We start from the raw sequence: 72,089 nt of genomic DNA on the forward strand, positions 1-72,089 counted from the left end.
CATATCCTAGGCAAACATATACATGAAGGGTGCAGTTATAGCACGTTGCATAATTACATGCATTACCTAGAAGGCTTTTCTCTGCTAAATTGCTGAATCCTTGCAGCTCCAATTTGCAGAGAAATGACACTTGGTCGACAGTATTTTTTATATTAAATTTGGCGTACTGTATGTAGCACGGAAAGAGTCTTGTCTTGTGCTGGCTTTTTATGTAGCATATGTCTAACCAAAAAGATGCACAGTGGAACATTTTGGCCTGAGCAGAAGCAGGCATGCTGTAGAAAAGTTTCTTTGGTGGGAAAAAAGTTCATTTCAAACAACATATCATTGCAAACCCTAACATATATTCAGTTATCTTTGCACTAGAAAAGATAGGAGAGGACTGGCATGCAAGTGATGAAATCTTGCAAACTTGGTTTGTGGTAGACAAACAAAATCACATATTTCTTCTGCCATTGCAGCTCAACATGCTCATGCGTCTCCAAGAAGCAGCGAGCTACTCGAGTCCACAGAGCAATGACCCCGAAACGACGGACCTGGAGGCCTCAAGTGCATCCTAACTTGCTTCCAAGACTCTGGAAATGAGTGAACCATGTGGAACTTATTACCTTTCCAAACCCATGCTGTGCGGCTACGGCAACAAGGTTGCCAGGTCACCGGAAAATGCCCGAAGAATCAGTTGCCCTACTCGGTGCTGGAAGGAGAAAGGACGGGTGTTTGATGTGCTGTCGCTTGTCATCCCGTCAAGTTTTGTGCATTTTCCAACCCACTTTTTAGCCACGAACAAAAATACGCTGCCTGAGCTGAATTTGCCAGCAAAGAAAAGGAGCGAAACTCTAGACCTAGTCTTGTTTCTTTTGAAAACAATATCAAAGAAGAATATTGGCGGCAACCACCTGTACATATATACTGACCGCATGTGTGTAAATAAGAAATGTACACCTGCCTTTCTTTTTTTTAAATTTAAACGTCTCTGTAATACGTACTAATGTCTTGTACAGAATAAAAGAGAACTGAAAAGAGACTAGCGAGAATGGTTCACCAGATATTCTTGTATGCACATCTTTTATACTACATGAAAGCTTGAGAACTCCATTCTGGATCTATTGCAACAATCTGCGGTGTGGCAAGGAGGGAGGCACCAAATTATAGTGGAATTTATGGATGCTGGAAGGTTGTTAGGGACAAGTAATGCATGAAGCTCTGGTTCGTGTTCATTTTTCAGGAGTAAATTATATGCTCAGCAAAAATGCTAACTTAAGAAAAATAGTACATCAATATGTAGATTTTTTTTTTTTGTTATGCTTTCGATAGTTTGAAGACGTTGGGTTGGTATACTTGAGGTCTGTACTACCGTGCATGTGTGTCTTGACAGAGGTTGCCGAAAGCTTAGTCTGTACCTTAGTTGGTTTAATTAGGGGCTATTGAGAGCTATTGTAAAATCATGATAAAATTATGACTAATGTTATGAAACTGTAATGCCATTTGGTTGGCACAATACATGGATCATGGGAATTGCATTGTATGTCGGAAGTTCCAGATTGCCCACGTATAGCAGGAAGTGTATTAAATTTAGGCTATGAGTTGTCTTCAAAATTTTGTGATGCTGAAGTATGATTCAAACTTTTACTGAAGACAAAGATCCTTGCTAGTAATCTGAACGCAGCATTCCATATTTGATAAAGACAGTAAAATTCCTGTAGTCTTTACTACAACGTGAACAGGGTTTCTTCGAACTCTACCCACTACTTTTACTGTGAAGATGCTCCCTATGTTTCTGTGTTGCAGATTTCTTGCATAAAGCACCAGATTAAAAAATGACAATGTACATGATACCTGAACAAAACAAATGCAGCACATAAAAATTTATGACGTGTTTTTCTAGGCACGCTGCATACAATCTGTGTTTGACAATAGGCATAAGGTGCGATCCTCTTTGAAAATAAAACAGCGTTGTATGCTAAGGGCATGAACATATCAGTTTGGCCATTTGTTACAGTGACTACGCTAGGTAACGATGACTAGTGGTGTCTTTTATTAGAAAGGAATGCTTTGTGTATGCTAAAACTAAAATGTATCGCAGTTGCAAGTTTTCATTGTTGAATGTATCGGAGAGTGTGTTTACTGCAGGTACTGCGCTTTCTTCTGACAAAAAAAATAAAAGAGAATCAAATGAAAGGGAAGTTTATGGAAATGGCATAAAAAGCGCAAAGATACATACTGTTGCTCTGCAGGATATCTCGCAGTGGATCATCCTAGTTGCAGAATGCTCAGTAATATGTATTTGCACTTGAGAACAGGGTTTTAAGCTTGTTGTTGGTCAGAAGCCTTGCCTTTCAGTAAGACTTTGTTACTTGCCGTGTACTGAAAATGCTAAATACTCAAAAGTGCATGCACGTGTTTATGCTGTACATGCTACTCTTTCCCACGCTTGTTATATAAACTGCTACAATCAAGTTAATCTCAAATATTTGCATTATTAAAGTTGTGGACTTTTTGACAACATCAGCAGTTGCAGGCCTGATTGCACCAAAACTTTTGCATCACTAGCGTAGACTATTATTGCAATTATTAACTTTCTGGCTGAATTTATTTGTTTTTCACAATAAAAAAAGCTCACAACAGTTGAAAAAACTAGACTACTAGACTAGCATTAGTTTTCAAGGTCCCTGATATCTGCTGCTAAGTCATCCCTGCGATACAACACGCCTAAAAAAAGGATAGTTACTGGAGAATAAAACTACTTTGTGGGTTCCGTGATTGTGTTTGATTACACCATTAAACTTAGGATGCTAACTGCATTCATGCTACAGTATTGTTTCTGTTACATTTGCAATAACAGTAGTATTTTAAATTAAGGCTGTCCTTAAGCTGTCGCAGCATTTCAAATGTTTTTTGTTTTATTTTGGACAAAGACATGAACCCTTGTTTCATGACTACAGTTTGCTTTTAAGTGTACCTGCTCAAAAAAACTGGTTGATGAGAAGCAGTATGTGATGGAGTGGTCCACAGGTACCAATATTGCATCTTCAGCTGAGTTAACTTTTCTGATCATGACAATGACATCTACTACAGCCATATTTGGAGGTGTGGCTTCTAAGAGTTCCTTGCTTCACTTCAAGGCCAGGCAAGGTGTCCTGTCTCCCTGGCCTGTCATCCCTGTGCTTGTCCTCAAAAGGCATATTTTAATTACCATTTGACAGAAGATGTTAATGCATGCCCTGTGAGTTGGAGGTGACTATATTGCTCTGCCCTGACCAATGTGGAGAGTGGAGTGTGGCGATGGTGTGATTAAAGCGTTTTTATCTCGTCTTGCGTGTTTTGTGTGTATGCCTGCTAATGTCTAGCACTGTTCTGGTGTGCACTTACGCATTGACTGTGTTTAGCATTTTAGTTGTTATTAAGGGATTAAAAATACGCATTTATAGAGATAATATACATGACATGAGATGATAAGAGGGCAAGGAACGTTACTTTTCAAAAGGTGTTACATTACGTGGCTTTGGCTAAGACTCCATGTTTTCTGTGACTCTTGGAAAAATTGCTGATTTGGGCACCTTATGCAGATTTGCGTGTTAGCGTCTACTTTATATAATATTTTTTTATGTTATCGGTATCACGAACTGAACTTCAGTAGAAATGACCCAAGGAGGGTAAATTGCTATTCTATAAAGTGGAGGGGGAGTTTCGGGCCTCAGGGTAATTCATAATAATATATTTTTACAAAGATTACCATTTCTCGAACCGTTCGAGCCAGCGATAGCCAAGCCTCCCTCTGAAACAGAAAAGTTACACGAAAATATGGAAGTAACACTACATCAATGCCAGTCTTGCACATGTCTCCATACACCTCCCAATTTTTTCAGAGCCTCAGCAGGATCATTGAAGGACTCTGGCCTCGGTTTTAGGAAATTTAAGCTCGGTAGCGAGCATTGGTTAGCAATCTGGCTTCTCCTTTTGGCTGGCAAGATATGTGGGATAGCTTGTATTTCCTGTGTGTCATGAGCTGAAAAATGAAAGCACTCTCTCTTGACCAAGAGTAGACACAGTTGTGAAATGCTTTGCAATGCCAGTATAGCATGTAGAGGCTTAACTTTATTGTAAACTAAGGGCTTGTCTTAATTGGCAGCATGACCAAACACATCTATACGTATGTATACCGCTGCTCGAGTGCAAGAGTGGAATGTGTTGCTTTCCAGCCCAGCAACAAAGAGTGGCCTAGATTTTTGCTTACGTATGTATACCGCTGCTCGAGTGCAAGAGCGGAATGTGTTGCTTTCCAGCCCAGCAACAAAGAGTGGCCTAGATTTTTGCTTAGAATTTGGGGTTACCATCTGTAAGGTCCGGCGCGTTGCCATTTTTTTTTTTGGCGCACTTGGCTGTGAAGGAATGTCTTGGTGGGGTGCCGTAGTGTGAACTGCCCGTCTGGTCTCTTTTAGAACACTTGGTTCCTAAAAGGAGACCATTATTACAAGAGCGCAGGCTCTTCGTTCGGACCCCTACCTCACGGTTCCCTTTGCTACGGGAGACGGGAGGAACACTGCTTCCCTCGAGCGGACCCTCATTAACGCGGCCCCCCCGCAGAAAAGTTCTCCAGTTGTTTACCATGTTGCTCCACCAGTACTGGCTTGCTCCACCATCCAGTCGCCCATAAACACCGAACCAAAAACTTTACTCCGTCAAAACCAAGATTGATGTCACTAAACATCGAAACAGGGACACCTTCTTCAGGTTCAACTCCACAAATTTCTTGTCTGGTGGGCCTAATTGAATGGTATAATAGGTAGCGTTATGTGCAGGCGCGAACTTGGAGAAAGGTGCTGTGCTTTGTAAAATGCTTAAATCTCAAAATGTGCCTTCATAGTTGCAGTTCAGAAAAATTGTCATGACAAGGCCTTCAGCATGTTATATGATTACAATTGCATATAACATTGTTTCACACATTGTTTTTCTCATACAGTCCACCAGTTATTTGCAGTTTTTCCTTTAGCTATTACACAGAGTTCACTTCCTCCTCAGATTTTGAGCTAAATTCTTCATGACAAAAAGGCTGCATTCCATATCATTCAATCAGGCACAAAATAAACATTCTCTCTCCATTCAAAGGTCATACTATAAACATGGCTGTGGCAATCTGAAAACTTGGTCCAGCTGATTGGCTATCACCGATTGGTCCGGGGTAGTTGAAATCTCTGCAATTTGGCTGGCAACGCAGATGACAGCTTTGCGTTGTATCCCCGCCCTCCCCACTCTTACGATGTACCGCACTCTGCATGGCTAGCCGGGCCCTCCTGTCCAACCCACAAGGCAGGTGGCACTTATCCGCTCTCCGATCGCCACCACAGTCTAGAAGGCAGCGGCGAAGATTTCGCAGCGGCGCACCCAATGGCGTCGAGCAGTGCCCTGTCATTGCGAGAATATGGGTCGTGTGCATGGGCAGTGTAGGGAACCCAACCTCAAGTTTGACTGCGCGACTGCAGCGCGCGCTCCTCCGTAAGCGGCAAAATTTTGAAGCATCGGTCGGGCGCGGCGCTGATGCGGTGCTTGACCGAACGTGCTTTGGCGGCTTCGTGTGCTGCTCGCGTCCTCTCCTTGCGAGTGCTCGTGCCGGCCCGCCGCCGTGGCTTCGCAGGCGTGCAAACAGGTGTCACAGATGAGTTTAGAACATGGCTGGAGTGGTTCCGCGACGCTCGATATGTGGGAAAGTGTATTGCTTTTTCTTGGCTGTCACAACAGCTCGCCTGTAGACTTTCATGTCTTTGCGGCTTCTGCACGCGGAAGTAACTCGCTTTGCGCGCGCTCGCGTTGTTGAAAGTGCGCGCGCCCTGACCACCACAGTCTACTCGCTTTGAGCGCGTTTTTGGCGCGCTTGGATTTCCGCGCTGAAACAAAGCTGCCTTGCGCGCGCGCGCTCCTGCTTCTACTTTTTAAGCTCGCGCTTGAATGAAGTGGTGTTTGAAGTGAGTGTGCAGGAATGTACACATTTCGATGTGGTTTTAAGAAAATCGCTCACAGCTGTGGCTATTTTTGCAGCGCAAATGTCAAAAAAGGAGGGCTGTTTGTCAGCCATGTGCATTCTGTTGAGCAGATTGTAGAAGACAACGCTGTTATCGTGAAGGCTAAGTGTGGGTCGCAATTCAGCGACCACATCGTGTCCGGCGTGGCATTTGAAGTATTTCATTTTTATTACACTCATTTTATTAAGCCCCTAGATGATCTCTAAAGAGGGCTTTGGATTTTTGCCGCTGGGTTTGCCTCATTGTTGTGCCTGGCTTGTGCAGGGCTCATCTTCGTGGGAGTTTATGAAACAGCACACAGCAGCAGCATGCTTGCAGCGCCCCTGAATTCCTGCTTTGCAGGTACACGTGGCACGAGAAATCACAAGCTGGCGCTTTTCAGGGCATGTCCATGCTAGCTGCAAAGAAACATATCATATAACAGAGACGGGCCGTTTGGTTCATTTCGAACCCACGACGTAAGGAGCAAAATTAACAAAAGAGAACAAGGATGCTGCCTCGCAACTCATTCTCAGACGCAGATATCGTTTCTTCTTTAGAAAGCAGACACTGAAGCTCCAAGACAGGATATATAAAATGAACTGTAAGGAAGAATACAATTGAGTGAACTAGTTTTGTAGTGTTTAACGTACACCTCAGCGCGACAAGGCAACGAGGGGCGCTGAGGGGGTTATTTAACGGGCACTTATATTTCTAAAGACCTCCTTGCAGTTCGCCTCCAGTGAGCGGAGGCCGGGATCAAACCCGTGTCGCCATGACCAGCAGTCCCAAACGCGTGAGCCACCGCGGCGGGGCGAGTGATTGAATAAAAGTTATAAACCAATATAAAAGCTAAAGGAACAATGAAGTAATAACCACGCCGCGAAAATTTGCTTTCTAGATATTGTCCAGAACTGTCTCATTTACTCTGTAGAATTGAAATTACTCGATCAATTGCGGGACCAGTTATTAGGAGCTGAATACGATTCAAGAAAATTAAAACACGAAAATATCTCGTTTGCAGCAGAAGGGTTGATGTTTCTTTATATACAACTACACATTCTATTCAGGGGGAAGCTACGTACAAAATGCTCTGAGTATGCAATTGCACGACAATCGGCATATACCGAAAAGCGCGCCTAAGATGCGAACGAACCCACGTATCTTTTGTTAAACAAATTTCATAGGCACCAACTAGATTACATCCGCAAGCTTTTCAGAAATTAAATCAAACAGCGCATCGAATGGTTGCATGCGCCTTACAAATCTGCAGCCTTTATGAAATGGGTATAATAAAAATTAAATATCGCCTCAAATTCCACGTCGTACACGATGTGGTCGCTGACCTGCGACACACACTTGACATTCACGATAACAGCATTGTCTTCTACAATCTGCTCAACAGATTGCACATGGTTGACTAACAGCCCTTTTTGGCATTTGCACTGCGAAAATAGACACCGCTGTCGGCTATTTTGTTAAAACCACATTGAATTGCGTGTACATTGTTGCACACTCGCTTCAAACATCACTTCATCCAAGCGCGAGTTTGAAAAGTAGAAGCAGGAGCACGCGCGCAAGACAGCTTTCCTTCAGCACAGAAATCCAAGCGCGCGCACAGCGAGTAGACTGCGGTCAGGGCTCGCGCGCATGCAAGCAGCTTTCAACAACGCGAGCGATAAAGAGCGCGCGCAAAGCGAGTTGCTTCCGCGTGCACAAGCAGCAAAGACACGAAAATCTACAGGCGCGCTATTCGCTCTGCCCGACCAATCACACGGCATTGGCCGGAGAGGGCGCTATTCACTGGCGCCCGCAGCGCCACCCTGCGATGCTTGGGTCCTCTATACACGCATCGCTGCACTCGTTGTTGTACACGGGCCCGATAGTGGCTCTGTAGCTGAGCCACCTCCGCTGCCTCGTGCGGACAGAAAGGAATATAGAGAAGAAAGAAAAAGAGAGAGAAAGACGAGCGTCGCAACAGCCGTCGTCTACCAACTAAGCGGTGGCGGGTGCAATGACGGCCTACAACAAATACAAATCCAGTGGCAGGCTAGCTAGCCCCCGCCACAAGCGGAGGTGACCTACCAGTCCTATAGCCTCGATCGTAGGACCAGGAGCAGCCACCCTTCTCTGTCCTCTTCCGAGATCTGATGATTAGTATTCCGACTTCGTCGGGGAGCAGCCCAGCCCTTTACTTTTGGAATGAAGGTCTATGATGTCGGCTGCCCGCTGGAGCCTTTATTCTATAGACGCATCGCTGCCCTCATTGAGAAATCGTTGACGTCGTCTGCGTAGACGCTCGTTTTTAGTCCTTCGCTATGCTTCCTAACTTGTGCTGGAGGGTTTTCATAACTAGATTAAATAGGAAGGGGGATACGATGGCTCTTTGTGGGGTTTTCCTGTTTTCTAACAAGTTGAGGCTCTGCATGTGTAGAGTCGCTGTTCTATCTTTGAGAAAAGATTTGACACAATCCAAGGTCCTCTTCCCTACGCTAATATCTGACAGGCCGTCAAGGATGGTCGAGTGGCTCACATTATCAAACGCTTTGGTTAAGTCTGTGCCCAATATTGCTCTCGTATCTTTGGTCTTTCGTTTGTCTATTATATCGTGTTTGAGCCTTAGCATATGGTATCTTGAGCGCTAAGGTGCGGTCTGAAACCTACCATCTCGTGGGGCCAGATGTTGTTTTCTTGCAGACGCGTTCTAGAGCATATGAACAAGGACGAGATAGATGTAGACAACACGAGCGCTAACTTTCAACTGTTGATTTATTGACACAATTGCGCATTAAATACAACCTTCATCATGACGTCACCCGACATAAACGCCGACATCACATGGCCCCGGACAAAAAATTTAACTCTTTGGCTGTTTTCTTGCCCGAATCAAGTTTGTCGCGCCTGAATTACCTTCTCCATTAATTTACCTAGACATAAGGCCAGTGAAATTGGCCTCAGATTTTCTATACCCGGGATTTTGCCCCTCTCATGGATTAAAATTATGTTGGCGTATTTCCAGTGTTTAGGGACTTCCCCGGGTTCTCACATTTTGTTCAAATATGCTGTAAGGTGAACTATAGACTTGTCTAAGTTTCTTAGCATGCCGTATACGCTGTATACCATATACACGGATAGATGTACTACGTGGTGCGACGAAAAACCCACACTATACCACCTCACATGGGCCTGTCAAAATATAGACGTGGTCCTCACAATTCGAAACCCGAGTGCGGAGCAATGGGAGACTGCTGTCCAGTGACTGCTGCGGAGACCGGCAAGGTCTGGTACAGAGAGCTCAACGGGTGGCAGTGGCCAGCAGAGCCCTGGACTGAGGGCAACCGACCACTGGGTAAAAGTGGACGAGGTCGACAGAGACGACTCCCGGGGATGCAACAAGGAGACACCTCTGAAGACGCTCCAAAACCCACCAAAATAATATAGGGCAAAATAAAGTTTTCCCTTCCTTTCTTCCTTAGCATGCCGTAGGTTTACTTGTCGGAACCAGGCGCTTGCCGAAGAAAGTGACAGACACTGCGCCTTTGCTTTCCTTTAACCCAATTATAATTGTATGTAGCACTGCACCGAACGCCTATAAGGGGCAAACGATGAGAGGGAAATGATAGGAGAGGAAGGGTAGTCTTTCGCCATTCTCTTCTCAGGAGACATCTAAGACACCCTTTAAGTTTTTGGGAAAACTTCATGTGAATGCATAATATGAGAACGCAATGGTGGAACAGGAAAGTATTTTGAAAGTTCAGAATTGTAAGACATATAATAATATAGCGCAGTGCAGTGTCGGAAGCAGTTCGAATAAATCTGGCCAGGCAGGGCGTAATAGATGCGGTCATACGGGCGCAGTGTCCTGCGCTGCCGTCGTCGTCGTACGTGCCATATATGTGATTGTCATGAAAATCAAGTGCATCCTCCCCGTACGCTGCGATCACTTTCAATTTAGAGCAACGGGGCTGTTTTGACGCCTGACACAGATCGTTGTTAAGTCACCTCGATGGGAGCTGAATGCGGGGGTCTATACTTTTTTAAGGCGAAAACTTTTAATGGCTGAAACAGTCGTGGACAAAATGCGTCCCGCTTTTGCGGCGGCTCTGAGTGGCCGAGGCGGGAGGACGTCATAGGGGTCTCGGCGCATCACAGAGCACCACGACATTATGCGAGAATGCGTGCCATATATGGCCATACGCCAATCAATGATCAGTTACTAATTAATGACTAATTATTGTAATTTATGGCGGATTATCAAACATCAATGCCTAATTATTAGTTATTGATTTTTGGACATTTAATTTAATTAATGACTAAATAATAACAAAATTATAAATGATCAATGACTGATCAATTAATAATTATTGACTAACTATTTTAATTGACGATTAGTTAATGACTAAGTACGGTACTCGGGCTTTCGCCTTTCACTACTTTAGTCACTGAAGTCCCTCGTAATTCTTTTTTAGAACCTCTGTTCACCGTAAATCGAAGAGCGCGGTAGACCACTTTGGGCTCATTGTTTTTTATTTAGCACCTTGTCAGTAACGACGACTACAAAGCCCGCATGAGCCTTACTGAAAAAAAAAAAATAATCTCAAATCCCGACAAGTAAAATTTCGAACGCGTATTTCTCTGGCCGCAGAAACAAACCCGAAGCTGCAAGAAAAACTAGACACAGTGGAGACCAGCCAGCCGGCCGAAGGGAGGCATTTGCAGATGCTCTACCCCAGCAGTAGCTTTGCCAAGAATAATAATATTTCTTATCGACACATTTCAAGATTTTTATTGCGAAAGCTATACTACTTTCCCTTTTCAGCCTTTAGCGTAGCGAGGCGGTAGCTACCATTGACCTAGCGTGACCTTTGGCGCGCCGCCAAGCACAGCTGCGCAAAAACAGGGGCCCCAACGTTGCCGCGCCGTCAACTCGCGAGGCGGTAGCTACCAAACGCGGCCTAATACCCCAGTCACACGGCACTTCTCCAAGGTCTTTACTGCAAAGGAGCTGTATTGCATTAAAGGAGCAAAACTAAAAAGGAGAAGCAGCGCAGCTAAACGGCAAGTGCAAAGGAGATAGATGGCGATGATGATGATAATTCAAGCATTCTCCGTGAGCGTCATCTGTCGAGCGGCAATCACAACGGCTGTCAACCTCTGCGCTTGACTCATTATTATAAAAAGGTTCTGAAGGTTTGATGAAGGTTTGAAGCGGATGTTTAGTGACAAGATTTTCTGTTTTCCTTTCCATTCTGACCACGGTAGACACGCACTCGTCGTTCCGTCTGGTTTCGCGTGCTCGCGTGCGAAGCATGCTTTACTTGTGCGAATTTCGAATAAATTTTATAGGGTGTTCGATCAACGTAATCAACGTGCGTGTTACAACCATGAGCGACGAGACCCAGGACGTGAAAGCAAAGTGCGAAATCACAAGGAGACATCATATGTCGATGCGGCTGCTGAAACGTTCGAACTCTTCTATCAACACTCGGAGATTTTTAAAGTTCATTGAAATGCGAAATTACCGCCTAAAAGGCCACCCCATGGAGCGAATTTTGCGAAGTTCATGCGGTGCGGCGGACCGCTGACGCACCGTCGTCGTGCCGTATACCACATGCAGCGAAAAACTGGCGGCGTCGGCGCCCGATCGAGAAAACGCACGAACTGGTCCGCTTCAACAACGCACTTTTCACACTAAATGACATTTCAAGAGCAACACATAAAATATAATAGGCAGCGTGTAAAATGGCGCTCGACAGCGCTTGCATACAGCCTTCGAGTACGCCCGACGCCGCGCAACAAAAGCGTACTGCAGGCGCGTCGCTTTGCAGCAGAGTTTAATGAGCGAATGTTGATGAGCGGAACGTCGCAAACGGTCCCGCTTCGTCTCCATCATCAAATTAGGCAAAATCGCAACGCTTACAGCCCCTTATGACGCGACTTTACCAAAGCGGTGCAGGCCGCTAGCGCGGCGGACAACAGTGCTCTGGCCGAGCGCTGCTCCCTAGTCGTCGCTAGGCCTGTTTTGTTTCGCATCGATGGCACATGAAACAGCGCTATGAAATTCCTTCGTGCTATAGTAAATGGTCTGCTCATAGAACTGCCCAACTCTCAGTCCCATTCTCTAGTAATAAAAGCAAAATATGATTAATAACTCGGCTTCACTTTTTAACGGACTGGCGTGTGGCGGGCCGCAGCAGCCACGCCGCAACGGTGGCAGCCGGCTGTGAGCAGAGACTTGCTTGCAAGGCTCAGTGATCCTCAAGAAGGACTCAGTTTTGACATTCGGCTTATTATTTATGGCAACAACAAAATTTAGCACACTTTTTATGAGTTTTTTCGTATCGCCGGCGCGCACGACTCCAAGCAGTAGCCTGCTTGGTCAGCAGCGAACGGCCGCCGGGCGGCTGTTCGCGAGGTTTGCCGCGGGAAAATCGCTCCATGTGGGTCAGCTTTAAGTAGCGTCAATTAGGCTAAATATAATATTAAAAGCTTTATTTGTATCAGCTTTTTTCTTTCTCTTTTTTTTTTCTTTTTAGTCCGCTACGTGGCGTTCATGTTCGGGCCGCTCCTTTACGAAGCTGAAGGCCGCTAACGACCGCCTTTCCCGCTACGGGCCTTTATCGCAAAGGGCCCACGACTTTGCCGTGTAGCTGCGCGTCAACCACCTTTGGAGCAAAGAACTTTAATTCTCAAGGCCTTGCAAGTGCCCGTGTAACAGGGGTATAACTCCCGCTCCCTCCGTGAGGGAGCGCTAGAGCCGGAGTGACGTCATCCCATCTGCCGCAAAAACAGGGCCCTCAACTCGTGAGGCGGGTAGCAGGTCTTGCCCTGTCCTCTCCCCTGATGGGGCTAGTACAGGTGGGTCACCGCTGCTTGCGGCGGGGGCTAGCCTGCCACCGAATTTTTATCTGTTGTAGGCCGTCATTGCACACGCCACCGCTGGTGGTGGACGACGGCTGTTGTTGCGGCGCGCGTCTTTCTTTACTTCTTCCTTTTCTTTCTTCTCTATATTCTCTTCTGTCTGCACGAGGCAGCGGAGGTGGCTCAGCTACAGAGCCAGTAGCAGGCCCGTGCATTTTCTTTTTCTTCTTCCTACAGTCACAACCACAACAACTCGCGAGGGGGTAGCTACCAACCGCGGCCTAACTCCCGCTCCTACCGCAGCTACTACCGGGGGTGCAACGTTGGATACTATAGGAGGTGGCCTAGCGGCAGGTGGAACCAACGCAGTCTCCAGGGATGCTTTCATTAGAGAGTTATAGCTGAGCGGATTTGCATTCCGCTCCGCTCAGTTTCGAGCGGAACCCCAGCGGAGCTTAGCGCATTAACAGAGTTTTAGCCCAGCAGTTGCTCGCCTACTTAAGCGTAAGGTATCGTTTGCGCAACCTATCGGTCAGAGGTGAAGTTATAGCAAAAACGTTATCAATCAAGGCTTCATTTTTGTAGCAGAGCTGCTAAATAAAGTCATATTTTGTTTGTAGTTTCACTACATTATTCAATAGCAATGGGGCTGTAACGTTTCAGTCACGGTGTAAGAATTCTTACACCGTGGTTTGAGTGACGTTGACAAGAGACCACAAGGCTTAGCGAGGCCCGCTCGCCGCGCCGCTCCGGGCTCCGCTTGGCTCGCGCGGGCGCGGGAACGAGGACGAGGAGACATTCCTCTGGCGCGCTCCTGTCTGAACGTTTCGCGCATGCGCAGTAGCCCTCCCGATAGCTCGCTGAGCGGAGCGGACGCGAAAACCCGCTCAGCTATAACTCTATTTCTGCTGGCGTAAAGAATGCCGTTGCAGCCGGTGCCGGAGCGGCAGTTGTCCATTCTGCCTTAACCTCACCCACAAGCAAGTATATCGTTGCAGCCATGGCACTCCTTGTCTCGCTACTAGTTATACATAGAATAACCAGGTAGCACGTACCCGCAATAAACAATAGTTGAACCATATGCCGTGGCCAGAGTGAACCACTGCATAACCATAAGCATAACCACAAGCACCACAACCAGCTACACCACCAGCTGAACCTAGGCGTAGCCATGGCTATTGCTTTCGCAATTACCAGGCTTAAGCAAGCTAAGCCACTGCCAATTTTTAATGACTCTTGGTAAATGGGCATAATTTAATTAACAAGCAAAAAAAAAAATTTAATTGTTATAGCTGCCAGCTAGCCAAGTGTTCGTAAATCTCGCTCGGTATATAAATCATTGAAATGAACAAAACAAAGGAACAATGAGAAACGACTGATTTTCCACCCACCCATCCTGCGTTGGCTGGTTAATAATAGTGATAGTCTGATTTCGCTGGCATGCCCACACCATATTAGCCAAGCGTTAAAACAATAAAACATTTGAGGTAGGCCATGGAAAAACACTTTCATACAGCTGCCAGCCGTCTTGCACACCAAATGCATTTTTTTGTTTCGAAATTATTCAATTAGTAGATTATGATAATTTTTGTAATTTGCTAAATATTGACTTTAGAACGAAGTGGCGTCCGTGTGTTGTGTGATGTCAGCGCACGTTAAAGATCCCCGGGTGGTCGAAATTACTCCATAGCCCTCCACTACGGCTCCCCTTTCTCTCTTTCCACTTTCACTCCCACCCCTTCCCTTACAGCGCGGTTCAGGTACCCACAGAGCAAGTGTGACAGATACTGCGCCTTTCCATTCCTGCGAACCATTTAATAGATGTGATTATATTGACTTTACTTTGATTGGAAAACATTTATTGTCAGCAATGAGCGATTTGTGGGCGCTACACTTAGATGGCTTCAAGTCCGTTGAAAGTGCACTCACCCACTGTCTTGTTGGAAGTGTCGGTGGGGGCGCTGTGCTCGCTCTCGTCAGGCAGGATGGCGTCCAACTCAACGACGCTGGTTGCGAGCTCGGTGCTTCCTCAGGGCGTCTCGGCGGGACTCGATGTAACGGGTCGGGGCTTCGGGCTTCTCGGACGTGTCGGCTAGAGGTCAGTTTACAACGGGTTCTGGGAGTCCCGGCATCGCTGACTTGATCAGCGCGATCTTGCGTCTTTCTTCACCCGTCTTTAGGCGCTGCCTCGCATCGCAGGCGGCCGCGTCGTCCCCCTCCATCGCCACTTCCCGCTGCGGAGCGGCGGTATAGTGATGCCTGGGCTCGTCTCTGGTTCGCCTGTAGTGCGCACCGCGGTCCTCTTCAGCGGCTTGTGTATCATTTTGTTTGTTACGAACGAACACAGCACAACGACTGCTCCGTGCTCTCGCCGGCCGACCGGCGCCTTGTCGCCTCTCAAAGCGTTCCGCTCCGTCGGCGCCACAGGGGACCCCGCTTACCAGAAAATAGTATGGGCTCCTGCTCATATGGGTCTCGAGGGGAATGAGGCAGCTGACGCCGCCGCCCGCGCGCTCTCTTTCCGGGCTTCCTCCCTCGACTCTTTAGGTCAGGATTTAGAATTCGAACCTGGGTATTTTTTTCAAAAACATTGTTCTTTATTATCAATCCTGTCATAGCCTTTACCCTCGCCCGAGTAAAGGTCTATCTAAGACGGAGGAGCGGCTTCTACTCTGTATACCAACACTCTGCTGTGCCCGGCAGCACTAAAACATTTTAATCCCTCCTTCACGGGCAGTTGTCCGCACTGTGCGGAGAAGTTTTCGGACATCTACCACATGGTGTGGGCTTGCCCATCCAACCCAGCTATTCCTTCTCACCCCAACCCCACTCGGGAGGACTGGGAGGCGACCCTGCTCGGCTGCTATGACCTGCAGGCTCAAAAGGCCTTGGTCGAGCGCGCCCGGGCAGCGGCCGACGCCACTGGTGTCCCGCACTAGGGAACCCACCCAGTATCTGTAAGGGCTGGATGTTCATAGATCCATTCACCCCTTTTTGACCAATAAACGTTTGTCACCACCATCACAGGCACAACCATGTACTCGACCAGGAAAAGCGCGTTCAGAACCAGATATACTTTTCACGCTTTCACACAGCAAATATACACTAGAATAAAGCCATGAAATGTCAATGAAAGAAGCGGGGTGATTGCGCACATGTAACGAATATTACTTCAGAAAACGCGAACGAAGTCAACGGAAGTGAATTTCTATGATGGTTGAAAATGTTCATTCCTCCTTAGAATTATTATCCTGGTCGAACTATGCAACCCACTCCACCCAAAGCGCGTCATTTCAATCCAAAACATTTTTTAATTTTCGCCTGTCTGAAACTACCACCGAGTAGGTGGGGGTCAAAGTGAACGAAGCGCAAAGCATGCTGGGGGCTCCGACTTCCTGTTCGCTCGGCGAGGAGCGCGTCTACGGAGCAGAGCTTGAAACGCGGCGCAGTCAAATTTTAATTCAGCTCTTCATTCGTGTTTTGAGAACTAATGAAGCCGTAAAAAAAGGCCAGCATGATCTGTGTACATTATTGTGCCGACGTTCAACGTTGTACACGTGAAAAAAAAAATTGAAGTTGTTGTTGTGGCTGTAGGAAGAAGGTAAAGAAAATGGATAGGCCTGCTACTGGCTCTGTAGCTGAGCCACCCCGCTGCCTTGTGCGGACAGAAGAGAGAAAATAGAGAAGAAAAAGAAGAGGGAGAGAAAGACGCGCGCCCCAACAACAGCCGTCGTCCACCACCAAGCGGTGGCGGGTGCAATGACGGCCTACAACAGCTAAAATTTCGGTGGCTGGCTAGCACCCGCCTCACGCGGCGTTGACGATGAGTGACCTACCTGCCCCAGCCCCATCAGGGGAGTACCAAGACAAGAATCTTGCCTTAGCCTACAGGCACCAGAGATGGGGTGATGCGGAGGTGGCGGTTCCTGGCCCTACGGGGCGGGGGTAGGTCAACGCCGCTTATGGCGGGGGCTAGCCAGCCACCGAATTTTATCTGTTGTAGGTCGTCATTTCATCCGCCATTGCTTCGGTGGTGGCCGACGGCTGTTGTTGCGGCGCGCGTCTTTCTCTCCCTCCTCTCTTCCTTTCTTTTCTATTTTCTCTTCTGTCCGAACGAGTCAGCGGCGGAGGAGGGAAAGGGTGGCAGTTCCTGGCCTTACGGGGTTGGGATCGTGGCTGGGATGGTAGGTCAACGCCGCTTGCGGCGGGAGCTAGCCAGCCACCGAATTTTTATCTGTTGTAGGCAGTCATTGCACCCTCCACCGCTTAGGTGGTGGACGACGGCTGTTGTTGCGGCACGCGGCTTTCTCTCCCTGTTTTTTTTCTTTCTTCTCTATTTTCTCTTCTGTCCGCGAGAGACAGGGGAGGTGGCTCAGCTACAGAGCCAGTAGCAGGCCCATGCAATTTCTTTTCCTTCTTCCTACAGCGCCCCGTATTGTTGGTCAGTGGTAAGACGCCCGACTACTTTCCGGAATTCCCAAGTTCGAACCAGACCTCGGCAGCTGCGTTTCAATGGAGGCGAAACAAAGAGGCGTCCGTGTGCTGTGCGATGTCAGCGCACGTTAAAGAACCTTGGGTGGTCGAAATTGCCCCGTAGCCCTCCAGCACGGCTCCTCTTTCTCTCTTTCCGCTTTCATCCCACCTTCCTCCCTTCCCGCACGGTGCGGTTGTGGTGTCCACAGAAAAAATCACCGCGCCTTTCCCTTCCTATAAATAAATCAGTTTTCTCATGAGTCGTGAATGACACGCGCCACTTAACAAAAAAAAAAACACACAAACAAGCACAGCTTCCTTGCCTTGTCAGATGGAAGGAAGGATGCACTAGGTGCGATCCTCCTGTGAGGGTACAGACCTCAACCTGCGACCATCATCATCCTACGGCTACCCCAGGCAAGGCCTCCCGCACCATAAGGTTTGGGGGTTTTTTTGTTTCGGGGAGCGGGCTTTTCCCAGCCAAGGGGCTCATGCAATCCGGCCTGTTCCCACCGGGGCGGGGTCGCAGTGCATATGCACCACGTCCGCACCACCCCGGTGGGTCGAAGCCTGACGCGAGCAAGTCTTCTAATATCTCACTTCGAGTTTTCCGTTTTCTTCTTTGAAGATCACCATGGGGTGTCCCCATTCTTCAAAAAACTTCTTTCTCCCTAAGTGGCGTCTCTCTCTCTCTAGGTGGAACCATAGTTCTTTTCTGATTTTGGCCTTCACTTCATGGAGGCTCGGAGTCTTGTTCGAGTAGGCCGCTTTGCAGCGGGCCAACCACACCTGATAGTTGACCTCTGCCAGTGTCAAGACAAACTGTTTGCGCCCTTCCTTTGGAAGCGGGTTGAAATAGCGCACGGTGGGGTATGGGATCCCGGGGAGGCCGAACATATCTCTCAGACGCTCTAGGAGTGCTGCGGGAATTAGGCAGTCAAGAAAGATGTGCTCCGCTGTCTCTCGGGCCAAGCAGAAGGGACACAGGTCAATCATTCCTGACGTCGCAGGGACGAAGGCACGCCTTCTGATAGGTAAGATGCCTCTTGCGAACCTCCACATCAGGGAGGCTCGGCGTGCGTCGAGGAAATGGGCGGTTATGTACTGCCAACTGGGTCTTTCTGCACATAGCATGTATCTTGATAGGCGGGCAGGGAGCGGAGGGGTGATCATATTGATAATATCTTTCAGGTGCATGGTTCGTGGGTCAACGTCAGACGAGTTTTCTTTCAGGTACTCTAAGTCTGTGGCTGCGGTTCGGTAAAATGATAGGGGCGACCCTGCATGCGGGGTGTTGTGTTGTAGGGCCTTCTCAGTGAATGTTCGCAGCCGTGTCGACAGATAGTACGAAACCATAGTTTTTGTTAGCGGCATGTCGCATTCGACGGCTATGAATGTCCATTTGATGTGCAGAGCCCTTGCGAGAATATCCAGATCGGGCAGCCCCAGGCCACCTTTGAATCTGGGCAGGCAGACAATGGCTCGTTTTACCTTATCGGGGGCTCCCTGCCACAAAAAGCGGTATATGTGTTTCTGGAGCTGTTTTTTCTTGTCTGGGGGGATGTCAAGAATGCTGGCCACAAAGCTGAGGGTAGAAATCAGCATTGTCTTGATGATGGTGGCCTGCGCAGTCAGGGGACATTTTAGAGCACCAAGGTTGTGGGTTTTGATGCTCAGTTGCTCTTCAGCCCTATTCCAATTTCTAGGCGCTGGCCCAGCCGAATCGAAGAAATATCCGAGGATTCGTGTCTCGCGAGTAACAGAGATCGATTGGATAGTGGTAGGGGAGGGGGTCGCGTTCAAGGCCATAACAGTGGATTTTTTGTGATTGAGGCGAGCCCCACTCGCTTGGCAGTACTCCGTAGTTAATTCAAGTAGTCTCTCCAGTGATGTTGTGTCTGGCACCACCACAGAAACGTCATCCGCGTAGGCGAACACTGGAGTGCAGGGAGGGCCAGCTGGCAAAGGTGTTTTGTGGATGCCGCCATCTCTAACAATCTTTTGCAGGAGGGGTTCAATCGCTATGACATAGAACAACGGGGAGAGGGGGCAACCTTGACGGACACCCCTTTCCACGGGGAATGGCATTGAGATGCGCCCTTGTACAATGACTGCTGCTTGTGGTGCGGCATAAAGCGCCTTGCACATATTTATGTACTGTACGGGAATGCGCGCGAGCTCAAGTGTCCTAAACAGGTACTCGTGACTCAGGCGGTCGAATGCCTTCTCTTGGTCCAGGGAGCAAAGAAAGCCATTGATGCTGCGTGATTCCATCCATGTCAAAAGGTCTCTCAGAGCCATGCCGTGGAGTTCTACCGAACGGCCTGGGACACAGCAAGCCTGTTGCGGGCCTACTATTGACGATAGAGCAGGCGTCAGGCGTAGGGAGAGACATTTGGCAATTGCCTTGTAGTCCGTATTTAGAAGGGTTATTGGCCTCCAAGCTTTAAGGTCACTGCTCCTGGAAGTGTCCTTGCACAGGAGTGTGATGAGGCCTTCGTTCATACTTGGAGTTAGTTCCCCTTGCTCTAGGGCGTCGTTTGCTAAGTTGGTGAAAGCGGTCTTTAGTGACGGCCAAAACTTTATGTAAAAAGCTGGCGGGAGTCCATCCATACCCGGGCTTCTGTTTGGCTTCATCTGTTTTAGGGCTGTGTGTAGTTCTTCAGACGACAGCCATGTGTCGTCTAGGTTAGGTGCGTCAGTTGCTGCCTCCAGCTGGAACGATGTGGGGGTGCAGGGCTCAGCAGCATAAAGTTCGATGTAGAAATCGCGTGCTAAACTCAATACCTGCTCAGGGTTCGTAACAATATGGCCGGTGAGTGGATCTTCGACTGCAGAGAGGGTTTCGTTCTTTCTGGCAAGGCGACGGCGTAGCAGATGACGCGAACACCATGCCTCGGTTTCCCATCGTTCAGCGCGTGCTGTTGCGCGAAGTCTGTCCCAGCGCCGATTTAGAAGACGATGGAACTCCTTACGCAGGGTGGCCAACGCCGCGGGGATGCTTGGTCCCTGAGAAAATGGGGCCGATAGCGCGATGATGGCATCCGAGACTATTCGGATTTCTTCTCTCTCTTCCCGCGCCATCTTCTTCCCCCACTCTTGGAGGCAAATCTTGATGGAGGTTTTCATATTATCCCAGCTTTGTGCATCCATGTTAGGGGAGACGTAACGCTTTATAACTTTGACGACTTCCTGCTGGACACGCTCGTCATCCAGAAGTCGCGTGTTTAATTTCCAGCAACCCTTTTCTCGTGGAGAAATATCAGCCGCACACAAGCGCGTGATAAGCAGCTTGTGATCACTTAGGGCATTGGGGAATACCCACACAGAGTGCAGGGAATCAGCTACGCTAGCAGAGACATAGACGCGGTCAATACGGCTTTCGAGACCACGGCCAGACCAGGTCATGCCGGCGCGACCAGGTTGTAGTGCGCGCCAAGCATCGGTTAAGTCTAACTCCTCCACCAGATCACGCAAGGCCTGTGCGCCATTGTGGTCTCGTCTAAGCCGCCGCGGTGTACCCCGAAGAGAGCGGCGGTCTTCTTTGAAGAGGACACAGTTAAAATCGCCCAATAGCACTATTTTGGCTCTGCCAATAAATCTCTCTTCTAGCCCCTCAAAAAATTCTCGCTGTCCAAAACGGCATGGGGCATATACATTAATGATGCGCATGCCATTGTTAAGGTCAATCGAGACAAAGCGTCCTGCGTTGTCCCTATCATGGCGTAGGACTGACAGGCCGGCGTCTCTTAGGAAAATGAGCGCAACTCCCCCTGAACCCTTCCTTCCGAAACTCCAATAGGATTTTGTGCTGAAACGGAGGTCAAAATTTTCAATTTGCTCTTGCCGGTGAATATAAGTTTCTTGAAGTGCGAGGATGTCGATCTTTTTGGCGCGGGCTATGTCTATTGTTTCAGCTTGTTTCGGTGCTTTAGTAAAGCCGCGAATGTTTAGCGTTGCGAGAACGAAGGAAAAGGCCAGGATGTAGCTAAAGGAAGGAAAGGGGGAAAGCGCGACCACCTCATGAGGAGGGAGCGGTGTCATGAGCAGTGGGAGAAGCGGAAGGTGACTCCGCTGTGGAATCGGCGTCGTAGATGTCCGAGATGTCCGAGTAGCAATCACAATTCGTTGTGTTGCAAATGTGACAGCGATGTTGGCTCGGCATTTCTGTTTCAGTGTCAGAGCTGCTCTCGCTTATTGGTGGAGGGTTTTTCAGAAACGCACGCTTCGTCAACGGCGCGTCGGCGGAAGATTCCGATGATGTTGATGGTGCTGATTTTAAGTTAAATTGGTTCACAGGAAGGGAAAGGCGCAGTAACTGTCACACTTGCTTTGTGGACACCCGAACCGCGCCGTAAGGGAAGGGAGGAAGGTGGGAATGAAAGTGGAAAGAGAGAAAGAGGAGCCGTAGTGGAGGGCTACGAAGTAATTTCGACCACCTGGGGATCTTTAACGTGCGCTGACATCGCACAGCACACGGACGCCACTTCGTTTCGCCTCCATCGAAACGCAGCCGCCGCGGTCGGGTTCGAACCCGGGAACTCCGGCACAGTAGTCGGGCGTCTTACCACTGCACCACCCCGGCGGGGCAGCTGATTTTTTGGTTTTCTTCTTTTTGGGACTCCGCTTGCGTTTGGGCCGCACTGTGGTCGTATCCATGTCCTTCTCTTCATCTTCTTCAGTTTCAACCGATCGGTCTTTTTTTGCGGCATCGACGCCGGCTGCACACTCTTGTTCCTCTACCGTGGCGGCCACTGAGGGCACCTGGCAGTGTCCAGTTTCAGTTTTCTTTTCGGGGTTCTGTTCGGGCGCTGTAGAGGGTGCGGCAATGTCCGTAACCGCTTTCCCGGCAGCGGACGTTGGGGGCACCTCGTGGTCTTCATAGACAACTTCTGCTTGTTTTTCTTCTAACTCTTCACATGGCGCGGCCGCAGCCGTCGCCTCCTTGCTATCTTCCTCGGTGACGGCGTTTGTAGACGCATCACCCTGCGTCTCGGTATCTTTCGGGTTCTCAGGACTTGCCAGCGCGAGTGCTGGTGCGGGCTGCTCCCAATAATCGGCTGGCTGTTCATTCACGTCTTCATTCCCTAGCACGGACGCAAATGTCCTCTTCTTACATGCCTTTACAGCGTGGTCCTCACCACACTTAGGGCACACGGCATCGCACACTTCATGCCCATACGCGCCGCAACGCTCGCACTGTGGCGTGTTGCAACTCGCGCCCATGTGGCCTTCATATCCGCACTTGCGGCATACCCTCTTGACTCCTTCATACTCGCACTGGATGGTTGTATCAATCACATCCAGGAAGTTCGGAATCTCAGCCTTCATCTCTATCTTTATCCGTCGGATCCCCGTGGTGACGAACGGGAAACCGGGGACGGTCTCGCGGGCAACGCTGACAATTTTTCCATAGGGCTGAAGTGCATTTGCCAACTCTACGTCATGGTGCTCCGATGAGTAGCCAAAGACGCGCACCAGCTTCGCGCGCGTGCCTCGATACTCAAAAGTCACCGCAGTTCCCTTAACATCTACGACGGGATCGTTCAGGAATCTCTCAACAGCAGCCCTAGTCTTCAGGAAAATCTCGAACTTCCCGCCTGTGAAATCTTGAACGCCACCAAGTTCCGTTTTCGAAAAACGTTTCACTAGGATTTTCGTCAGTTCTAGCGTTGTGGTGCCTTGCGGCACACGGCCGAAAAACGTAAAAGGCTTCAGCCGCTTGGCTCCTGGCATTGCAAGAACGCGCCGGCGAGCGCCGGACGCGCAAGTGTCCTCTCAGCGACGCGAGGCAAGAATGGCGGTGTGGACGCACAATAATCAAATCACAGGGCCAGCTGGCCAACTCACCCCTTTAGGTAACGTATCCGTCCTTGCGTCGCCTTCCTTATCGCTTCCTGCCTTCTTAATGGAGCATCCTCACGCTACTGCAATCCTTGGCTAAACGCAGCTCCGCCGTAGCCTTGGTCACGTATCAGATGGAGAGGACGTATCAGATGGAGTTTGACCTTCGTCCTATATTCCTGCCTTTTAGACTGTGGCTTCTTCTCGCTTACCAAAGCGGTCAGTCCGGGAGGTTGTAGTTTCCAGCACCGGCAGCTGTGCCAGTGACGCTGTGAATTAGAGCGCAGTATCTGCACCGTGCCTCGGATAATCATATCATTATTGCCGACTTCAGTTATGCACACTGCAACAGCTGCACTTTTATATCCGCATAATACAACAGCTAATTATCCACATGCTGCGTTGCAAAAACTGCCTCTTAGCCGCCATCGTGCACCCCTCTGTCCAGATCCCTGCTGGCACGTGGAGATTATTTTGCCTGCTCCACTTTCTCTTCCACCTTCCTACCTTCGCTTATGGCGCGGTTCAGGTGTCCATAGGAACTGACGCCCGACTACTGTGCCGGAGTACCCGGGCTCGAACCCGACCTCGGCGGCTGCGTTTCGATGGAGGCGAAACGAAGAGGCGTCGTGTGCTGTGCGATGTCAGCGCACGTTAAAGATCCGCAGGTGGTCCAAATTACTCCGTAGCCATCCACTACGGCTCCGCTTTCTAACTTTCCACTTGCACTCCCACCTTCCTCCCTTCCCCTACGGCGCGGTTGAGGTGTCCACAGAAAACGAGTGACACAGTTACTTCGTCTTTCCCTTCCGATAAATCAATAAATCAGTCCACAGGAACTAGTGTGACAGATACTGCGCTTTTCCTTGATCCAATTGAAAATTGGTTGTTTGGTTTGGTTTTGTGGGTTTTAACGTCCCAAAGCAACTCAGGCTATGAGAGACGCCGTAGTGGAGGACTTCGTGAATTTAGACCACCTGGGGTTCTTTAACGTGCACTGACATCGCATAGCACACGGGCGCCTTGCTTTTCGCCTCCATCGAAAAGCTGCTGCCGAGGCCGCGATTCGATGCCGCGTCCTTGGGAACAGTAGTCGAGCGCCGTAACCACTGCGCCACACCGGCGGTGGGGTGGGGGTCGGGAGAGCAAGGCAGCTGGTACAGAAAAGAAATATTGATTATGGTGGCGACTATCATGCGGGTCGCTATTGAATAAATTGTAACAGTATGCATTTCTAGAGCTAGTATGATAATAATGCTCTTTCTTCCACTTCAAAGGCAATTATTCTCAAAACGAGGAATTTTGCTGCATTTGACCTCTTTTTTCAGAAACTACAGGTGATAGGGAGATAAAACTTTGGGAGTAATGAGCAGACTACAGAGAGTCTACTGAACTAGAATTATGAAAGTTAGTGCAGATAATTTTAATTTAAAGGACTTGTACTGCAGATTTTGGGTCTAAAATTCAGTAGGCCTAATAAAAAAAAAAATCCAATGTTTGGAAACAATAATCCTAGTTCAATATCACTACCTTAGATTGCTGATTACGATAGTAATACAAAAGTTGAATGTTCTAACCCTAGCAGATCCCGGGAAAAAGGGTCACAAACATTGCCTAAAATAGTGGAAGGAACAGGGCCTAACCTGTCCCCTTGCATTTGCTACAACTTCCTTTGATAAAGTTTTGCGTAATATTGAACCAACTAGTCGGCCCATTTTAATTTTGCCATATCGCTTTGGCACAGCTTGAATGCCCCTAATGATTATTGGTAGTCATTTCCAAGAGAGTGGTGATTACAAAAAGTCTGTGATAGCTGAGAACACAGTGTTTTCCTATAGGCTTTGAAAACTAGCAGTTTTATAGCATTACCAACTACTATTCTGACCTTCCTGGACCCTACAGCTACCAGCTAGACTAACCCCTGCCTATCTTGCGGTATTTTGCACTTCTTGAACTAGCTAATCACCGTCTCAGTGATGATTTAATTAGATCACATGTTTTCGGTCTTTCTTTGTTTTTAAAACTTGCTGCCTTGCATAACACGTAGAAGGCAGGCCGTGCCTCCCCGCAATCATGGTTTCCAGCCTTTCTGAAGTCTCCGCAGAATAACTCTAAAACGAGAAACAATGACGCAGAAACCTATTGTATGCTATACCGTGAAAACAATGAGTGCAGTACTATGCAAATAATCATCTGTAAGCTGTACCTAGATGTAGACAATGATTTTTCATGCGCAAGTTCGCCTTCGAGGCTGCAGTCAGTAAACTGCTCTTCTACATAGCAAAGATTTGTTCTTATGATCATTTATCTCAGCTGTTAGTTCAGCTATGTGCTGTAAAATATTAGATGAAAAAGTGCTGGACACTGTTGGCATCTGTTTATTATTACTTTTTTAAATTTGGTGTTAATTGATGTGAAGCTTTCGAGTCTGACTCCAAGCATTAAGAAATGCTGGCGAATGACTCTCTTAACGCGATCACCTCGTCTGCAACCCTCTATTTTCGTACAAAGCACCTTAATAAACCTAACTGCACCTAACTGCGCATGAATAGGAAACTTTATCGTTACACATCCTCCTTTAATTGTAATTTCTCCACACTTGCAGCGGGCTCAGACTGATTGATCAGCTGGTGAAGCATTTTTAATTATTGGGCATAAAACTAACGAAACAGCTATCACATAACAATCTATAAATCTTACAAGTGCTCATAAAGCACATTCGTTGACAGCGCGGTGCCCCGCCGGGGGAGGGGGGGGGGGTGCAGGGGTAAGACGCCCGATTACTGTGTCGCAGTACCCGGATTCGAACCCGACCGCGGCGGCTGCGTTTCGATGGAGGCGAAACGAAGAGGCGTCCATGTGCTGTGCGCTTTCAAAGATCCGCAGGTGGTCGAAATTACTCCGTAGCCCTCCGCTACGAGTCTTCTTTCTCTCTTTCCACTTTCACTCCCACTTTCCTCCCTTCCCTTACGGCGCGGTTGTTTCCCACAGAAACAAGTGTGACAAATACTGCGCCTTTCCTTTCCTGTGAACCAATTATTACTTTCACTCCCACCTTCCTCCCTTCTTCGGCGCGGGTGAGGTGTCCACAGAATAAGTGGGATAGTTGCCCCGCTTTTTCTTTCCGTTCAACCCATTATTATTATTATTATTATTATTATTATTATTATTATTATTATTATTATTATTATTATTATTATTATTATAATTATTATTATTATTATTACTATTATTATTATCATTAAATAAAAATTGTAAAAAAAATTCAGCGGATTGAAAAGGCGGTGTTACAGGGGTTATACTGCAACACTCGTAGCTTTCGCTTAATCACTAAGTTAAAGCCATGCTTAAACCACCTCAATTTTATTACGACACACATTTCTGACACGTATGACTCGTGCGTATTACGTGTGATTTCTATGAAGTGATATTCAGCACGCACGGATTTATGTCTACCAGATCATACGAGCGTTGTCTGCAGGGCAACGTTTTCGGCTGCCCCCTTCAAGCTCCAGGAGTAATGACCCGTACTGCAACGAATTCTTCGGAGTTCAGTATTCCCGCCAAGAAAGTGGCGGCCAGTAGATAGCAAGAAACCTTCCCCGACAGCGGCGGCTATCCTCCTTGCCCCCCACCAACCAAGCAACCAAGGGGAGCAATCGATGTTAAGATGGCGGCGTCCGGTTCAACGCGCCGGCACAAGTGGGTCCTGTCGGCGCAGCAAAGAGCTGTTGTGTCGTGCTCAACCTAGGCGAATTCTTCTTATAGACGCCTCTTCGCGTTGTTTCTTCGGTATACAGACCTTGCGTTTAGACAGCGGCAGGCGAAAGGTACGTATGCTGTGTCAGTCAATCTGGCAGCTTTTTAGGCGGTATTTTCAAAGAGAATGCAGCTCAGAGCGTCCAGCGGAGGCAATGTATATGCATCAGAACAAAGCAAACTAGATGAATGGTTGCGTGCATAAACCGGCGCTAAGTGGCAGTCGTTCCAAGTTACTGATGCGAAGCAAACTATTCTCACTATATATACTACGTTTTCTGTTCGGAAGCGTAGAGTTCTTGTTGCTTTTGACTGAAGTAGGAATTCTGGACTGAATGAATGAAAAACTTTAGTCGAAGGGAATTCTCTCGGCGTGAGTGGGGCCCTCAGTCCAGGGCCCCAGTGGAAATATTCCTCAAAGACATTCTTCTTTAATGCAAATAAGAAGGCGCGTAGAATTGTAGCATTGATCAATAAGAACCAGTGCTGTTTGCTCCGTTCATAGTCACTGACGCTGACACAGATTCAGGTTCAGTGCGACGTTTGATGCTGACGTTACTTCAAGTAACATACGGCTATATTGAAGAGCTCACAAATACCTAAACATTCAGTGTTGCCAAATAAACCATGGAAAACTAGCAGCAGGATGCGCTAAAACCCGCTGAAACCGCTAAATTCAATACCTGCATTAAAAAGAAAATTTTTATTAATTTTTGTTTGTTGTATGGCCAGTAAACTATGTGATCAAGTATATAAAATACCACAAAACACTTTTTTCCTTCCTACTAGAAACTTTGGACTCCCAATACTTTGATTGTAAGGAATAGCTTGCCTACCTTCTGTAGGTTTAAAGTTTCTGCTGACTGAATGCAGGCACTTTCGATCGCAGAAAGCCATCTGCTTCGTCTTAGTTTGCCGAGCAAACAGCGAGCGATTGGTAATTCTTAATACTTATTTTAGGCCGGATTCCAGCACTGCTGTACGCAACCACGATGATTCTTTGGAATGTATTTACGGTTAGTTCGCAGAGCGGCATTTAACGTGCCTCAGAATTCCGACCCGAATAATTAGGTTAAGATTTGTCATCTCCGTTCGAGTTGGGCTAATAGTTTACATTTGATAACGTTTAGTTAACTGAACATGCTTCCAGTCTCTGCGCTCTATCAGAGTAGCATCACCATGGAGAGAGAAAACTGCGCAAACTCAAAGAAGTAAATTTTGTCGGAATAATCCTCGTGTTTCCTTAAGCTTGTCTAAGGATGCAGCTTTGCCCCCAAAATTCCAGCTGATGAGAGTGGGTTTCTTCTAAAGCAGTTTAATGACAGCGATTGTTTCTTGTGGTACTCATGAATTCTACAAAAGGCACATAAGAGTCATTAGCTGCATTTGGAACTTCAGGTACTCTATCTCTAAACTTAAGGTCCTGCAGCCACTCTTTCAAAAACGTGTGTATTATTTGACGGTCCCAGTCCACCCGACCGCATGCTCGGCAACAGCAAACTTAACGACTGCGTCAAAAATGCCTCTTGTATTCGCCACCTTGGCATCTCTGGATGTCATGCGCTTGCTGCGACGTTTTCTTGCAGAATTTAGCATAATTTTAAAGGACTGACGTCATCCTAAACAAAATAAAAAGGAACACGGAAAATCACCAGAAAAAAAAGAAAAAACGCTAAATATCCCACATCCAGCAACACAACGTTTTTGCCCGCTAAACAATGTAAAAACCAGCTAAATTTGGCGGAAAAACCGCTAACTTGGCAACACCGCTAAAATAAACGCTTACGCTTTCTTGTTACTTGCACCGATGTCGGGATGCACGACACGAATCACAGGAAAGGAGGACTTAATGAAATAACAAGTGTACAGCCGGCCTTAAACTCAGTAAGGAAAGGAGGAATGCTACAGAGAGAAATAATGATGGCGTACATTCTGTACTGTACTGAATGCAATGAAGAGAAATGACCCAATATGCCCCAGAATTCTAAATCCATTTAACCGCCGGCTATTGCAGGGTACGCACACTGGAGAGCAGAGATTGCGCTCTACGTTCTCCTGCTATTCTGGTCCTGCACAAGCCACCCCACTTTATCTCAGTGATCTTCCGTATCGAATCTCTGTACTTGACACCCGGAAGCTACTGACTATGTTTTTCTTGCCTTCCAATCCGTTGTGTTCTGTAAACACAGCATGGGTTATCTTTTGCCCGCAAACGCTGCTGCCCCAAGCCAGTTTGCTAATCTTGTGTAAGGTCCTTCCACCTGAAAAGGATGGTAAAGGCGGTCCTCGCTATCACAGCCTGTGGGATTTTAGAGTGTGTCGAATAAAAACCACATTCATAACAGCATGTATATGCCAGGTTCTCGACACCAAGTGTGAAAATAAGAGGTGGTTGCCGGATTGACGAACTGGAGAATGGATTAGGCGGAGAGTATAGGAAATTAACGCAGAGCTTGCGAAAGAGGGATGATTTGGATGTACTAGTGCCCCCAAAATAAAACGGAGCACGGACCTGTAGAAAAATTGCTCTCATTCGTCCGGGCTGCTGATGAGGCAAACACCAACAGTGTCAAGGTGAACATTCGGGTGTCCTGCAGGCACCCAAGCTACATGCGAATCAGCTTGAAGGGTGCTCCGCGAAACGAAATTTTACTTGTTCGTGCGCTCAGTCTTATTTTTGGGGCACTAGAACGCCTACAGGAAAGGTAGGAGGGAAAGGTAGTAGCAGCTGTCAATCGAAAACACAAATACATCTGATAACTGCTTGCCTAGAATGGGAGACAACGTATGTATATGCAGGTCGTAGCATCACCACCGCTGTCATCAGCTTAACTAGATCTGAGGGAGGACATGTGAGCACTGAGCCACTCCATAAGTATCAAATAAAATCAAGTTACTCTAGTTGCTTTTTGCCTGGTCAAAAAATATATATAAGTTCCAACTCCAGGACAGAACGTACAATAAAATGCATTCGGACGTGAAAACGGACTGTTCCCCTTCACACTTGTGCTATCTATGCTGTCTCGTCTATCGTTCAGTACTGTGTGTTGCGCTCCGAATAAGCAGTTTTAATCATGTCCTAGTTAAGCAAACTCTGCTGAAAAGCACTGAAAGTTTTTGCAGGCTTCGCTTTTCCGGACAAAGTATTTTTTTTTTCAAGGGTAAAATGGGAAACTGTACCTAAATTATTCTCTAAGATTTCACGACGCAAGCAGGCTTGGCGCCACGCTTTTGCAAAAAAGCAAAAACAAAACCGTTGCATGGTTTGATAAAAAATTACACATATTTTAGAGATTTCTTTTTTTTTTTTTTCCAAATCTTCCTGAAAGTTTTATGGACTGCCATATCAGTTGTTGTGAAACGTTTTGTTATTTTTCGTATTTTATGGCATTAAATACACCTCTAGCATTCATGATCGCAAACTAGTCATAACCTTCATAAAGTCTGTAAACATTCCATGCAACCATTACCCATCCTATGAGTTTAACTTCCATTCCTTGCGTAATTTTGCACTTCGCCCTTGTTTCACACCGAGTCATTAAAACCTCAAACTCTGATCATGCAATGTTAAATCATCACCAAATAATGACCACGACAATTTCTGACGCTGTCTCATACACTTGTTTCAGCTTAATGACAAATAATCCTGGTGACATCACAGGGATGCTGTCGTCCAGTGATGCCTGGTTCCGTCTCTCCAACGCTGTCATGGCGCTGTTCTTCGCAATGGCATCGTACGTCCAACTCAACGACCCCGACGCACTCTTGTGGATTGTAAGTAGGCGCACAAGTATGATCGATTTGAGGGGTGGAATGGTCGTGTGTGCCGCTTTCTTTTGTTCTCGTCATTTTGTTTTTTTGCGCTACGTTTCCAGCATGCAACAACGCGCCCAGTTTGCATCCTCATGTGATTCCCAACACTCTCACATTTCAGAGTCTTCAACCAGCTATCGTAATGATACAGCCGAAGTATACTAACCAAATAAGAGCACTTCTTTTAGTAAATGTCTGACACCTACAATTAGCTTACTATCGATCACCTGGCTCGTGGTTCTCTAGAAGTTAACCGCCCTCTATGAATAAATGGCTTTGGCGTTCGACTCCTGATCCCGAGATTACGGGATCGGGTGCTAGTCCCTACAGCAGCATTTCTGTGGAGGAGAAATGCAAAACAGCCCGTGTACGTTACAGAAATTTAGGTGGCCAAAATTAATCCCTAGCCTTCCGGCTGTTCGGGACACTCATTTCTACGCACTGCGATTCATAAGCAGGCAAGGTAAATTATTGTATAGGGAACCCCGTTGGATTCTATAGCCTAAATGTCCCCACGACCAGAAGTGAATTCATGTCAGAAATTTTTTGTTCATCGTAACGAGACATGGAAACATGTCACTTCTATTAATTATTATTTCTTGCTGTGCTTTGAACTTGTAAGCGTAACAGAAGCTCATAATTAGTGGAAATACGGGGAATCCCCGAAATTCCATCACTTGTGAGTCACCGCTCTGAACAGATGCCTGCATTCCACGACAACACGGCGCTCAACTCACGGTACTAAGCCCCGGTAAAAGCGACGGCTATGATAGATATGAACAGATAAAAAAGATGTGCACACCACACTCACACTGTTAAGGTAGTTTGCCTATGTTAATTAGCTGTATTATGTTTAGGACACGTAATTCGCTTAGTCACAATATGGTGTTCTCATGGCTCCCTGAGTGTGCTTTGTACAACTGCCATCGAATGAGTACTACATCAGATTGTGCCCAGATAGCCACGTGCTGGGGTGTCCGCGGCGCAAATGAATGCTATCCGAGCCAGAGACGGGAACGCAGCCTGCATTGTTGGCCTTATTTATTTGCACCGTTTTGAGACTTTTCATGAACTGCATGAAGCTAAGCTCGTTTGACAGTGCGAGAATAGCAAAAAAAAAAAAAAAAAAGAAAACCAGTAATCACTGCGTTACTTGCATTGGAAAAATGCGTAATCATTGACGGCATAGTGTAGCAAGCTGCGCATGTTCTTTTATTTTTTTCCCTCTTCCTTCGATTAAACGTCACTTTACACACTTTGTGATGAATTTTACTCATTTGAATCCTGTTTTTTTTTTCTGAAATCCCCAACTTCTGGCCACGTGACATGCATGCAGACACGTCACACTTTACCTGTCGGGAAATGTGACGTTAGATCCGGACGTCGCCATTACTCTGCCTGGCTATTTCGACGTCTCATTGGCTCTTCTGGCCATATATTAATTACCTAATTACTCAATTTTACCCATACGATTTGCTCAGACGAGATTGTTTCATTCTCTATCTTGTACAATCATATGATTTTCGGTAATTCGTTCGGTCACGACGAAATCGTGTACACAACTTTTGGGGACGCCGAACCTCAAACACAGACTGTTAATGCTTACGCATTAATTAAGGTGGGCGTGGCTGCCTTGTCTTTGCCAAACGTATCCTTGGAGCAGTGGCTACGGCGGCAGCGTGCTTAATGGCAGAACAACAACGCTGCGGTCTCCGTCCTATCTCGTAGATTGTGAGAATAGCCTGCGTTACGTCAGCCTGTTAAATGCTATCTTTTTTTTTTTGATGACAAAGAGCATAGTGAGTGGCGAAGGCACCCTGGGTAATTTTGGCAGAGAAGGTACGTACGGACAAAGCATAAACGAATTATAGAACAGTTAAAGATATTAGCGAAGTGTATGTGGCTTATTGATTACTGATATGTGTGGCGACAGGCATGCTGTGTTGATTTCACCGGTAGGGAAGTTGCGACACATAAGAATACTATGTCGAATACGATATGCGTCCGTTACACGTTGCCGCAACCAGTTTTATTGACAAGAATGCCGAATTGGGCGAGTTGGTGCGTTTGCATTTTATGAAGCTTAGCGGAAAGAAGACAAGGACAAAATAAGGGATTTTCTTATTTCCCTATATATCCCTTATTCTATCCCTTATTTTGTCCTTGTATTCTTCGCGCTACGCTTCCTAAAATTCAGTTTTATGGGTATGCTGCAGGCTATGGCTGCACCATCAATGAAAAAAAAAAAAAAAGACTAAGCTAAGCCCTGAGTAAAGGGCTGTCGCTCTACCATCCCCGTTAATATTCGCTTGTCGCTTTGCCTCGTGACAATTCTTTCAAGCGTGACCTTCATTTTCCCCGTGCTTGACGGCAGGCTAATAGGTATTATCGACTGAATGGGGCGGACAGGTCTCAATCGGTAGCTGGTATGCCTCCGAGGCGCCTGATGTTGCGCCTGCACTTCTTCACTCTGTGTTGTTAAACGTACGTCACATGCTTGTGACCTAAGCTATCCGTTAATAGTACGCAGAGTCCGTGCCGCAAATTGGCTTTACTGAAGCATTGGCGCAGGGAGGTCTTTCCTAAACTGTCAAAGGTACAGCTTTCGATGAAAATTTATCAGCGAAAACCCTGCTATGCCTACACAAACGGGGTGCCCATATTCGTTGTGTCGAGAAGTCTCTAAAAGGTCAAAGATAAAGAAAGATGTAATTCACTGCTCCTAGCCATGAAGAGCATGCATCCGGTTTGGGCGAATTACTTGGTTTCATCGGTAAGTTTACCTCTCTTTTGACTGAGTTCACCTGACGTTCAATCCCTCAGTTATTTCATTGCGTTTTTGAGATCAAAATTTTGGCCTGAGCTTGAGCTCGATCTTTCCTGAGGGAGTCTGTAAAATACTATCAGTCCCCTGCCCGATACACAAGACTTCTGCTAAGCTTATTTCCTGTGAAGTCATTTTTCCTTAGTTGCTATCACTGTTTTTTGGCATTTTTTGGCATAATTTTCTCGTTTTGAGCTCGGTAGGCACGGAACGTAAGCCTTAGGGTGCAGGTCGCGGTAAATTATTTCGGTACCCCAGTGTATGCACAAAGCTAATTAGCCGTGGACAAACACTCAAGGGAATAACTTGACAGCTTTGATTCGATTCGATATTTGCTGTAAAAAGCAAAATAATTGTCAGCCTTCTTGAGACAAGCTTGCAGTGCCGATGTCGACGATCCGCAAGTAGCTGTGCAGGAAACACAGCGCAATCCCTGCCTTAGAAACAAGACATTCAGTATAGTTTTGATGCAGGAATGCATATAAAGGCTACGTGTTCATCTTCCTTTGCCCGTCTTCCCGCACACAGAATTAGGAAATGGCCATTCTGATGAGACATAAAAAATCATGAGAAACTCAAAACACCCGGATTGCTACCGAATTCTCCAAGGAGGTCCTTGCAACCAAAATAAACTAATAGTGACCTGTAGAGAAAATGGCATAACATCGGCTTGGTCAGAATCGAATTCAGGATTGCGAGAAGGGAACGCTAACGATATCGAAAGCTCCTTGTTCCGGAGTGAATTAAGGTTATTCCAGCGAATGCGAGATACGAATGGGACGGGCCCAAGAATGCATTTTTCTCTTAGCAAACATCTATTAGAAAAAAGCCATCATGCGAGACATAAATTTTGTCATATGAATGCACAAAATGCGTAATATATTAGCGAAATTCACAAAAAAGAAACCTCTTGAAAACGCTAATATTTAGTGCAAAAGTACTCGAACAACAGTCAGAGCCGAGCAATGACCTTGCTTCTGCCTGACTCTCGACTGGCCCGCGGGGTAGCGACGTCACAGTTCATGTGTCGTGGTGCTGGTAATTCAAGCAATGATTTCATGCGGTATCATCGGGCTAACAAATAGATACACCCAAATTATTTTAGTGCATGGTCACACAGTCAAACCTTACAAAGAATAACCAGCCGAGTGCCCAACTGCTGCGCCTGACTGCTGTGCCCAAGGATGCGGGATCGAATCCCGGCCGCGGCGGCTACTTTGTAAAACGAAAAGCAAGGCGCTCGTGTACCGTGCGATGTCAGTGCACGTTAAAGATCCCCAGGTGGTCGAATTTCCGCAGCCCTCTACTACGGCGTCTCTCATAGTCTGAGTCGCTTTGGTCGCTTAAATCTCATAAACCAAATCAAACAAGAATATTTTCGCTTGCATATGTTCAGCTCATAAATAAAAACAAAAAAAAAATCATTCAGAGCTGCTTGGAACTTGGGAATACCTCACGGAAAGAGCGAATGCGGAACATCGTATCTGCAGTCTTAATCTGGTTCCACATACGTTCCTGTTATAAGTGGAACTTTGAAAAATGTTCCACTTAAATTTTTTAAAAGTTCTACTTATAACTGGAACCTATGTGGAACCAGATTAAGAATGTATAGGCGACGGCCACGCCATTGGTGACGGAGGTGATAAGTACGTCCGGGAGGGGAGCCGGTCGTGTCGTCTGCTAGCCGCGTGTTTAGCCGTCCCTTCAGGCGTCCGCAGCGTTGCATGAACAGAAGCCGCTGCCCGATTCATGACAACAATACATGTTCCTTGGGTAACTCTTCGAACGCTATTTAAAAGCTCCGGAGATTATACTTACTCGTCTCAGCTCGGCAAGCAATACGACCGAGACCATACTGTTTGAGTTCACTTCGCGTTAACAGGCCGCTTATAATTCTTGTATTTCGATATGAAAGAACTGGAAACAATATCGGCGCGTAATCGTGAATTTTCTTAAGTTTAGTAGCATTCGCTGTTAGGTACAAGTAAAAATACATTGATTTCTGCTTAAACTTGTTATTGTTCATTTATTTGGTGCAGTGCTGCATATTTTTGAGGCGCTTAATTTTTATTCATTTTACAGGTCCTGAACGCAAATTAAAGGCGGATATAATGAGCATCAGGTACGGGATTTAATGAATGAAGCACGTGCTCCAAGCTCATGGTACATGCATTTAATGACCTATATGCAGTGCTTCCCTACACAAAAAATTGTATGAGGCAATAACCTCACATTTTCTCACACAATCTCACTCCATTAACATAACAAATCACATACAAGTCGCATAAAACTGCATAAGGTCTCATAGTTTCTTATACATTATCATAAATTATGTACGATATTTTATGATAATGATGTGCACCTTATGAGATTCTATGTGATTAGATGAGATTTTGTGAGGTTATTGCCTAGTAACTTTTGGTTTTTCAGTAATGTTGTTAAGAGACGCATCTCTAATCATTTTTGTCCTTTTAGCTAAGCACGTAAGCATTTACGAACCGTAGAATTTATCGAAGGTTGTAAGCGCTAGCTTCGTTGCGCTTCATCCGTTTCCGACTGTACGCGCTTTGAAATGTGTCCTCGCCACGATCCAAATAATCGTCATTGCTAATCCCGCGGTGGATGCTTTCGACATGGGGCACTTAATTAAGCATCGTTTTTAAGAGCAGAACATCGTTGTAATCGCGCATTCTTAACCAGTGAGCCTTCGTAACCTATGAGTAGTGTGTCTCTCTCGCAACATGAGAGTCCTGGGTGCGAGTCCCCCCCGCCCCTCCCTCCTCCTCTCCCCTCCCGCCCCAAAGAAAAAGTTCACTTAGTTTTCATATGCGCTCAATTATTTTCCTTTCGTTACGGAACTTCCGCAAGAAATTTAGTGTGAACATGAACATTTCAACCTGCTCTTGAATTTTAATGTTCCAATGGGATTTTTCGTTCAGGGCCAACGTCAGTGACGATGACGCAGGATTTTTTTGCGATATGGTGCCCCTGGAGACAGTGCAATAAACTTTTGGCTCGATATAACGGTGGGTTGCGCAGAATGTCTCATATATGGGGTCGAGGCACGTCACCATGGGCCCATATGAAAGGACATAGCTAAGGAAAGGCTGGCTAAATGAAAAAGAAAACGAAAACAGCGAATATTTCTCAGAAGTAATTGATCACCCTATGTAGCATACCCACAATTAAGTGAGGGGCAACATTGCAGCTGGCAATTTAGCGCCTTCTTTTTGTTGTAGAGGGCACCTGGCGTGCGTACGCGTTAATTTGTCCCAGATGGCTGTCGAATCAATAATGTGTCCGCTTCTACACAAAGGAACGCCTTTAATTTATGCTTCAGGCCGCCGTAGAAGAAATTAGCCCGAGCTGAAAAAGGAGCTGCGGTCGCGTTGCAATCAACTCACGGCGGACAGGCGACTGTTTAGTCCCACTCCGTAGAGCGGCGCACAAGCGCAGTTTTCCAACTGTCTCTCATCTAAGAATATTGACTTCAACTAAATCGCATGAACGTGCCTTAATGGCGTGTCCCACTCGGGATGCAAGGTGGTTCAATGCCCATCTCAGGTGTCTCGAAATTAGCAGCTGCTTATAACTCATTCATGCCATAAGGTCCCGTGATGCCCTACTGAAAAAATTGTATGAGGCAATAACCTCACATTTTCTCACACAATCTCACTCAATTCGCATAAGAAATCACATACACATCACATCACATACACATCACATATAAGCGCATTAGATCTCATAGTTCCTTGTAAATTATCATAATTATGCGAAATATGTTATGATAATGATGCCCTCCGTGTCAGAGTCTATGCGATTTGGTGAGATTTTGTGAGGCAGCGGTGGCGTAGCGGTAGAACATCCGCCTCGCATGCAAGAGGACCGGGGTTCAATTCTCCACCGGATGAAAAAAAAAAAAAAATCCGCGTGTCGATGGAATTGCATACACAGGTTTGGGGTGCGACCTGATGCCGGTGAACACCTCCGGCAACGCACTCCCTCACCAGAACAGGAGTTGGCCACCCTGGTGCAGCAATTGGCCACAACCTCCTATGATAAGCTCCATAAAACCCCGGCCCTCAGTCACCAGCGGCTGCGGAACAACTGACCACGGCGGCGGTCAGACCTGTGACGCAGCAGGGGGTGCTAAGAAAGCCTGGCTCCGCTGGACAGGCCGCCATTGGAAACTGACCCTGGCAACGTTTAATGCTAGAACCCTAGCTAGTGAAGCTAGTTTAGCAGTGCTGTTAGAGGAACTAGAGGGCATGAAACGGGATGTCATAGGGCTTAGTGAGGTTAGGAGGCCGAATGAGGCATATACTGTACTGAAGGATGGGCATGTACTGTGTTATCGAGGTTTACCTGAGAGGCGACAACTAGGAGCAGGTTTCCTTGTCAATAAGTATATAGCGGGTAATATAGATGAATTCTATAGTATTAATGAGAGGGTTGCAGGCATCGTAATTAGGCTTAATAAACGGTATAAACTGAAGGTTGTACAGGCCTATGCACTTACATGTAGTTATGATGACCGGGCAGTTGAAAGCTTCTATGAAGATGTAGAATCGGCAATGCGAAAAGTCAAAATGCAGTATACTGTACTAATGGGCGACTTCAATGCCAAGGCAGGGAAAAAACAGGCAGGAGACAAGGCAGTAGGTGACTATGGCATTGGTTCTAGGAATAGCAGGGGGGAGTTACTAGTTGAGTTTGCAGAGCGCAATAACTTACGAATCATGAATACCTTCTTCAGCAAACGGAAGAACCGGAAATGGACATGGAAAAGTCCTAACGGAGAGACTAAAAATGAAATCGACTTCATAATGTGTTCAACCCCCGCCATTGTGCAGGATGTAGAGGTAATCGGGAAAGTGCGATGCAGTGACCACAGGATGGCGAGGTCCCGAATTAGCCTAGATCTGAAGAAGGAACGCAGCAGATTAGTAAGAAAGAAACCGATCAACGAATTAGCGGTGAGGGGGAGGGCAGAAGAGTTCAGGATCTCGCTACAGAATAGGTACTCAGCTCTAACTGAGGATGGTGACATTACCCTAGAGGCAAGGAACAATAATTTCAGAGATATCATTACTGAGTGCGCGGTAGAAGTAGGCGGTAGGATAGTTAGAGAGGATACCGGTAAGCTGTCTAAGGAGACGAAAGATTTGATTAAGAAACACCAGAGTATGAAAGCTTCCAATTCAACAGACCAGATCGAATTGGCCGAGATATCAAAGCTAATCAATAAGCGCAAGGTGGCCGATATAAGGAAGTATAACATGGAGAAAATTGAGCATGCTGTAAAGAACGGGGGAAGCCTTAAAGCGGCAAAGAAGAAATTGGGCATAGGCAAAAACCAGATGTATGCGATAGGGGACAAGGCGGGCAACGTCATCACTAATATGGACAAGATAGTCAAAGTAGCCGAGGAGTTCTATACAGATCTCTACAGTAGCCAAAGTAGTCAGGACCGTAATGAGATTGGCGGTAGGGAAAAACAGTCATACATTCCACCAGTGACGAAGGACGAGGTCAAGAAAGCACTAGAAACTATGAAAAGGGGGAAATCAGCTGGAGAGGATCAGATAACTACAGATTTGCTGAAGGACGGGGGGGATATCGTGCTAGAAAAACTGGCCACCCTGTATACGCAGTGCCTGGTGTCATCGACGGTACCGGAACCATGGAAGAATGCAAACATTATCCTCATTCACAAGAAAGGGGACTCAAGGACCTTAAAAATTACAGACCAATCAGCTTACTGTCTGTTACGTATAAGGTATTTACTAAGGTAATCGCTAATAGAATCAGGACAACCTTAGACTGCAATCAAGCAAAGGATCAAGCAGGGTTTCGGAAACGGTACTCTACTATCGATCATATCCATACCATCAATCAGGTGATAGAAAACTGCTCGGAATATAACCAGCCCTTATACATAGCATTCATTGATTACGAAAAAGCATTTGACTCAGTTTAAACCTCGGCGGTGATGCAGGCATTGCGAAATCAGGGGGTAGACGAGCCGTACGTGAAAGTTCTGGAAGATATGTATAGTGGCTGCACAGCAACCATAGTTCTGCATAAAGAAAGTAACAAAATTCACATAAAGAAAGGTGTTAGGCAAGGGGACACAATCTCCCCAGTACTATTCACAGCTTGTTTAGAGGAAGTATTCAGAGACTTGGAATGGGAGCAGTTAGGGATAAGGGTAGATGGAAAATACCTCAGTAATCTGCGATTTGCTGATGACATTGCCTTGCTAAGCAACTCGGGGGATGAACTGCAAGTAATGATTGATGACCTAGACAGAAAAAGTAGAAAGGTAGGCTTGAAAATCAATATGCAGAACACTAAGGTAATGTTCAACAGCCTCGGGAAGGAACAGCAGTTTACATTAGGTAGCGAAGTACTGGAAGTAGTAGGCGAATATGTCTACTTAGGACAGGTAGTAACCGCAGATCCGGACCATGAAAAGGAAATAACAAGAAGAATAAGATTGGGATGGAGCGCATTTGGCAAGCACTCGCAGATTATGACTAGCAGCTTACCGGTATCGCTCAAGAGGAAAGTATACAACAGTTGCATCTTGCCTGTACTCACCTATGGGGCTGAAACGTGGAGGCTAACCAAGAGAGTTCTACTTAAGTTGAGGACAACCCAGAGGGCTATGGAACGAAAAATGGTAGGGGTAACATTAAGAGATAGATAGCGTGCAGAGTGGGTCAGAGAAATAACTCAAGTTACCGACATTCTAGTGGCAATTAAGAAGAAGAAATGGACATGGGCAGGACATGTAGTGCGAAGAGAGGATAACCGATGGTCGCTGAGGGTAACAAACTGGATTCCAAGGGAAGGAAAGCGTAGCAGGGGGCGGCAGAAAGTTAGGTGGGCGGATGAGATTAAGAAGTTCGCAGGGGTCAAGTGGATGCAGCTAGCACAGAACCGGGTTAAGTGGAGAAATATGGGAGAGGCCTTCGCCCTGCAGTGGGTATAATCAGGCTGATGATGATGATGATGTGAGGTTATTGCCCCGTAGAACTTTTAGTTTTTCAGTAGGGTGCGCATAAACAGCCGATAAATACACGAGCGTATCGCACGTGCGTCGCTCTGCATGAACCTTGGTGCTTCATACATCACACGACGGATAAACGCTGGAGCGAGGCATCTGGAGCTGACTTACTGAGGCAAATGTTTACGCCAAGGCACCGAAAAGAGGCGAGGATTATACGTCGTACACGATACGTGATGTGACGTAATAAGAAGGGTGCACAAATGTTTATCCCATAACAAGTTTCTTTTTGCTTTTCCTTGCGTGCGTTTGGGGCGAGAACTTGAACGCGTACACATTGCAACGGTGGGTTAAGTCAAAGGGTAAGCAAGCTGTAGCATGGATTAAGACGCAAAATTTTCTTTATAGCTCAGACTTTTGACTTCAATTTATCGGAATAAAAATGTAAATCGCTCTGTTCAGGTGACCTACGCTATGCCGTGTTTCGCCTCTGCCAGCGAAGCCTTGCGGCCCTCGTGGTGGTCGTCGCAACAGTTCCGTACACGTTTCACCGGCACCGCCATCTTGCTCACCGGCTGCCTCTTATTGGTCAGCGTCTGCCTCTGGCTGCGTGACGCTTCCTGCGTCGGTTTCAACCTAATCGTCTGCGAGCCCGGCCGTGAGTCGGGAGGCTCGGCCATCTCCCTCTGCTGGCTGCTACTGCTGAGGAGAAGGGGTGAAAATGTCGGTTGGAAGCGAGCCACACTTTCCGCAGCTTTAAGCTTGCTGCCTCTGGCCACGTGGATTGCGCTGCTAACGGGCGAAGGCATCACATACCTTTGCCGCCGTCACATGACGTGACCCATGTTCATCGTCACCACGTCGACCAACCTCTACAAGAGACTGAATGGCATCGGCAGAGCAGACGATTTCAAAACCAATCGAGAAATCGCAGTCAGGAAATCGCTGTGACCAAAAAGGACCACTGTTGTCGTATACCAAGCAAACAACTTGACGCCTGACGGAAAGACACGGTATTTAGTACCAGCCTCAGTTTTCGCATTTAGATGAAGGTAGGGCATAAGGACACGTGTGTTATTTATATAAGATCAGTGAATGTTAAACAGCCCCGATTAGTCGAAATTATTCCCGAATTTCAAATTGCATCGTCTTCATGAATCATTAGAGAGTTTTAGCTTACCGTGATCCGCCATCCGCTACCGTGATCCACCACATCGCGTTCCACTGCGCATGCCCAGATCTCTTGACACCAATAGATGGCGCCACATACTGGATGTCGGCACATAAACCTGCCGCATCGGAACGACACCACCGAGATCTTGACAAGGCCTGCGCACCCCAGCAACCTACGTCACGACAGGCGGATGGCGATAAAGTACCAGCAAATGAAGGTGCGAGCGCGAATCTGAGTCTAGTCACATGATGTCATCTCGCCCCTTTACCCAAGCCTGTACGCGCAGATTCAGTGGCTGACACCTTATCGCTCATCCGCTTGTCGTGACATTCGCTGATGGGAGAGAAGTTGATGCAAAGGCCTTGTTAGGATCTCGGTGGTGACGATCGGAACCAATCAGCTTGAGCGTCCCGCTCACGCGCGGTAGAGAGTCACGGTGGCGAATCGCGGATCTTGGTAAGCTAAATCTCTATTTTTCATTCTCTTTTTCACCGTTTCCCTCGTAGCGCAGTTGAGGTGCGCAAGGAAAATAAGGCAGATGTTCAAGCCTGGCCATTTCTCATCAAAGTTTCGCATTTCAGTTGTTTTCCTGAACGAAACAAACTCAGCGATAAGAAGTAGACTAAGACAGGGATATCCTTTATCGGCACTGCTTTACACGTTGCATGCAAGCCGAAGTGCAAGAATGTTTGAAGTATATGAATTAAATTGCACCGAGCGCGGTACCGCAAAACACAATCTACATGTCGTAGCCTATATGTGACGCTGATATCGTTTCCCCACGTAATAAAAAAAACAACCCCCAATTTCTCCGAGGATGTAGTACGCTTGAAATGGAAGATGCTCCTGGAGGTGCGTCTTCTTGCATAATAATCTATTTTTATGATTTATAGGATCATCAGAAATTGTTAGTTGGTTTGTGGGATTTAACGTCCCAAAGCAACTCAGGCCATGAGAGACGCCGTAGTGGAGGACTCCGGAAATTTCGACCACCTGGGGTTCTTTAACGTGCACTGACATCGCACAACACACGGGCGCCTTGCTTTTCGCATGCATCGAAAAGCGGCCGCCGAGGCCGGAATTCGATCCCGCGTCCTTGGGAACAGCAGTCGAGAGCCGTAACCACTGCGCCACCCCGGCGGGGCTCATCAGAAATTGTTTCGATAGAACTTGATTGGATGTAGTGAAGGATTCAGCTCTCTCTCTCTCTCTCTCTCTCTCTCTATATATATATATATATATATATATATATATATATATATATATATATATATATATATATATATATATATATATATAATTTAAAGGAGCGAACAGTCTAGGGGCCGAAGGTAAACGTCGGGGCGCCATGGGCCTCCCCGAGTGTTGATCAGCGACCGAGGTCGTCAGTTCACCGCTGATGTAGTCGAAGAACTCCTTTGTTTGTGCCAAACGCATTTCCGACATTCTACCCCCTATCATCCGCAAACAAATGAGTTGATCGAGCGACTCAACCGGACACCCGCCAACATGCTTTCAATGTACGTCGCCGCCGACCACAAGGACTGGGCCTCTGTGCTACCATTTATAACATACACATACAATACCACCGAACAGGAAACAACAAGTTACAGTCCATTCTTTCTCCTCTACGCCCGGTCTCCTCGACACACCCTCGACACCATCCTCCCGTTCTCCCCAGACGACGATCCTGGGATTGCTGAGATCCTCTGCCGGGCTGAAGAAGCCCGCCGGATAGCCCGTCTGCGAACTCTCGCCTGACAAAAGCGCTCGAAATCCCGCTACGACGACTACCATCACCACGTCACCTACCTCCCTGGCGAGATGGTCTGGCTTTGGAGTCCACTAAAGAAGCGTGACTTAAGTCAAAAACTGCTCGCGCACTTTATCGGTCCCTATGTTATCCTCGAGAAAATTAGTGACCTCACCTATCGGATTGCGCGCCTCACAAAAAGAGGCCGACGTTCTTCACGAACTGAGCTTTCTCACGTCGCGCGTCTGAAACCCTGTCATCTTCGCCTGCGATGGGGGGAGTGTTACGGACTTGGTCTCAAGCAGAGTATGAAGGAGGGAAGAAGGAAGAAGAAGAAGCGTTGGTTTTCAGGGGCTAGCAGGCTTCACCTGGTCCGTCTGCCATAGCACTGTAAATAAACACCCCCTTTCTTATTTCCCTGTAACAATATCTATATAGTGTTACTCAGCGGTATTCGCTGATCGTGCTGAGGATGAGGAAGTGTGACAGACTCCGAGAGGAAGACGGCGCCGAGGGTGGTGAAATCGGTGCTGTCATCTAGGTTAGTTATGAGGACAGCTTTCGGACTGTGGATCTTCCGCGTAACATCTCTTGGTAAGGCCCGTTCACACTTGCGACTAGCAGCGGTCGCGCGACCGTTTTGGTCGAAAAACGACTGTCGCAAATGGTCGCATCGGTCGAAAAGTGACTGCCGCGGGCCGATCGGGCACTGCTCGAATTTCTAGTCGCGCGACTACTAGTCGCAAACCATTTCACCAATCAGCGAGGTCCCGGAGTACTCGATCGAGCACCTTCTCAATGCAATTAAAGAATACCTCTACCTTTTCAACAAATGGTACCCGGAATTCAAAGTCAGGGAGAAGGATATGGCCTAGCTGGGGGGGAGAGTGGAAAGACATTCGGACTATCCGGTAAGTATCATGAAATTTTGAGAAATGGGTTTTTCACGCAGGCGCAACATTTTATATTGACACCACGGTGATTGACACCGTCTTTCGCCTGAAAAAGTTGAAGTGTCGCAAGCGGCTGCTACCGACGTTCGCTGTGATCGCCCTGCAGCTCTCCTACTCCCAACTCGTTTTTCGAGAAGGCGACAGTCGCAAGTGTGAACATCGGTAGTGGCGAGCGAGGGAACATCCTCTCCTCTGGTCGCAAGTGTGAATACTAGACCTGTAGAGTTGTGTGTGTGTGTGTGTGGGGGGGGGGGGGGTACGGGGCCTTCCTTCTGCCAGCGCCACAGACACCGTGGACTCTGAACTTGTCCCTCCAGTGATTTCTGCTGCCACATCCAAAGCTCCCACATCCAACGCCGGTTTCTCGCCCCGATATTGGTACCGCAATCCAAATGAATGCCCTACCAATGACAATCGCCCCATTTGTTTTAGTTCTCGTGTTGGCCACATTTCCCGTCACATGTCGTGGCCACTGGTGCATGCCATCTCGTCAGTTCACCTACGTCGACCGCCGCGGGGACTATGCCCCTCACTATTCCTCCCCTTGCCCCGACCAGACCCGTGTTGACCCCGGTGCCACTGTCCGTGCTGCCAACCGTTCACCATCCCCACAAACACGACGTTCGCGTTCTCCTCTTCCTCGCTGCAGTTCGTCACCGTCCTATTCTGGCCACTTACCGGGAAACTAGCCAATGCAACTCCTGGAGGTGACGCTGCATTTATGACCCGGAATAAAAAACCTCTGCTGACCCCTGCCCTACAAAATAACCCTATCGACGTCAATGTGGATGAAGTTCCCGTTTCTGCTCTCATTGGATCAGGTGCCCAACTGTCCGTTCTCACATCCTCATTTCGCCGTCGCCTCAAAAAAGTCCTTACGCCAGCCGTCTCGTCCACAGTTCGCGTCACCAATGGTAGCCCTGCTGCCGCGGCTGGTATGTGTACGGCGCGAGTTACCATTGCTGGCCGTCATGCCCCAGTGTTGTTCACCGTCCCACACGAAAGCCCCCACGACGTTATCCTTGGCATTGACGTTTTAACAGCCCACTTTGCCTTTATTGACTGCTCTACAGGCCTACTTCGCTTGGACCTTCCGCTCTGCTCTGAAGACCCCTCCTGCTCACCCCGCCTTCGATGAGCACAGTTTAGCCCCCTTCCTCATAAAACAGACGTTTGCATCCCTATGTCGCCATTCCCACCCGTCCTAGATGGCGACTATCTCGCGTGTCCCATTACTGATGTCACACTGCAGCGGCACGTCACCCTTTCTCATCTGATTGTGCACATCTCCCAAAACCGCACCACTTTCCCTGTCCTTAACTTCAGCTTATCAACTCAAGTTCTACCCGAGGGAATTTCACTAGCAGAGCTGTCGCCGATGACCGATTGTGCCATTTCAGCTCTGACTACCGATAATCCAAATGCCGTCCGTGCAACACCTCCCTCGTCCTCTACATCGCGCCCTGATCCTGTTAAAAGCATGATTGCAGCTGATCTCAAACCTGAATTCACCGTTGAGTTACACAAGCTTTTGCTTACCTACAGTGACCTTTCTGACTTCGGTACCTGCCCATTGGGTCAAACTACAGTTGTTAGCCACCGCATTGACACCGGTGACGCCAGTCGTAATTACAGGCGGCCCTATCGTGTTTCGCTTGCCGGGCGACGCTTCATTCAAACGGAGGCCGAAAAGATGGTAGCGAATGACATAATAGAGCCTTCCAGTAGCCAGTATATATATGTAACGGAAAGCTGTTTGAGGGAAAGAGAGAGAAATATTCAACGAAGCAAGTGGAAAGGAGGGCTATTTTCAGTAACTAGTATTCCTTAGCCTAAGCAATACAGAGCTCTCCCTTGTCTTTCTCTATCTATCCCAACGGTGGATGCGAGACTTAGGCCATAATCAGCAACTCAAGTGTTTAAAGTGACGAAGTGTGAATGAACAGCTCAAAGAATCTTTGAGCGGTGAAATACAAGGAATATTTACTTGGAGCACCGTGTAGCTTTCCTCGTGCGTTTCCTTATGTCGGCTGTTGCGAGCGCTGCAGGAAAGAGCAAGGGCGGAGCAAGGCCTTATCTTTAAAAATTTTCTCCTTCGAAATTAACAAAAATTATTCCTTATAAACTTTCAGAAATAAATGCCTTGTATGATGCCATGCAACCTAATATCTCCCGTATTTTTACTTGTATCACCTCGCTGCGCAAATGACGATTGAATATGCCACAAAAAAGCAAATTTTCTCAAATTTAGATGTTTTCTTTTTTTGCTACCGCAAGTTTATTCGCTGACATATTTGTACAGGTTTGTTTTGATTCTGAGCCACTTAAAAAAAATGGCTTAGAGGACAACAGTGAGGAAATCAAATCTCGTCAAAAATTGTCAAATTGCCATCTTTCTGTGCATTCTTACATAGTTCCTATTACAGAAAACTCACTGATTCAGTTCAGTTTAGTGCAATTTGTTTTATTTGAAGAAAAGGAGGTGCAGGCTCATGCTCAAAATGCTTATTTTTACAAATGTTTTTCACAATTAGGTTTAGCTACCGCTTGTAAACTTTACATATACAAGCAGTTTACAAGCTTTACGTATACGTCTGTTACGTATAAGGTATTTACTAAGGTAATCGCTAATAGAATCAGGACAACCTTAGATTGCAATCAAGCAAAGGATCAAGCAGGGTTTCGGAAACGGTACTCTACTATCGATCATATCCATACCATCAATCAGGTGATAGAAAAATGCTCGGAATATCACCAGCCCTTATACATAGCATTCATTGATTACGAAAAAGCATTTGACTCAGTTGAAACCTCGGCGATGATGCAGGCATTGCGAAATCAGGGGGTATACGAGCCGTACGTGAAAGTGCTGGAAGATATATATAGTGGCTGCACAGCAACCATAGTTCTGCATAAAGAAAGTAACAAAATTCACATAAAGAAAGGTGTTAGGCAAGGGGACACAATCTCCGCAGTACTATTCACAGCTTGCTTAGAGGAAGTATTCAGAGACTTGTAATGAGAGCAGTTAGGGATAAGGGTAGATGGAGAATACTTCAGTAATCTGCGATTTGCTCATGACATTGCCTTGCTAAGCAACTCGGGGGATGAACTGCAAATAATGATTGGTGACCTAGGCAGGAAATGTAGAAAGGTAGGCTTCACCATCAATATGCAGAAGACTAAGGTAATGTTCAACAGCCTCGGAAAGGAACAGCAGTTTACATTAGGTAGCGAAGTACTGGAAGTAGTAGGCGAATATGTCTACTTAGGACAGGTAGTAACCGCAGATCCGGACCATGAAAAGGAAATAACAAGAAGAATAAAATTGGGATGGAGCGCATTTGGCAAGCACTCACAGATTATGACTAGCAGCTTACCGGTATCGGTAAAGAGGAAAGTATATAACAGTTGCATCTTACCTGTACTCACCTATGGGGCTGAAACGTGGAGGCTAACCAAGAGAGTTCTACTTAAGTTGAGGACAACCCAGAGGGCTATGGAACGAAAAATGGTAAGGGTAACATTAAGAGATAGGAAGCGTGCAGAGTGGGTCAGAGAAATAACTCAGGTTACCGACATTCTAGTGGAAATTAAGCAGAAGAAATGGGCATGGACAGGACATGTAGTGCGAAGAGAAGATAACCGATGGTCGCTTAGGGTAAATAACTGGATTCTAAGGGAAGGAAAGCGTAGCAGGGGGCGGCAGAAAGTTAGGTGGGCGGATGAGGTAAAGAAGTTCGCAGGGGTCAAGTGGATGCAGCTAGCACAGAATCGGGTTAAGTGGAGAAATATGGGAGAGGCCTTCGCCCTGCAGTGGGTATAGTCAGGCTGATGATGATGATGATGATGTAAACTTAAGATGGCGGTCATAATACAAAAAAACAAAACAAAATGCGTCCGAACAAGCTGGACAAGTTTTTGTCACAGTAAAGCAAAGAGAGGTATGATATTTCTTTGCAGAAATCGAAAATGTCCATGCGCTAAATCTGCACCAGTTGGCGTTGAACAACCGAATAAGGAATTGCGGTTGGTAGGGAGGCACAATCACTTAGTGCTGTTCACCGCGTGATTAAATGAGGCATTCGGAGACTTCAATAGGGAACTGGTGGGCACAATAGTGAATGAAAAAAAAAGTTGTGTAATCAGGGATTTGCTGAGGAGATTGCCGAATTTACTCGTATAATGCTCGCAGTTTTTGCTAAGTCGAAGCAGGGGGGGGGGGATACGATAATTATGTGGGGAAAATTTTCAAGCAAATGTTTTGGAGCGCTAAAAGCAGATATAGATAGGTGTGAATCGGGATTCTTAGGGTAGCTATTGTAAATATAACCAAAACATTGCTCTCACGCAGAACTTGCCCTTGTTTTAAAAGTACAAGGTCGCTAAAAGCACAAATTGCTAAAGTACTTTATTTGCCGCACGCAGCCTTGTCATCACTTCCCGCGCTTCGTGGTATAATGCTCATAACAGACCATACAGCTCTACTCTTGATCAAAGACTTGATCCGAGTCTGTGTGGACACTGCAATCCCTGTCTCCAGTGCCGCACTACGCGGAACTCGTTGACGCTAAGTGCCTGCTGGCAGCGCGGTTGCTAAGCTTTAGCGCGCACTCAAAAGCTTTCAGCTTTTGTATAACTGTATAACTGTATAACTTGCATAACTGTATAACTGTATAACTGTATAGCAGCTGTATAACTTGTGTACTGCCCCACCGCGATGTGGCACCAAGAACACGGCAGACGGCGGAACAAAGCAAGTAACCCTGACGGAACGAAGGAACAATGACACCGAGACGCGGACGACGCGGAGACACCTGGCAAAATGGCGATGACTACAAGCATTATGGAGGTAAAAAAAGATGATCATAACCCATGATGAAGATGACGATTTAACCAAGCACGCTATCGCCACCTGGTAGCGCGTGCACTTATTCATTCATTCATTCATTCATTCATTCATTCATTCATTCATTCATTCATTCATTCATTCATTCATTCATTCATTCATTCATTCATTCATTCATTCATTCATTCATTCATTCAAAAGCCTTTATTCATGAGGATGACCTCAGGCCTAGAGCATGCACACAAGGCCAGCTAGGTTCAGTAGTGCTCCAAAGATGGCGCTTGTTACTACTAGCAGCTAGCACCTAGAGAACCTACACGTAGGCTCTATACTAGCTTCTAGCCCCTCGATATTAGCAGCCTTCCTTTCTTGTGAACAAAAAATAAAAAAGCGCGCCAAGGAACGCCACGCGACAGGAGCGATGGTGTACCGTCCAAACTTACACTTGCCGGAGAGTGTGTGACAGATACTGCGTCTTGCCGTTCATGTGTTCCAATTAATAATTAATAATTGTATGTAACTCTGTAACGTATGCCGACAAGAGGCAAACGATGAGAGGCAAATGGTTTGGTTTGTTGGGTTTAACGTCTCGAAGCGACTGAGGCTATGAGAGACGCCGTAGTGGAGGACTCGGGAAATTCCGACCTCCTGGGGTTCTTTTTAACGTGCACTGACATCGCACAGCGCACGGGCGCCTTGCTTTTCGATTCCATGGAAAAGTTGCCGCCGAGGCCGGGATTCGATCCCGCGTCCATGGGCACAGTAGTCGAGCGCCGTAACCACTGCGCCACCCCGGCGGGGGAAAAGGCAAATGATAGGAGGGGAAGGGTAGGCTTTCGCCATTCTCCTAAGATGCATCTAAGGGACCCCTAATGTTTTCTTCATTCCTGTTATTAACGCGAAAGCATTACTTAGCTATGTTCACAGATTTCTATCCGCAGACCCTGTCCGCAGCACCACGTTCGCAAAATCGTGTCCGCAGCAATTGTGAGTAATTGAGAAGTGGTAGAGGTTAATGAGTGGTGTCGATCAATAGGGAGTGACGTAATGTTGTTGCTTAAGAAAGAATTAGGCCAATAAGTTAATTATGTAATTAATTAGAATAACTGATTGACAGAAAAGGAAAGACGCAGTATCTGCCACACTTGTTCTGTGGACACCTGAACCGCGCCTTAAGGGAAGAGAGGAAGGTGGGAGTGAAAGCGAAAAGAGAGAAAGGGGTGCCATGGTGGCCATAGAGGATATGACATTAAGGATGTGGCGTCACCCAACCGGAAGTATAGCCGGAAAAGAAGGGCAGAGGAAGGGATTGGCGCGCAATTTGAAAGTGCCAAAAATATAAGGGGTAAACAAGAAGTGAATTAATGTGAGGTAGAGGATGTGACGTCACGCAACCGGACGTGGAAGTAGAGCCGAAAAAGGTCATAGGAAGGGATTGGCGCGCAATTGGAAAGTACCGAAGACTAAAATGGGCAAACAAGAAGTGAATTAAGCTACTAGAAGCAACCGGAAGCAACCAACAGCAGCATCCGTGCTTTCGCATTACTTTAATGTAGATTCTGCAGGGCTCTTTAATTTTTGGGCTGCTCCTGGCTCTACGGGGCTGGGACTGGTAGGTCACTGCCGCTTCCGGCAGGAGCTAGCCTGCCACTATATTTTTATCTGTTGTTGGCCATCATTGCACCCGCTACCATTTTGGTGGTGGACGACGGCCGTTGCGACGCGCGTCTCTCGCTATTTCTTTATTTTCTCTGCTGTACGCACGAGGCATCGGAGGTGGCTCAGATACAGAGCCAGTAGCAGGCCCGTGCATTCTCTTTTCCTTCTTCCTTCAGTCGCAACAAACAACAAAAACATTCCTGTTATTTTTATAGCATTTTATAACATTAAACAGGCAAAATAATCTCCACGCGCCAGCAGGGATCTGGACAGAGGGGTGTACGATGGCGGCTCAGAGGCAGTTTGTGCAACTACAGTGCCTAGGCACTATAGTGCAACGGAGCATGTGGCGAATGAGCTGTTGTATTATGCGGATATAAAAATGCAGCTGTCGCAGTTCCAGGGTGGCAGCTCCTGGCCCTACGTGTTTGGGATGGTAGGTCAACGCCGCTTGCGGCGGAGGCTAGCCAGCCATGAAATTTTATCTGTTGTAGGCCATCATTGCACCCGCCATTGCTTCGGTGGTGGACGACGGCTGTTGTTGCGGCGCGTGTCTTTCTCTCCCTCTTCTTTTCATAATTTATTTATTTATGGGAAGGGAAATGCGCGGTAACTGTCTCACTTGTTTTCTGTGGACACCGCAACCGCACCGTAAGAGAAGGGAGGAAGGTGGGAGTGAAAGTGGAAAGAGAGATAGAGGAGCCGTAGTATAAGGTGACGGAGTAATTTCGACCACCTGGGGATCTTTAACATGCGCTGACTCGCACAGCACACGGACGCCTCTTCATTTCGCCTCCATCGAAACGCAGCCTTTCTTCTCTATTTTTTCTTGTTGTTGTTGTGGCTGTAGGAAGAAGGAAAGGAACAAAATTTGGAGGACGCTTAAGCTTCGCCTTCAAGAGTGGAACGCGATAGCGTTATTGCACCTCGTCGAGAAAACTTACTAAACGCAAGGGTATTGGGGCATCCTCGCACCGGTACCCGCGCGGCCCGAAGGGGAGAAGCGGGTGAGCGAAGATAGTGATCTAAAGAAAGGAAAGACGCTTGATTCTACAACCTGTGAGGGTGCACGGCGAAACGTCAGGGGCGAGTGGCGCGCCACGTGTCGGGGCAGCGCCGCACATTGCGAGGAGGGGTTCTTCTGTGTTTGCCGCAAGATGGCTCTGCATGTGCGCAGAGCGCCGAAGAAATGTAGCGGAAACGTACTTCGCTACTCGTGTTACTGCGACTTCTGTAAGTAACATGCTCATAATTACCGATATACACTGCAGTATAATGTTCTACGGCATGTTTCTAAGCAACATCGCATTCACTAGAAGCGCTTTTGTACCGCTTTCAAGCATCGAACTCGTGGCTGAGGTGGAGCTGAATCCCACCCGTAGAAGCTACGGGTGGGATTTTTGGTTATTACAGGGAGGTCGTCGCTAGTGTGATTTCTTTCAGTGCGTTTTTCTAATGAATATTTGTCCACTGTAAAACGAAAAAAGCTGTATCGCGATTTATGTGACATTGCTTTGCCACAACCCTTGTACAGAACCTTATACAGTGGAGGTCCGGGCAGAGATGTCTTGAAGAGAGTAAAGAAAATGCAGGTGTCGCCAGGAGCTAAGACATTTTTCTTTAAATTACACACCGGGACATTATCAGTAAAGAAGTTTTTGGAGGAAAGGGATTTTTTTTTTACCGTGGGGGGCGCACTGTTTAATCTGCAAGCAGCCGGTAACAATAGACCATGTTTTTTTGCATTGTTGGGAAGGGGTTTATTTCTGGGATGTTTTGCAACGTACGATAAAGAAAGAATTTCCACTAGACTCCCACGGCATCCGGTATTTAAGCATTGATAATGAAGATGGCGTTCCGTATGATTTAATCATGCTCATGGGCCTCCACTCTATATGGCGCTCCAGAATGGCGGGCTATCACTGCGACAGGGATGCTCGACCCGCTAGAATATACTTTCGAGAAAGTGTGAATTGGTTTATTGCCATACAGAAAGTGGCTGCTGAACCTCCCGAATGGCTCTCAAGGGTAGAGCCTTTGCTGTCGTTGCGGGAGTTTTAATGTACTGAGACGAAGCCAGCCTGACATTGGCTGATGATGACCTTCCAATATGTACTTTGTTTTGTGTTATTCGTGTTGTGTTCTTGTGAAATGGTATGAACCAAAGCCAGGAAATAAAGAAAAAAAAAAAGAACTCGTGGCTGAGTGGTAGCGTCTCCGTTTCACACTCCGGAGACCCTGGTTCGATTCCCACCCAGCCCATCTTGGAACTTGCTTTTTATTTATGAAGTGCATGTTTATTTATGAAGTGCATGCCGGGATGCGTATTTGGGTTTGCTCGGTACGGTGGCTCCGCAAGGGACAGAGCAACAGAAGAGACGAAGAAAACGGGCTGTTCTGACTAGCATCTACCGCCCCCAGGAGCCGAGCAGCCTAGCGATTAGCGGCGCATGCTTTTTCAATGGGCGTCACGTTGGACGTGGCAATAACTTAAGAGAGCCTATACTACTACTACTACTACTAAATAATAATAATACACAGTATAATTTCTCTGCTAATTATTATTATTATTATTATTATTATTATTAATATTATTAGTAGTAGTAGTAGTAGTAGTAGTAGTATAGAGGAAGACTCGTTTCACGAAGTTGGCACTGAATTGTCTATTTAACGACCGAATTAACTGGCTAAACATTATCTTCACAGTTTTAATAAATAATATTAATAATAATTGGTTCATAGGAAGGGAAAGGCGCAGTATCTGTCACACTTGTGTCTGTGGACACCTGAAACAATTCCGTAGCCCCCGCTACGGCTCCTCTTTCTCTCTTCCTCCCTTGTGTCTGTGGACACCTTCATCCCTTGGTGTCCACAGACACAAGTGTGACAGATACTGCGCCTTTCCCTTCCTGTGAACCAATTAATATTATTATCATTAATAATTAAAACTGTGAAGATAATATTTAGCCAATTAATTTGGCCGTTACCTACAGACAATTCAGTGCCAACTTAGTGAAACGAGTCTTCCTCTATACTACTACTACTACTACTACTACTACTACTACTACTACTACTACTACTACTACTACTACTACTACTACTAATAATAATAATAATAATAATAATAATAATAATAATAATAATAATAATAATAATAATAGTAATAGTAGTAGTAGTAGTAGTAGTAGTAGTAGTAGTAGTAGTAGTAGTAGTAGTAGTAGTAGTAGTAGTAGTAGTAGTAGTAGTAGTATAGGCTTTCTCAAGCTAGTGCCGCGTCCAACATGACGCCCATTGAAAAAGCATGCGCCGCTAATCGCTAGGCTGCTCGGCTTCTGGGGGCGGTAGATGCTAGTCAGAACACCCCGCTTTCTTCGTCTCTTCTGTCGATTTGTCCCTTGCGGAGCCACCGTACCGAGCAAACCCAAATACGCTGCCGGGATTTATCGCTCACTAGACGACGACGACACCGGCTTTTCTGCGACACGAGCTCCTTAACGCTACCGCGTTAAAATGCAAGGGCCTGCTACTGGCTCTGTAGCTGAGCCACTTCTGCTGCCTTTTTTTGATTGATATATAGGAAGGGAAAGGCGCGGTAACTGTCTCACTTGTTTTCTGTGGACACCTCAACCGAGCCGTAAGAGAAGGGAGGAAAGTGGGAAAGTGGAAAGGGAGAAAGGGGAGCCTTTAACGTGCGCTGACATCGCACAGTGCACGGACGCCTCTTCGTTTTGCCTCCTCGTGCGGACAGAAGAGAAAATAGAGAAGAAAAAGAAGAGGGAGAGAAAGACGCGCACCTCAACAACAGCCGTCTTCTACCACTGAAGCAGTGGCGGGTGCAATAACGGCCTACAACATATAAAATTCGGTAGCTGGCTAGCCCCCGCCGCTAGCAACCAGGCAGCGGAGGTGGCTCAGCTACACAGCTGGTAGCAGGCCCGTGGGTTTTCTTTTCCTTCTTCCTAGTCACAATAACAAATTGTGTCCGCAGCAGTTAAGGGCAATTGAAAAGTGGTACAGGTTAATGAGTGCTGTCAATCGATAGAGGCTTACGTAATGTTGCTGCAGAAAAATAATTAGGCCAATTAGTTAACTAGGTAATTAATTATGGGCGGAAAATGTAAGAGTTGTCCGCAGTAGTTGTGAGTAATTGCGAATTGGTAGAACTTAATGAGTGATGTCAATTGATAGAGGGTGATACAATGTTGTGTCTGAAGTAATAATTACGGCAATAAGGTAATTAGGTAATTAATTATAGGCAAACCACACAAAATCTTTTCCACAGCAGTTGTGAGTAATTGAGAAGTCAAAGAAGTTAATGAATGGTGTCAATCCATAGAGGGTGATGTAATGTGTGCGAAATAATAATTAGGTCATTAGGGTGATTAGGTAATTATTTAGAGGCAGAAATGAAAAAGTAAAGGCGAAAATGAGCTTATTAGCCACAATGATCTTACCGGCCCCACATTTGAATGTACCTCGTACTAAAATAGTTAACTAAATGTCAATTAGGGTGATATCAAAATTGCGACATCACGCAACCGGAAGTAGAGTCGAAAAAGTGCATAGGAAGGGTTTGGCGCGCAATTTGAAAGTACCGAAGACCAAAAAAAGGTGAAACAAGAAGTGAATTATTGTAACGTCATGCAACCGGAAGTAGAGCCGAAAAAGGGCATAGGAAGGGATTGGCGCGCAATTTGAAAGTACCAAAGTCTAGAATGAATAAACAAAAGTGAATTAATGTGACGTAGGGGTTTTGACATGCCGCAACCGGAAGTAGAGCCGAAAAAGGGCATAGGAAGGGATTGGCGTGCAGTTTGAAAGTACCAGACTAAAATGCGTAAACAAGAAGTAAATTATTGTGACGTCACGCAACCGGAATTAGAGCCTAAAAAGGGCATAGGAAGGGGATTGGTGCGCAATTTGAAAATACCAAAGACTAAAATGAATAAACAAGAATTGAATTAATGTGACGTAGGGGTTTTGACATCCCGCAACCGGAAGTAGAGCCGAAAAAGGGCATAGGAAGGGATTGGCGTGCAATTTGAAAGTACCAAAGACTAAAATGGGTAAACAAGAAGTGAATTAGCAACTAGAAGCAACCAGAAGCAACCAACAGTAGCATCCGTGCTTTCGCATTACTCCAATGCAGATTTTGCAGTGCTCTTTAATTTTTAACTTATTATATTGGCTTTTCGATGGAGTTGAAATGGAGAGGAGTCCGCGTGCTGTGCAATGTCAGTGCATGTTAAAGATCCCCAGGTGGTTTAAATTATTCCGTAGCCCTTCACTACGGCTCCTATTTCTCTCTTTCCACTTTCACTCTCTCATTCCTACCTTCCCTTACGGTGGGGTTCAGGTGTCCACACAACCAAGTATGACAGATACAGCGCCTTTCCCTTCCTGAGAATCAATTATTATATCAAAAACATTAAAAAAAATTCGCGGCATGAAAAAGCGGTTGTAAAGCCGCTATCGGGTTTACTCCTATGGCGGATCTTGAGCGTCGCTCTAACTTTTATTGTTGTAGTACATATGAATGATATGTGTGCGGAGGTGTAAACGGCTTTTTCAGCTGTTGTGGCACTTTTTTTTTTATTTGAAAATACTGCAGCCCCTCAAGGGGCTATAGCAGGAGTGGGTACAAAAATGTGGAACAATTCCACGCATACAAAAGTACATACAAGCATTACAAATATAAACGCTAGAAAAACAACATACAATGCTACGACTCAATTGCCGACGCAAAATCAGAGATTGATAGTGCACGAATGTTGCCATCCAAAGAATTCCAACACTCCACAGTGCGCGGAAAAAAACTGTATTTGAAAACGTTAGTGCGGGCAAAAAAAGGTTGGATATTAAGATCGTGATGGCTCCTGGTTGCAGATGGTTTTGAAAACGAGATATGCTTACCCTCTGAAAGGCAATTAGCAGAATGAACTATGGAGTGAAGAAGTTTTAAGGACTCAGTTTTTCGGCGGGATGCAAGCGGGCTTATGTTTAGGGAAGACATCGCAGATGAGGGTGAAAAATGAAAGTCGTAGCGGTGAAAAATAAATCTTACAGCTTTACGTTGCACAGATTCTATTTGATCGATTTCACATTGCTTGTATGGATTCCAGACATTAGAAGCGTATTCAAGAATAGGGCGAATTCGAGTTTTGTACATGAGCAATTTTGCTTCTTTAGGAGCATCCCGTACTGTACGTCGTAAGTAACCTACCTTTTTAAGAGCTTTAGCTGTGATGTAATCGGTGTGTTTTGACCATTGCATATTGTGAGAAAAAACGATGCCAAGATATTTATATTCATGAACCCTTTGCAGTGATGCATAGTCGTAAATAGAAGGTGATAGGCGGTTGGTGAAAGACATGACAACTGTTTTGCTGAAATTGATGTTCATCTGCCACGTATTGCACCAGTCACGGAACATACCAAAAGACTCATTCAGAAGGAGGTGATCATTAACAGAGTTGATAGTGTGGTACAGTACGCAATCATCGGCGTATAGACGGATCTTGGAGGTTATACTGTCAGGTAAATCATTAATATACCCGCGACTTGAAGCATTAAGAATGCATGCTGTCGCACATTTAGATGCAAACAGTTAATTTCTTACAGTAATCCCTTAACAATACAAGTTGTACTCTCAGGTACTTCGATAATTTGTGAAACCCCCCGTGAACTTCGTTTCGTGCCTTAGTTCACTTGATGGCACAATAGTTATTTAACCGTACATGTTATCATCTAAGGGTCCTCTGCCTTCTCAACATTACTGAGGAAACGTCTCTTGTCGCTACCCTGTTTGTTTATTCAAGAGACCTTTTATTCTCAATTTTACGCATTGGCCATTTTCAGTTTCTCTCAATTTTATGATTTGGCCATTTTTAGTGCCCTAATTTGTTAAAATACTTTGGTACGTGTTCTCACAAGCTGCTAGATCAGTGGCTGAAAAAATATTACGATAACTGTGTTGCCTTTCTTTCTCCCCTCTCTACCTTTTCCTTCTCTTTTCTCTGAGCGAAGGCCAAAGCACAGGAACACAGAGAGAAGTATTCACAAAGGGTGATGGCGAGAATGCGACACCAAAATCTTTTGCTAAAGTTTCTTAATAAAAACACGACTATGAATTTAGACCATTTTCGTATTGCCGCGCGGTGCCTGTCACTGCTTTGTATCAATGTGATATAAAATGATTGTGGCAGCTTAGTGTGAGACAGGCTGCAATTACATAGCGTGCATCAAAACATTTTGCACGCACTTATCGAATGAAAAGCCTCCATATGTACAACCCCTGATTAGGCAACAAGTCCAGGCACTGCTATTTCATCAGCAACAAACCTTACATGTGAACTTTAAACGTAATGTGGAGTACATTATCGACCTTCTCTTCATTAAAAAGGTGCGCTGAACTACGCACGAAGGTTTTGTAATGCTTGTCGTAATTACACTCGTATCGACTGCCACTTGAAAAGAGTTCCCGTTCTTTAGCAGGGACGAATATTCAGTAGCCATTTTCAACAATTCCAGTTTCAACTCTTTCATGATTTTCAGCTGAGCGAATGCCGGGCTTTTGGGCACAGACTTCTGAAGTTTTAGTGCCTTTTCCATCGCATTCCATGCAATATACCTGTCAGCCCTATTTATATTCATATTCCCAACACACTTGTTTGAGGGCGGGAATGGGCACACATTAAATGACGCGAGGCTATTTTTCTGACCTTTTCTCTTCACGTGCCGGTGGTAGTTTTTGTTCGAAAGCCGTGAAAGGAAAATGGCTGCAGGTCCATTCGAATGCTAATTCCTCGAATGAGCCCCTCAGAGACAAGTCTCTTATTTTCAGGTATAACACCTATCACGATGGACACCAAACGCATCCTCCTTCTAGTGTACGTTTTGCTAACAACGCACATCTGCGACATGACTAGAAGCACCATCTTGACTAGGCGAGAAGCTGAAACAGGTACCTCAACTTCAATGAAGTACTGGATGTCTTTTCAAGACAGCGTGGTATATCTAGTGTGCGAGAACCACCAGAAAAACGTTGAGCACTCGATATCGCGCGTCCTCCCAAAAGTGACAACGCTTTGGACATTCCCGAGCGCCGCATTTAGGAAGTTGCTTAAAGAAAACACGTTCAACAACGTGAGAACAATAGTTTTTCTTCTATGTCCTCCTGGAGGGGAGGCAGTGTGTGCTGCGCGCATCCCCAAGCACCCATTCTTTGTGTACCTTGTCGACTGGATAGCCTTGCCCGTTGGTAGCGACGGGTCTCAAACTAGAACAGCCGTTGCATCCGAGCTGGGTTGCCCAATTGGCGGCAAAAACACTTCAGCTCTGTCACCGAAGGAAGGAGTCTGCTTACACTTGGTCGGAGCAACAGTACTTTCCAAGAAGTACGGCTTTCCAGAGCACGACCGAGGCAGAACGTTTGCGGCCACGCTCGCGGGGCAACGCGTTGTGGTGGCTTACTGGCCTCTAAAAGCGCACGAAAGTTTGGTGCGCCTGAGTGATGCACCTGACAGATTTGAAGCAATTGGAGAAGCACTTGTCGCCGTGAACGCAACGTTACTGTTTAGAGCGTATACGGACTTGGATGAAGCCATGCTTGCCTTGCTGCTCGGCACCGCCGACATGATCATGACCCTCGCCAGAACGGATGCGGGATCTTCCGACTTCTATCATCTCTCGCACCCACTACGGTTCACGTACGAAACATTTTACGTCTGGAAGGACAACAAAAACAGCGAAATATCATTTTTCGAAGTTCTGAAGCGTTCCGAGGTGGCCTTTCTAACACTCATGTTTGCTATGGTCGCCGTGTGGATGGTGCTTAGTCTCGGTGACTACTTCGAATTCCATGCTTTTCGAGTGAGCTCGCTGATGGACACGGCATTGGCTTTGATCGCTTCTTTTCTGGCATCTTCGGCACCTGTGCAGATAAGGTGCACAGGGTATAGAAAACACCGAGGTAGCCTGGGACGTTTCATCGCGTTTAGTGCGTGGATCCTCGGCATTATGCCAGTATCAGTTTACTTTCGAAGTGAGCTGACGTCTCGACTGGCTGTGGCGGTCTCGCCGAATCCAGTCGATACTTTGCAAGAACTTGAGATGGCACTCGACAGGAGCGAAGTGAAGCTCTGCATCAATGACCAAGGTTGCGGGCATACCGAGGTCGAAGGTGGCTGGGGCCACAGTAACAACACATTGTACGCCAAGCTGAGGCAGGCGTTCAGACGGAAACAAGGAGGGACTGTTGTGCCTTCTAAGTACCACGGCGACTGTCTCAAATGCGCAAGAAAGCCTGGTTTTGCTTGCATTCTGTGCGGCCTGGAGTATTGCTCTGCCCAGGCCGCAGCTAGACAGTTCATCGAGTCACGCGAACCACTTAATGTCGCTTTTGCTTCGATGCCAGTAAGAAAGGGCTTTCGTTTCGCCAAGGCTTACGATCAACTCCTGAGGAGATTGTTCGAGACAGCAGTGCGTCCGTACTATAACAAATGGGAGCGTTGCCATGACGATGAACCAACACCAAGTCCCCATGATAGCGAAGGTGAAATCTCTCAAATTCTTCAATTATCAGTATTCTTCTACACTTTTGTGTGCCTGACGTGCTTTTACAGTGTTGTATTTTGTATAGAGTTGACTGTTGGCTATTACAGCAAATGCTTGGTTCGGTTCTAAAATATGTGACGTTGCGGGAAGTGACAACAATGATATGGGCTCTAAATGTGGCACTTTCGAGGACATTCTAAATATTGTCACGTAGCCGTTCAGGCCCGTAACCAGAGGGTTGGTTTTAATAGGGGGTTGACCTAGCAAGCACAGAAGAGCAGGTCCAGAGAGCACTGAGTGACAGCAGCAGACTTCAGCTTCTTCTCGAACGCCACGTGGCCACTTCTTCGAGTCCACGCACGAGACTCTCGATGAGCAGCCGCCTAGCGGCTGCTGTTGCACACGCTACATTACCCCCCTCTCTAAAAAAAATAAATGTCAACTTGATGAATTTGAAAGCAGATAGAAAAAAAAAAATAAAGCAAGAAACATGCGTTAGGCGCTGCGCTAATTTTCTCGCGAAAAGTACGGCTTCATGTGCACTATATGGACAACCTCGGATTTCTGCTGGCGACGAGTAGAAGAAAAGCCGGCCGGAAGCACTTCGTACGTGACGTCGCTCAGCTGACGGAGCACTTTGTATGGCCCAAAGTACTGCTTCAAAAGTTTTTCAGATAGTCCCCGACGTCGAATCGGAGTCCACAGCCACACTCTGTCGCCAGGTGCGAAAGTCACTACACGGTGGCGGCGATCGTAACGCTGGGCGTCTCGGCCTTGCTGGTTCCGGATGCGTGCCCTCGCCAGCTGTCGCGCTTCTTCTGCGCGTTGAGTAAACTTCTCGGCGCCAACTTCGAGGTCACGGCCGTCGTGGGGCAACATGGCTTCGAGCATTGTCGAAACTTCGCGGCCATACAATAAGGAGAACGGCGTCATTTGCGTTGTTTCCTGCTGCGCCGTGTTGTACGCAAACGTGACGTACGGGAGGACGTCATCCCAAGACCGATGTTCAACATCCACGTACATGGACATCATGTCGGCGAGAGTTTTGTTCAGACGTTCTGTCAAGCCATTAGTTTGTGGATGGTAGGCGGTTGACCTGCGATGGGTAGTGCCGCTTAGCTGCATGACAGATTCCAGTAGCTTGGCAGTGAAAGCAGTGCCTCGGTCCGTTATTATAACTGTCGGAGCGCCGTGCCTCAGGACTATGCGTTCGATGAAAAATTTCGCTGCCTCGATTGCCGTACCACGCTGGAGGGCCTTCGTTTCATCGTAACGCGTGAGGTAATCTGTAGCGGCAATTATCCACCGGTTGCCGGAATCAGAGATTGGAAAAGGACCCAACAGATCCATGCCAACTTGTTCGAATGGGCATCTTGGCACTTGAACAGGATGCAGTAAACCGGCCGGTTTCACAGGCGGTGTTTTCCGTCGCTGGCAATCATGACATATTCTCACGTAATGTCGTACTGCGGCCGCAAGGTTTGGCCAGTAATAACTCTTCTTAATTCGGGCCAGAGTTCGAGCATACCCCAGGTGACCCGCGGTGGGCTCGTCATGACATGCCTGTAAGATTTCTTCGGAAAGAGACTGTGGTACGACGAGCAGGTAATCTCTTCCCGTCGGAGCGAAGTTGATCTTGTATAAGACATTGTTTTGCATGCAGAACGATGAATGCGTTCTGGCGAAGAGACGGGGAACTTCTGAAGAGCGCGCTTCCAGAAAATCGATAAGTGGTGCGAGAGCCGGATCGTTACGTTGCTGCTGCGAAACAGTGAGCGCATCGACGGCTGCGATAAGGGGAAAGTCTGGTTCTTCGTCTTCCCGCGCAGCCTCGACAGGTGAACGGGACAAGCAGTCAGCGTCGTTGTGCTGACGTCCAGACTTATACACGATGGTCATGTCGAACTCCTGTAGCCGTAAGCTCCATCGTGCAAGGCGTCCGGAGGGGTCTCGCAAGTTCGTTAACCAGCACAGAGAGTGGTGGTTACTCACAACCCGAAAGTGCCGGCCATAAAGATAGGGTCGAAATTTCATCACCGCCCATACAACAGCCAGACATTCTTTTTCGGTGGTGGAATAGTTCGATTCGGCACGGGACAAAGTCCGGCTGGCGTATGCGATAACTCGCTCGGCACCGTCTTGCCACTGGACGAGTACAGCGCCTAGACCCACGTTGCTGGCATCTGTGTGGACCAGAGTCTCGGCATTCGCATCGAAATGGGCAAGCACAGGTGTTGTCTGCAAGCGGTGCCGTAACTCGTCGAATGCCTTTTGCTGTTCTTCCGTCCAGGTGAAGGTGACATCATCCCGGGTGAAACGTGTCAACGGAGCGGCAATGCGTGAAAAGTTTTCAATAAATCTGCGGTAATAGGCGCAGAGGCCCAAGAAACGGCGCTGTCTTCTTGTTACATGGAGTAGGGAATTTGGTGACGGCTGTTGTTTTAGCGGGATAGGGACGAACTCCTCGATGGCTGACGACGTGGCCCAAGAACAGGAGCTCTTCATAGCCAAAGTGACACTTTTGTGGCTTTAACGTGAGGCCGGCAGATCTGATAGCCCGTAGCACAGCGGAAAGACGTTGGAGGTGTTCCTCGAACGTTGGTGAAAACACAACAACGTCGTCCAGGTAGACTAGACACATCTGCCATTTAAGACCAGATAGAACTGCGTCCATCATTCGCTGAAATGTCGCTGGAGCGGAGCACAATCCGAAAGGTAGGACTTTGAATTCATAAAGTCCATCGGGCGTGCCAAACGCTATCTTCTCGCGATCACGTTCATCGACTTCGATCTGCCAGTAACCGCTCTTAAGATCAAGCGATGAAAAGTAGCGCGCGTGGCGCAGCCGGTCTAATGAGTCATCAATGCGTGGCAGCGGGTAGACGTCTTTTTTTGTGACCTGATTGAGCTTACGGTAGTCCACACAGAACCTTAAACTTCCGTCTTTCTTCTTAACCAGGACAACAGGCGAAGCCCAGGGACTCCTCGATGGCTGGATGACACCGTCATTTAACATCTCGTCGACCTGTTGAGCAATGACTTCGCGTTCTCGCGGTGACACTCGGTAGGGGTTCTGTCGGACTGGTCGGGTGCGGTCGTCGGTTATTATGCGGTGCTTGGTCAAGGGCGTCTGTTTAACCGCAGAGGCGGATGAGAAGCAGTCTTGGAACTGAAAGAGTAGCCCGACGAGTCTTTCCTTCTGTGCCGGTGATAGAGCGGGATTCACATCAGGGTCGAAGTTGGGCGTTTGGCTGGCAGACGTGTTGGTCTCAAGAACAAAGCAGTCGTGGGCAGCTTCTGCGACACCTTCAAAATAAGCTACCGTGGTGCCTTTAGCGATGTGTTGCCGTTCGTTTCCGAAGTTCGTAATCAGCACGTGAGCTAGGCCATTAGTCAGATGAACTATACCGCGTGCAACACAGACTCCATGATGTAACAGAAGCTCTGTGTTCTGTTCGGCAACACCGGCAGCACAGGACTGGTCGTCGCACCTGACTGTGACGAGAGCAGACGAACGTGGCGGCATGGATACATCCGTGTCAACGATGCGTAAAGGTGCGTGGCGTCGTTCTGTGTCAGCGGTCATTGGTGCAGGCATCGAAAACGTTACAGTACGGCGAGGAACATTAATAATGGCTCCATGCTCACGTAAAAAGTCCATGCCGAGTATGAGGTCTTTGCAGCAGTGCGGCAGGATAACAAAAACGGCTACAAAGGCTGAATCGGCGATGGTTACTCGGGCAGTGCATCGTCCGATCGGCGTCATAAGGTGACTGCCAGCAGTACGAATTTGCGGCCCCAGCCATTCAGTTTTCACCTTGGAGAGCCGATCTGCGAAATTCTTGCTTATTATTGAAAAGTATGCTCCGGTGTCTATCAAAGCGGTTACTGGGTGTCCGTCGACGAGAACGGAAAGGTCGGCGCTAATAACGTGATCGGCTTGAGGTTGATTGGGAGTTTCGGGTTCATGGGGCGGCGGAGGCATCGTAGTCACAGCATCGGGCTGAGTCGTCACGGGAGGGTCTTCGGGACATCGATTCCGTTCGTCAGCAACCTGCCCCCCTGAGGTCGCCGCCTTCAGTTTCCCCGGTGTGGGCTTGGCGACCGGCGCCTCGGCACATGATTAAACTCACGGCGGCCGGGTGACGAGTAGCGCACGGGGGAAGACTGTGTACTGTCGCTCGAAGAGGTTGCCCGGGTTGCCAGATATTCTTCGATTTCTGGAGGGCGTTCGCCGACCCGGGGACGCGGGGAATCACGAGCAAAACCCCGAAGACCGAGTTCACGGTATGGACAACGACGGTACAAGTGGCCGGGTTCTCCGCAGTGGTAGCACAGCGGCCGTTGGCGAGGAGTGCGCCAGACGTCTGCCTTCCGAACCGGTTGCTGCATGACGGGGCTCTGCTGGGATGGCGACTGGTAGGGAGGCTGGTAGGATAGTGGCTGAGGAGCGGACGGCTGCATGACGAGGCTCTGCTGGGTTGGCGGCTGGTAGGAAGGTTGGTAGAACGGTGACTGCAGAGTAGGCGGCGGCTGTGCTTCGAATCGAAGCTGTTGCGCAGGAGGCACTGCAGGCCGACGAAGAGCCGCTGCGTAGTTCATAGAACGTGGCTCCAACAGTGACTCAGGCGGTGAAAATGTCTGACGGATTTCTTCACGCACGGCTTCGGGAACAGCCGCGGCAGTCGGGTTAGGCGATCCAAGATTGAATTTGAGGAGCTCCTCGCGAACTACTTCGCGGATCAGCTCACGCAGAGAGTGAGCTTCAGTGGACCCGTTCAATGTGGCCACACTGCTGAAGGGTTGACCACAGGTAGACTCCGTGCGCCGGTATCGTTGCTGCAGGGCTCGCTCAATGAGGGTAGCTTCATTGATGAAGTCCGCGACGGTTTGGGGTGGATTGCGAACCAGACCAGCGAAGAGGGGTTCTTTTACGCCCTGCATCAGGTGGCGCAACTTCGCTGATTCTGTCATGTCGGGATCAGCCCGTCGGCAGAGACGGGTCACGTCCTCAGCGAACATGGCCACGCTCTCGTTATGTAATTGCACACGAGCGTCTAGGAGGCGGCGTGCGCGATCACGGCGGCATGGCTTGCAAAAGTGTCCCGCAGCTGCTGGCGAAAGGAATCCCAGCTTTGAAGACTGGCTTCCCTATTCTCATACCACGTTTTTGCGCAGTCTTCAAGGGCGAAATAAACATTGCGCAGCTTCTGAGCAGGGCTCCACTGATTGAATTGCGCCACTCGCTCGAACTGGTCGATCCAGTCGTCGACATCTTCCGCAGTAGCGCCATGGAAACTGGGGGGCGTACGAGGCTGCTGAAGCAGCAACTGATGCTGACTTGCCTGTGCCATTACAGAAGTCTCGAACTGCTGGTCAGCTGGCGTCGGTTCAGGTAGAGGAGCGAATTCCGGCGCCAGACCTCGGAGGCGACGGCTGCAGCGATGAATGGGTGTCGACACGAGCGGAAGCCGGTTGGGACTCGATGAGCGGCTGCGAGAGGCCCGAGACATGTAATTCAAGGCCTCACCTCCACCAGTGTCACGTAGCCGTTCAGGCCCGTAACCAGAGGGTTGGTTTTAATAGGGGGTTGACCTAGCAAGCACAGAAGAGCAGGTCCAGAGAGCACTGAGTGACAGCAGCAGACTTCAGCTTCTTCTCGAACGCCACGTGGCCACTTCTTCGAGTCCGCGCACGAGACTCTCGATGAGCAGCCGCCTAGCGGCTGCTGTTGCACACGCTACAATATGATGCAATAATATTTTATGCCAGGCGTTCTTGAGCTTTTTCGCGTCACCTCATAATTCTTTGTAATAATTGCAATTGGTGGCAGCGCTATAAACAGCTTTAAAAAAGGTTTATAAGTTGAGATGCGTACTAACCAAAGCGTTACGATTTTTTTTTCGGTAGCGAACCGGATCATTGCAAAATTCACAGGAACCAACTGCGTGTCTATGGAGACCTGGCTGAGCATAAGAGTATAGTGAGCTGGGAAGCCTCAATAATGATCAGAACGAGGACAGAAAGCATGTCGGATCTCCGTGATCCGGCAGGGCGCACACAACTGCGCAGTCTGCTTTAAACTGAGGATACTCTTTTAAGGCGAAAACCTTTGATGCCTCATTATTGTCGACAGAAGGTTGCCAGCAGAGGTGTCACGCTTTCGAGAGCGAAAGTTAAAAATAAAATAATAAACCTTGTCTCCAGAGGGAACCTCCATTCTTTGGATTCTCAACCCAGCGCTTTACCAACTGCACCACGCCCAGGATCGTGAGACGCTCTTCATAATTCCCCTTGTCTTCAGTGAGTATGATAGAGGATTCCGGGAGTGACAGATACTGCGCCTTTTCTTTCCTGGAAAAAATTATTATAAACCGGTGGTGAACTTTGTTGCACCGCGCCGTAATAGTAGGGAGGAAGGTGGGAGCAAAAGCGGAAAGAGAGAAAGGGGTGCTGTTGTGAAGGGCTCCGGAGTAATTTCGACCACATGGGGGTAGTGGTAAGAACATGTATTGGCTATACAAAGGCCAGGAGGTATGTTTGGATCAGCTCATAAGGGACCGGCTCTTAGAAGCTCTAGATGGAGGTCCCTAGTTTGGGAACCTAGTGGTGGTTGCCGCCGCCCAGGCGCGCCCAACTACGGCTTGTTGGGCCTGTAAGCCGTGGCAGCCGAGCAGGATCGCCTCCCAGTCCTCCCGGATTAGGTGGGGATGGGGGGAATAGCCGGGGTCGAGGGGAAGGTCGACACCATGTGATAGATGTCAGAAGACACCGCTGCACAGTGTGCGCATAACGTTAACTGACATCGCACAGCACACGGACGCCACAAACATGTTTGCCGAAGCGCTTCATCTTATGAGGCTGATAGTGATAATTTCTTGTCATAAATTATCACATAGTATGAAACTTAGCTTCATCAATTTGAACCCGAAACGAGATGGCAGTAGGTGAAGGGACACCGCAAAATGCGTCCTAGAAACACGGAGTTCAAAACTGTATCGACCGCTGGCACAGTGAGGGCTGCAGGTGTGGTGAATCGGAATAATAATAATAATAAATTGGTTCACAGGAAGGGAAAGGCGCAGTAACTGTCACACTTGCTCTGTGGACACCCGAACCGCGCCGTAAGGGAAGGGAGGAAGGTGGGAATGAAAGTGGAAAGAGAGAAAGAGGAGCCGTAGTGGAGGGCTACGGAGTAATTTCGACCACCTGGGGATCTTTAACGTGCGCTGACATCGCACAGCACACGACGCCTCTTCGTTTCGCCTCCATCGAAACGCAGCCGCCGCGGTCGGGTTCGAACCCTGAATCGGAATGAACATCCCAAATTTCGTTCAGGACATGACGGACGCCGTAGTGCAGAGCTGCAGGGATTTCGACTATCTGCTATTTTTAATGGGTACAGACATTGTACATGTACATACATGAATGCTTTGCGTTCCAGCCCTTCGTTCTAACGCCTGTATGAGGGGGATCATGGCGTGGAAACCTTCGGGGATGGATCATATCGCATGCACCACTGTTTCGGTCAGCAAGGAGAGTTTTATTAATGCGAAAGCCTTACTTGGCTATGTTTGCGAAAATGTGTCCGCAAAACGTGGAAGCAAAAAGGGAAAAAAATGTAACGTTCGATATGACGTCACATTCACATGAGACTGTTAGTGATGAATGTGTGCGTAATGACAAGTGGTATATAATTGTCATGCCAGTGAGCCGTTTAGTGTTTAGTCAAGATTAATTGAAACTGGAGATCCAATGTGCATCACTATGGAGTCCATAACTTGTGTAAGTCAGTCGAAGCCATGACCACGACTAGTTTCTAGTCATGTCGCTCAAAATTGCTGAGTCATGGCGCTCTAGGAGCTACTAAAAAGCAGCCAATTCGCATTTCTACAACGCAGGTCTCTGCAGCGCGCTCAAAGTTTTCTTGAACTTCCTTTTGAAACTGTTCCCTGCGCCAGGCGTCGAAAATACGCATCTTAATATTGCTTGCGCGTCAGAGTGCTCCCACTTTCACTCAAGAGTTGCTTCGTGACTCCATGACATCATTTTTTCATTGATTCTTACCTCACTGGTTTCCCCAGGAGAACCACACGATAAAAAGAAACATATAGTGTGTAATTATATTCTACAAAAACATGCGCATGTTTGGAGTGACTGTAGGTATAGACATTTTCTTCCTACTGTTGCACCCTCCCTGCATCAACTGGATCAAATGTGCCATTATTACAGAGCTTTAGCTTACCGTGATCCGCAATCTGCTACGGTGATCCGCCACAACGCGTTCGACGGCGCATACCAAGACCGTCCTTGAAGCCGATAGATGGCGCCACATGCTGGATGTCGGCACACAGACCTGCCGCGTTGGGAGCCACGTGCGGTAGAGAGTCACGGTGGCGGATCGCGGATCACTGTAAGCTAAATCTCTCTATTGTGCGTAGAAACAAAATCATTAGAGTGATTTTCTTTAATGTTGTTGCCCGTGTTTCCACGGAGTGCACTCCACGACTTGCTGTCTTATAACCGCCTTTTCCCCTGATCGTGGTTTTTGATTCGTTGTACATTATACATTTTGCATGTAAAAGATGACGAACATGTGTACTCTGTCAGACATTTCTCGATGAATAAACTAAAAAAGAAAAACAAGACTCGACGCCTTCATTTCTGGCAATTAACACCTTTCCTGCGTATTCACCTCATTGGTTGCGCATGTGGTATGACGTGCCCACGACGTCAAGCACTCTTTTAATGCATGCCAGTTCGTGATGTCCAGGAAGGGTTTATATCCTCACGGATGCGATGCACCGAGTTCTTGTCTCTGGACAGTGCTGTCATGCTTTATCTAGATGGTTCAGTAGTCGTTCAGTCGTGTCCGACTCTTCGTGACCCTATGGACCATGTCACGCCATGCTTTCCGGTCTCTCACTCTCTTCCTAACATCACATAATTTCATCTGCAGCGCCTCGAGGATGCCATCTAACCATCGCGTTCGCTGCCTACCCCTTCTCCGGCGACCCTTCAACCTTTCCCAACATCAAATCTTTCTCCAGCGACTCCTCTCTTTTCATCAGATGACCAAAGTAGCTGAGCTTTAACTTTAGAGTTTGACCCTCCAATGAGCAGTCAGCGTTTATGGTCGACAATATCGAATGATTTGATCTTCTAGCAGTCCAAGGCACTCTCAAGAGTCTTCGCCACCACCACAATTCAAACGCGCCAATTCTTCGGCGGTCAGCCTTTTTAACAGTCCCACGCTCGCATCCATACATCACAACTGGAAAGACCATAGCGCGAGTTATACGGATCTTGGTTGGCAGACTAATGTCTCTACAGTTTACTAGGTGGTCAAGGCTAGCCATGGCTCTCTTTCCCAGAAGCAGGCGTCTCCTAATTTCATGATTGCAGTCTCCTTCCGAGGTAATCTTGAAGCCCAAGAAGAGAAAATCTGTCACAGCTTCCACTTCTTGTCCATTAATGCTCCAGGACTTGATAGGGCAAGACGCCATGATCTTTGTCTTTTTAATATTCAGTTTAAGCCCAAACTTCTCACTCTCTTCTTGTACGCGCATCAGAAGTCTCTTGAGTTAAACTTCACTTTCTGCCATTAAAGTGGTATTATCCGCATATCTGTTGTTGTTGTTACGTTTTCCAGCAATCTTCACTCCAGCTGAAGACTCGTCCAGGCCGGGCTTCCTCATGATGCACTCAGCATATAGGTTGAATAGGCAGGGCGACAGTATGCAGCCTTGTGTCACTCCTTTCTCAATCGGAAAGCAATCAGTAAGACCATGCCCCGTTCTGACTGTGGCCTCTTGCCCTTCATACAGGTTCCTGAGGAGACAGATGAGGTGAATTGGGACTGCCATCTCTTGGAGAGCTTGCCACAATCTACTGCGATCTACGCAGTACGTCAAACGCTTTCGCATAATCAATAAAGCAGAAGTAGATTGGTTTCTGGAACTCTCTTGCCTTTTCCATGATCCAGCGAAGGTTGGCAATCTGGTCTCTAGTTCCTTTGCCCTTGCGAAACCCAGCTTGCTTGTCCGGAAGCTCCTGATCCACATACTGCTGCAGCCTACCTAAGAGGATTTTCGACATCACCTTGCTAGCACGCGAAATAAGCGCGATCGTGCGGTAGTTGGAACAATCTTTGGCACTGCCTTTCTTTGGAATGGGGATGCAAACTGACCTCCTCCAATCCTGTGGCCACTGCAGTGTTGTTCAAATTTGCTGACATAATGTATACACAACGTTAACAGCGTCATGGTTGAGGTTTTGAAGCAACGCAGCTGGAATGCCATCAATTCCGCTAGCTTTGTTCTTAGCAAGGCTTGCTAAGGCCCATTCAACTTCACTCTTCAGGATGCCCGGCTCGAGATCAGTAATCACAACCGTCTTATGTTGGGTTTGCGCATCCAGGTCCTTCTTGTACAGTTCTTCTGTGTATTCCTGCCACCTCTTCTTTATCTCTGAGGTTTCAGTGAGGTCCCTGCCTCGTTTGTCCTTTATTACGCCTAGATTAGCACAGAAGCTTCCTTTGATATTGTTACGGGGTAGTTGAGCGTGTAGCAGAGGGCGGACACCGAAGACAAGGCTTTCAAACAGACGTTCTCTGTAGGCACCAGCCGACGCTGTTGAACGTCTTCTCTCAAACTCACGAGAGTCTTCTTCTTCTTTCCTTATGCGTATGCACCGCCTAATGTGACACTACCCCGCCGGCTGAAAAGCACCGTCCCGGTGCGTACTAGCGTCCAAACCAGGGTCCATGTAGTACGGTTTTAGGCGTGCAACATGGACTGTCTCGGTGCGGGGTGTAGAGGCATGGCGGATGGGATGCAAGGGCGCAATTTCGTTTGTCACTGGTGTCACTTGTCGTAAAATACGGTAGGGTCCTGTACACCGGGGCAAACGTTTTTCCGAAAGGCCAACGCGGCGAGCTGGAGTCCAAAGCAACATGAGAGAGCCGCAAGAATACTCGGTGTTGCGATGACAGGAATCATAGCGACGTTTCTGGGAGTGCTGAGAGGCTGCGAGTCGGTTGCGAGCAACAACGCGGGCAGCATCAGCTCGGGCTATGGCGTCACGTGCATATGAGCTGGCAGTGGTGACAGACGGGAGCAGGCTGTCAAAAGGAAGCAGAGGTTCACGGCCGTATAGAAGATAGAAGGGGGGAGCCGGACCGCTGCGGCAATAGCGGGACGTATGGCCAGCTCGACAGCAGACGAAGCAAATAGGCCTTTCGTCAGATGTGCGCCACTCCGCAGGATTGCGGGTAGGGTAGCGCGGTGTGTAGGGCGGGGTTGTGGCAGCAGCAGCAACCACTGGGATTGGCTGTGATGCAGGGGGTGGTGGGGCAGGATTTGAAACGAGGCCCACATTAGCAAATTCTTGGCGGACAACAGCCTGTATCATAGCTATTGTTGCCTGTGCAGGAGGTGACGTATGTGTAACAGGAGTGAAGGCCTCGATTTCTCTGCGACGATGGTAGTGAGGTTATTCTGACTTGAAGGCTGCTGTAACGTGGGCAAGTCGTCATATGATGATGTAGTCGCCGTGTTGGGAAG

At 47.4% G+C, this 72,089-nt stretch overlaps 2 protein-coding genes across 7 annotated transcripts in view; both read left to right on the forward strand.

Annotated features, from left to right (window-relative positions):
* The window catches only part of sick (sickie), an 819,067-nt gene extending 815,593 nt beyond the window's left edge, over positions 1-3,474 (forward strand). For 2 of the 6 annotated variants that reach the window (XM_084603875.1, XM_084603874.1), the window contains exon 32: positions 462-3,458. In XM_084603875.1, the coding sequence (XP_084460001.1) occupies positions 462-560 (99 nt within the window). In that variant the 3' untranslated portion in view covers positions 561-3,458. Of the gene's footprint in view, positions 1-461 lie in introns of all 6 variants that reach the window. The other 4 variants (XM_084603878.1, XM_084603873.1, XM_084603877.1 and 1 more) reach the window with 4 other exon arrangements.
* A 27,122-nt stretch (positions 3,475-30,596) lies between these two features.
* On the forward strand, positions 30,597-42,576 carry LOC146188672 (transmembrane protein 220-like). The gene is made up of 2 exons (XM_084605104.1): positions 30,597-30,707; positions 41,045-42,576. The coding sequence occupies exons 1-2, from the start codon at positions 30,597-30,599 to the stop codon at positions 41,420-41,422; spliced, it is 489 nt and encodes a 162-aa protein (XP_084461230.1). The 3' UTR covers positions 41,423-42,576.
* Positions 42,577-72,089: the final 29,513 nt, after the last annotated feature.

The sequence above is a fragment of the Amblyomma maculatum genome, chromosome 5 (assembly GCF_055883805.1).
Source record: "Amblyomma maculatum isolate TAMU_Amacu chromosome 5, ASM5588380v1, whole genome shotgun sequence".
Taxonomy (NCBI): Eukaryota; Metazoa; Arthropoda; class Arachnida; order Ixodida; family Ixodidae; genus Amblyomma; species Amblyomma maculatum.

What these genes read in the sequence shown, in the direction of transcription:
- LOC146188672 (XM_084605104.1), top strand. Translation starts at nt 30,597, where the DNA reads ATGCTGTCGTCCAGTGATGCCTGGTTCCGTCTCTCCAACGCTGTCATG. An exon ending in CCGACGCACTCTTGTGGATT is followed by an intron (nt 30,708 to 41,044) that starts GTAAGTAGGCGC and finishes CGCTCTGTTCAG; the next exon opens with GTGACCTACGCTATGCCGTG.